The sequence below is a fragment of the Rhinoderma darwinii genome, chromosome 1 (genome assembly GCF_050947455.1).
Source record: "Rhinoderma darwinii isolate aRhiDar2 chromosome 1, aRhiDar2.hap1, whole genome shotgun sequence".
In the NCBI taxonomy this organism is placed as follows: Eukaryota; Metazoa; Chordata; class Amphibia; order Anura; family Rhinodermatidae; genus Rhinoderma; species Rhinoderma darwinii.
The window spans coordinates 286,615,603-286,687,691 of record NC_134687.1 but is presented as its reverse complement, the minus strand read 5'-3'; the positions used below and the strand labels follow the sequence as shown (position 1 = coordinate 286,687,691).

Here is a 72,089-nt window from a genome sequence, read left to right as displayed (position 1 = left end):
TTAAAAATCAAATTGTTCCGAGGGGACTGAGAATCTCTTTAATACCAGCAGCGAGGATTAGATCACCGGAACTCCTGAAAAAGTGGGAAAAGGAGTCCATAGAATCCTCTCTGAGATTTATGAATATTCTATTAGAGGAGGAGAAAAGGTGTATTAATAAAAGCAGTCAAGAACTGAAAGATAGCATAATTGCTGCTCAGAGATTCGCAAGTAACCTTGAATATGAGAGGAAAGAGAGTACCCTACAATTGGCAGTAGAGAAATTTACAGGACACATAAAGGAGAGGAAGCACTTTCAATTTGTACGCGATACCCTGGATTTTAAGGAGGGGAGAGTGTTTGACTATAGTGCTAGAATGACAGCACCACATAACCCTGACACTGACATTTCTTCATCAGAGCAAGAGTGCTCAGACTCTGAACTAGGTAGAAACCATCAAAGAAGACAAAGAGGAATGGGAATGAGCAGATACCCTACTCGGGTCAATTCAAGAGGTAGAGGGAGGGGCAAAGGCCCTAATAGGGGGGCTGGTTTTTTAGCCAAGAGCCACCCCATCTCAGAGTACCTCCTGAGGGACAGGAGAGAACTATAAGGTCTAGTTCGAGTGGGGTTGATGAGGAAACACAGGTCATTAACCTGTCCTCACGTATCTTATCAAAGGATGAGGTTGCCATACTCAAGAGGGGTCTATCATTTGTCCCAACAGGTAGATTTAACCTATTCACATGGGTGAAGGACCTAAACTTGTTTGGTAGAAAACTAAAATGGAAAAAATTTTTTAGGACACATGATAGACGCAAGTGTCTTGAGCTAGGTTTAGTGGAGGATGATCTTCCTGATCTCAGACTGTTGGAGGGGTTATGGGAGGAAGGCCAAAGGGAGGAAGGAAAAGGTCCATTCACGGATCTAAGGGTTCCTTCTAGTAAATTCGCGCCTCTCAACGATAATACCCCGATCGATGTGTTCATTAAGGTGGTGGAGGATCAACTTCGGTCACTAGACAAATCTAAATGTGGCCGATTTAATACAACCAGAGAGGAAATGGCAGGACTTAGATCGCTGGAAAATGATGACAGTATTATTATCAAACCATCTGATAAGGGTGGGAATACTGTGGTCATGGACCGGATCAAGTACAAGGCGATGTGTTATAAAATACTGCAAGACAAACAGTGTTATAGGGTGCTAGAAACAGATCCGACGATGATTTTCAAAAACCAATTGAAGGGGATTTTAGGTCCTGCAAAAACTTTGGACCTTATTAGTGAGAAGGAGATGAGCTTCATGCTGATTGATTTTCCCCAAATTGCTACCTTTTATAGTTTGCCAAAAATCCATAAAGGACTGGAGCCATTAAAGGGTAGACCAATCGTCTCGGGCATCAACAGTCTGTCACAAAATGCTAGCCTGTATATTGACAGGATTTTGAGACCATTTGTGGTGTCACTCCCATCATATATCAGGGATACGATGGATGCTCTAAGGAAGTTGGATGGTATTAGATGTGAACAGGACGTTTTACTGGCCTCCTTAGATGTTGAGGCACTGTATAGCTCTATCCCACATGATCAGGGTTGTCTTGCCATTCAACATTTCCTTAGGGGGAAAGGAACCCAATTTGCAGCTCATAATGAATTTGTTATCTCGCTCCTTAAATATATCCTTGAGCACAATTTCTTTCTATTTGACCAGAAATATTACCACCAACTCAGGGGAGTCGCGATGGGGAGCCCTTGTGCACCCACGTATGCGAACTTATACCTGGGTTGGTGGGAGGAGTTATGTGTTTTTTGTGAAAAAATGGAACAATGGGTATCGCATATCATACTATGGATAAGATTCATCGATGACATTTTAATATTATGGAAAGGGACCCAGGTGGAGTTTGAGAAATTTGTGGCCATACTGAATGTTAATGATAAAGGTTTGTTTTTCACATCAGAAATTAGTGTGAATAAAATTACTTTTTTGGATATAGTGATATCGAAATCCGCGGGTGGAAATATTCATACCAACATGTTTCGTAAAGAAACGGCCACAAATAGCTTACTTAGGTGGGAGAGCTGTCACCCTATGAATTTAAAACGGGGAATACCAAAGGGTCAATACTTGAGGGCACGACGAAACTGTTCCACTGTATCTGATTTCAAAATATCGGCATGTGAACTGGAAAACAGATTTATTAATAGAGGATACCCGAGACACATTCTAAGAGGGGCTTATCAGAACGCCCTAGGATGTAACCGTGATGATTTATTGAATCCCAGACCAAAGCAAAGTGATGACAATATCATCAGAGTCATTGGCACATTTGACTCAGCTAGTTCGGAGATCAGGGAAATCCTCCAATGTTATTGGGGGATCCTTGAGGCTGATCCAGATATTGGAGATTTGGTGGGACATTCTCCCTTGATTACGTTCAGGAGGGGTAGGAATATCAAGGATTATGTGGTACATAGCCATATGGGTAGACAGGACCCCTCTACTACGTGGCTCAATGGTAACCTCAAAGGGACGTATAGATGTGGATCATGTAAGGCGTGTGCCTCTATTCAATGTGGCACGACTTTCAAGAGTATGAGTACGGGAAGGATTTTTGAGAACAGAACGTATATCAACTGTCGGACTAAGGGCATTGTCTATATGATTACCTGTATATGTGGAAAACAGTATGTTGGCAAAACTATCAGAGAGTTCAGGAGGAGGATACGGGATCATATAGGGGACTGCAGAAGGAAGGAGGATACCCCGATATCGCGTCACGTTTGGGAATTTCATAATGGGGATAGTTCCTCTCTGAGATTCCAAGGTGTTGAATACGTGAGACCCACTATGAGAGGAGGGAATATTAATAAAATTATCCTTCAAAAGGAAGCACAGTGGATTTTTCGACTGCGCACCACTGCTCCCCTGGGTATGAACGAACAAATTTCGTATGCGTGTTTTCTATGACATCGTTTTGTCATCCACAACCATGTACCCTTGAAATACAAGCTGGTTTAGTATGTCCCCTTTAGTAGACACGAGAAGGGGTCATCTATAATCCAGGGAGAGATAGAACACTGTAAGGATACATGGTTTGTGAGTATGGGTAGCTGTCTTTACCTCGTACTATGGCTATGTACCATCTTGATATAGTATTAAGTACACCCTAGTAACCCGTGTAGATGTCTGTGGAGGTTTAAACATCTCGATTTCGTTTGAGGAGTAGTGTTGCATGCTTGTAACCTACCCAGTGATATGTGTGCGTCCTGTGGTCGTCATAGCAACGAGACGCAACTGTGGTGTCGGCCAGACGAGCTTATGCCGTGCACTGTGTTCACTCTGCAATCTGGTAGTAATGGGGGTTTTTGGGCCGGTTGTTCGGCGCATTGTCCTCTACTTAGGACATTGCATCCACTCACAGTTTAATACTCCCCATTGAAGCATTGGATCCGCTTTTGGATCTCCAGCGTTACTAGGGACGCTAGTCGTCTTACATATACCCTATTGGCTGCCGAAAATTGAAGGCGTGCCACAATCCTGACAGGTCCTGAGTGACGTGTCGGATGTGGATTGGTGGTACGCCGGGGGCATGTCAATATGGGGGGCGGGCCCTAGCCGCTTAAAAGACCGGCACCTCGCCGGCTCGTGTGCGACCATTGTATCTTGATCGTGCACGGGCCGGGAGGTTCATTAATGCACACAACCGTGCGCTCCGGCATTTAAATCAAAAATTATCGTTTAACACTAATAATCCCTGAAGAGGTTCCACCAGTAACGGTGGTTCTGAAACGCGTAGGATTAACGATAGAATATTACAACTAACAATCTAACTTTGAGAAGTATACTGGTCAGTGATCTCGTAATAGGGGGCTTGCGACCAAACCTTGGAGGTTTTGACCCTATTGCTGACCAGAGTATTGTACGTGGCTTTAAGAGCCGGACGAGCGCAACATAGCGCAAGGTGTAGCGTGGTACGGCGCTATTACCAGTCAATCGTTGGGATTCAGCATATATATATAATAGCTGACCTAATGATTGAGCCTGTTAATTTGGCTCTAAGGGCCCATTTTTAAGAATATCATAATAAATTTATTTTAATCGTTCAAATCAGGCAGTCATTTTTTATATCCCTAGATAGATTCCTTAACCCCTTAAGGACGCAGCCTAGTTTTGGCCTTAAGGCTCAGAGCCCATTTTTCAAATCTGACATATTTCACTTTATGTGGTAATAACGTCGGAATGCTTAAACCTACCCAAGCGATTCTGAGATTGTTTTCTCGTGACACATTGGGCTTCATGTTCGTGGTAAAATTTGGTCAATATATTCAGTGTTTATTGGTGAAAAATTGCAAAATGTAGAGAAAATTTTGAAAAAATTGCATTTTTCAGAATTTAAATGCATCTGCTTGTAAAACAGACGGTTATACCACCCAAAATAGTTACTAGTTCACATTTCCCATATGTCTACTTTAGATTGGCATCGTTTTTTGAACATTCTTTTATTTTTCTTGGACGTTACAAGGCTTAGAACATAAACAGCAATTTCTCATATTTTTAAGAAAATTTCAAAAGCCTTTTTGTTAAGGTACCTCTTGAGTTCTGAAGTGGCTTTGTGGGGCCTATGTATTAGAAACCCTGATAAAACACCCCATTTTAAAAACTAGACCTCTCAAAGTATTCAAAACAGCAGTTAGAAAGTTTTTTAACCCTTCAGGCATTTCACAGGAATTAAAGGTGAAATTTGCAAATTTCATTTTTCTTGCTGAATTTCAATTTTATTCATTTTTTTTTCTGTAACACAGAAGGTTTTACCAGAGAAACACTACTAAATATGTATTGTCCAGATTCTGCAGTTTTTAGAAATGTCCCACATGTGGCCCTACTGCGCTCGTGGACTAAAACACAAGCCCTAGAAGCAAAGAAGCACCTAGTGCATTTTGAGTCCTCTTTTTTATTAGAATATATTTTAGGCAGCATGCCAGGTTTGAAGAGGTGTTGAGGTGTCAAAACAGTAGGAATCCCGCAATAGTGACCCCATTTTGGAAACTACACCCCTCAAGGAATTTATTTAGGGTTGTTGTTACCATTTTGACCGCACAGTTTTTTCACAGCACGTATTTGAATTGGGCTCTGAAATGAAAAAAATGTCATTTTTTCCAATAAAATGTCATTTGTGATCAAAATTTCTTAATTTCACAGGGAACAAAATACCCCATTTTGTTGCCCAATTTGTCCTTAGTGTGGCAATACCCCATTTGTGGTGATAAACTGCCGTTTGGGCCCATGGGAGGGCTCAGAAGGAAAGGAGCGCTACATGTTTGTTGGAGTCCAGATTTTGTTGGATTGGTTTTCGGGTGCCATGTCGCATTTGCAGAGCCTCAGAGGTATCAAAGCAATGGAAACCCACCAAAAGTGACCCCATTTTGGAAACTACACCCCTCAAGGAATTCATTTATGGTTGTTGTTAGCATTTTGACCACACAGTTTTTTCACAGCACCTATTTCAATTGGGCTGTGACATTAAAAAAATGAAATTTTTTCCAATAAGATGTAATTTTTTACCAAAATTTCTTATTTTCACAGGGAACAAAATACTCAATTTTGTTGCCCAATTTCTCCTGAGTGCATCAATACCCCATTTGTGGCAATAAACTGCCGTTTGGGCCCATGGGAGGCCTCAGAAGGGAAGGAGCGCTGTGTGTTCTTTGGAGTACAGATTTTGCTGGTTTGGTTTTCGGGTGCCATGTCGCATTTGCAGAGCCCCAGAGGTATCAAAGCAATGGAAACCTACCAGAAGTGACCCCATTTTGGAAACTACACCCCTCAAGGAATTCATTTATGGGTAATGTGACCATTTAGACTCCATAGTTTCTTCACAGAACTTATTTGAATTGGGCTGGGAATTAAAAAAATATATATTTTTTCCAATAATATGTCATTTTAGCTCAAAAATTCTTATTTTCACAAGAAATAAAATACTCCATTTTGTTGCCCAATTTGTCCTGAGTGCGGCAATACCCCATTTGTGGTGATAAACTGCCGTTTGGGCCCATGGGAGGGCTCAGAAGGAAAGGAGCGCTGTGTGTTCTTTGGAGTACAGATTTTGCTGGATTGGTTTTCGGGTGCCATGTCGCATTTGCAGAGCCCCAGAGGTATCAAAGCAATAGAAACCCACCACAAATGACCCCATTTTGGAAACTACACCCCTCCAGGAATTCATTTATGGGTGTTGTGACCATTTTGACCCCATATTTTTTTCACAGAACTTATTTGAATTGGGCTGGGAATGAAAACAAAATTATTTTTTTCAAATAATATGTAGTTTTGGCTGAAAATTTCTTATTTTCACAAGAAACAAAATACCCCATTCTGTTGCGCAATTTGTTCTGAGTGCCGCAATACCCCATTTGTTGTGATAAACTGCCGTTTGGGCCCATGGGAGGGCTCAGAAGGAAAGGACCACCATTTGGCCTACTGGGGATTTTCTAGTGCGAAGTCATGTATGCAGAAGCCCCTGAGGTACCAGTACAGTTGAAACCCGCAAGAAGTGACCCCGTTTTAAAAACTACACCCTTAAGGCATTCATCTAGAGGTGTCGTGAGCATTTTGACCGGAGACCTACACCCCATAAACTGTAATGTGGGTTCTCCCGGGTATGGCAATACCCTACATGTGGCTGTTATCAGCTGCCTGGACACACAGCAGGGCCCAGAGGGGAAAGACGAGGGGGGATAAGCTGTGTGGAGTGTATCAGGGTAAGTAAAATTGGGGTAAATTATAAACCAAGGGATGTATGATAAATTTTAAAACACTTTCATACAGAGCTCTGGTTATTCGGGACACGTGTCACATTGATATATTGTGTCATCCCTTATCGCCCTCTTATAGCAGACTTTGCACCTCTTTTGACTTTTTCCCTTCTTGCCAGTTTTGGAAACTTCTCCTGGAAAGTGTTGCCCTGGTACGATGCGTGTGGGCTCGCTTCCAGAAGTACTGGGGGGGGCCCTTCTTGGTCCCTAAAGATTAGGTTCTTGATAATCACCTCTTGAAATTCCAGGAAAGTTCCCGTCTGGCCTGATGTGCCCGGCCAGTTTCTTATACCACACCGCATGGCGCTGTAGGGCTTCAGGGCTTGATCTTACAAGTCCATCCCTCCCATGTACCTATTGTAGTCCAGGATGCAGTCTGGTTTGGGGGTGGCCTTTCCTTCATATATCCTAAACCTGTAGGTATACCCTGATGCACTCTCACAGCTTATACATCTTCACGCCATACCTTGCCCTCTTACCCGGCAGGTACTGGCGGAATTGAACCCTCCCTTTAAAATGTACCAGGGACTCATCAATAGAAATACACTTCTCGGGGGTGTATGCTTGGGAAAACCGGGCACTGGAACGGTCTAATAGGGGTCTCCGTTTATACAAACGGTCAAAACTGGGGTCATCTCGGGGTGGGCACGGCTCATTATCAGTATAATGTAAGAAGCGAAGTATTGTCTCATTTATTTATTTTTTTAGGTTCCAGTTCAGTTCTGAAGTTGCTTTGAGGGGCCCATATATTAGAAACCCCTATCAAATACCCCATTTTAGAAACTAGACCCCTCAAAGTATTCACAACAGCATTTAGAAAGTTTATGAACCCTTTAGGTGTTTCACAAAAATTTAGAGCAAAGTAGAGGTGAAATTTACATATTTTTTTTGTCAGAAAATCCTCTTTATACCATTTTTTTTATAACACAAAAGGTTTTACCAGAGAAACGCAACTTAATACGTATTGCCCAGATTCTGCAGTTTTGAGAAATATCCCACATGTGGCCCTAGTGCGGTAATGGACTGAAGCGCCGGCCTCCGAAGCAAAGGAGCACTTAGTGGATTTTGAAGCCTCTTTTTTATTAGGCACCATGTCCGGTTTGAAGAGGTCTTGTGGTGCCAAAACATTGGGAACCCCCCAAAAGTGACCCCAATTTGGAAACTAGACCCCTTGAGGAATCCATTGTAGTTTTCTTTGGGTGCATGCGGCTTTTTGATCAGTTTTTATTCTATTTTTAGGTGGCGTGGTGACTAAAAAACAGCAATTCTACTATTGTTTTTTTATTCTATTTTTTTTACAGCGTTCACCGTGCGCTATAAATGACATATTCTCTTTATTCTGCGGGGCGCTACGATTACGGCGATACCAGATGTTTATAGTTTTTTTTATGTCTTATGGCGTTTGCACAATAAAATACGTTTTGTAAACAATCATTCACTTTTTGTGTTACTTTATCCTAAGAGCCAGAACTTTTTTATTTTTCAATCAATAAAGCCGTGCAAGGACTTATTTTTTGCGTAACGAACTGTAGTTTCGATCAGGACCATTTTTCGGTACATGCGACTTTTTGATCTCTTTTTATTCCATTTTTTGGGAGGTGAAGTGACCAAAGAATTGTGATTGTGGTTCGGTTTATTATTATTTTATTTTACGGCGTTCACCGTGCGGGATAAATAATGAAATAATTTTGTAGTTCAGGCCGTTACGGACGCGGCGATACCAATTATGTATAGTTTATTTGTTTGTTTATATATTTTTATTAATAATAAAGGACTGATAAGGGAAAAAGGGGGATTTTTACTTTTAATACTTTTAAATCTTTTATTTTCTTATTTTTACACATCTTTTTTTAACTTTTTTTTTACTTTATTACTTTGTCCCACTAGGGGACATGAGGGCAGGAGGCCCTGATCGCTATTCTAATACACTGCACTACATGCGTAGTGCAGTGTATTAGAACTGTCAGCTACTCACTGACAGCAAGCATAGTGGGTCCTGACGTTGTCATTGTTTGGTGTCCGGTTGCCATAGTCACCATCGCCGGCCGCTATCGCGTAGCAGGCCGGCGATGGCAGCTTAACCCCTAAAAAGCCGCGATCTCTATAGAACGCGGCTTTTAAGGGGTTAATCAGCGGGGACACAGCGATCGGTCCCCGCTGTAGGAGCTGTGACAGCTGCTGAAGAAGACAGCAGCGTCACAGCTCCTGTATGTGTCGGGAGGACGGCCGAAACGGCCGTTACTCCCGAGACGTACTATTACGGCATGGAGCGCGAACGATACAGCTACCATGACGTAATAGTACGTCAAGGAGCGGGAAGGGGTTAAGGGGTGTTGTTTCCTAAATTTCCATGCTTGAGAAAGGTACTGTTGTACTGAAACATTGCACGGGTGATTAAAGCTGTAAGTTTTTTGGAAGTGCTGCCTCCCTGTCTCGCAAGATCACGCTGTGACGGGATTTCCTCCCGCAGGTCCTTCACCGGAGCGTTGGAAGATTCAACAGACATCGCCTCCAACCGTGCCAGGACGTTTATCCGAATCTGCAGTGGCTTGAGGCGATGTCTGTTCATGGCTCCGGTGAAGGACCTGTGGGAGGAAGTCCCGTCACAGCGTGATCTCACGAGATCACGCTGTGCTGTTAAACACGCTGGGAATGAATGAAGATAAGTGTATGACGCTAATTGGTCAACGTCATACACTTTTCTATAAAACTCCCAGTTGGACATTTAGAACAAATTAGCATAAAACTAAAAATTATTATAACTTGGTCAAAAATAAACGTTTTAAAAAAAATAATGAAAAACTGTTGTTATTTACATTAAAGCGCCTATTAGATTAGGTAGGAGATAGGGCAGTTATAAACTGGTGACAGAGCCTCTTTAAGAAACTTTCTAAATGCTGTTTTGAATACTTTGTGGGGTGCATATTTTAAAATGGGGTGACTTATGGGGGGTTTCTAATATATAAGGCCCTCAAAGCCATTTCATAACTGAATTGGTCCCTAAAAAAATAGGTTTTGGAAATGTTCTTGAAATGTGAGAAATTGCTGCTAAAGTTCTAAGCCTTGTAACTGTAGCATCCATGGCCGCGGGCCGTCGGGTTTACTCACCTCCCTACACCCGCAGTCTTGGATCCGTGAGCGCTCATCCCCATCTCCTTCCTATGAGACACCAGAGCTCACTTCCACTCCGTTCTGCTGTGTCCCGTAGGGTGTGCGCGCATGCTCATGCTCAGCCTTAATGGTCCAGCGCGCGCAAATAGGAAGTCGTTATCATTATCAACTGCCACGATTTCCTGGTCTATAAAAAGGCCCCAGGCCTTCTAATCCTTGCCTGAGCGTTGTTAGTCTTTCCCAGTCTGTCTCGCAAATGGTCCCTTAGTGTTTTCCCATTCCAGTTGTTACCCGTGCCCTGTTACCCGTTCCTGTGTTCCGTATTGTTCTTGCTCCTGTGCCTACCAGGGTTGGAGTCGTGTCTACTGCACCTGCTGTCGTTTGCCACGTCCAGTGTCGTTTGCCACGTCCAGTGTCTTCTGCCACGTCCAGTGTCGTTTGCCACGTCCAGTGTCGTTTGCCATGTCCAGTGTCTTCTGCCACGTCCAGTGTCTTCTGCTACATCGGATACTGCCCGCCACGTCTGGCGCCACCTGCCGCACCGGCCTCCATCCGTGCTGAAGCCACAGCCACCGTCTGGACTAGTTCAGGTACCCAAGCATTGCTATCTGCTATTGACTTTCGTATAGACTGTGACCTGGTCAGCTGCCTCCCCGCTACGGCGGAGCGGCCTAGTGGGTCCACATACCCTGTGTCCGTGACAGTAACGTCCTAGAAAGAGAAAGATACATTCCAAATATGATTTCAACATAAAGTACACATATTGTAAATGTTAACTACACCATATTCCAAATTATTATGCACATTGGATTTAAGTGTCATAAACATTTAATTATTAGTTTTTCAATTAAACTCATGGATGGTATTGTGTCTTAGGGCTCTTTGGATCATTGTAATCAATCTCAGACACCTGTGATAATTAGTTTGCCAGGTGTGCCCAATCAAAGGAAAACTACTTAAGAAGGACGTTCCACATTATTAAGCAGGCCACAGGTTTCAAGCAATATGGGAAAGAAAAAGGATCTCTCTGCTGATGAAAAGCTTGAAATAGTGCAATACCTTGGACAAGGTATGAAAACATTGGATATTTCAAGAAAACTTAAGCGTGATCATCGTACTGTGAAAAGATTTGTGGCTGATTCAGAGCACAGACGGGTTCGTTCAGATAAAGGCATGATGAGGAAGGTTTCTGCCAGACAAATTAATAGGATTAGGAGAGCATCTGCTAAAATGCCATTGCAAAGAAGCAAACAGGTATTTGAAGCCGCTGGTGCCTCTGGAGTCCCGCGAACCTCAAGGTGTAGGATCCTCCAGAGGTTTGCAAGTGTGCATAAAGCTATTATTCGGCCACCCCTAAACAATGCTCACAAGCAGAAACGGTTGCAGTGGGATCAGAAATACATGAAGACTAATTTTCAAACCGTGTTGTTTACGGATGAGTGCCGTGCAACCCTGGATGGTCCAGATGGATGGAGTAGTGGATGGTTGGTGAATGGCCACCATGTCCCAACAAGGCTGCGACGTCAGAAAGGAGGTGGCCGAGTCATGTTTTGGGCTAGGATTATGGGGAGAGAGCTGGTAGGCCCCTTTAGGGTCCCTGACGGTGTGAAAATGACCTCTGCAAAGTACGTAGAGTTTATGACTGACCACTTTCTGCCGTGGCACAAAAAGAAGAAGCGTGCCTTCAGTAGCAAAATTATCTTCATGCATGACAATGCACCATCTCATGTAAAGAATACCTCTGTGTCATTGGCTGCTATGGGCATAAAAGGAGAGAAACTCATGGTGTGGCCCCCATGTTCCCCTGACCTCAACCCTATTGAGAAACTTTGGAGCATCCTCAAGAAAAATATCTATGAGGGTGGGAGGCAGTTCACATCAAAACAGAAGCTCTGGCAGGTCATTCTGACATCCTGCAAAGATATTCAAACAGAAACTGTCCAAATACTCACAAATTCAATGGATGCAAGAATGGTGAAGGTGATATCAAAGAAGGGGTCCTATGTTAACATGTAACTTGACCTGTTAAGTTTTTTTTTATTGAAAGAGCTTTTGATTTCTGTAAATATGACCTCCTGATACTGCAAATTCAACAAATTACCATTTTAGTTCTCTTTACAACCTTTAAAATGTTTTGATCTCTGTTGTGCATAATAATTTGAAACAGTGCATTTTGAGTTTATTACTTCTAAAAAAAAATCTGTTATCATTAGGCGATTTGTTCAATAAAATTTGCATTATACTCCGATGGTTGATGGCTTGAAGATTATACTGACTGTCATTTGCATCAACTAATTAGGAAAATCAGCGAAAAATAACATTTGCATAATAATTTGGAATGCGGTGTAGTAACTATTTTGTGTGGTATTACTATCTGTTTTATAAGCAGATACATTTAAACTTACAACAATGCTAATATTTGAAAATGTTCTCAACATTTTGGTGTTTTTATAAATAAATACTGAATTTATCTACCAAATTTTTCCACTAACAAAAAGTACAATATGTCACGAGAAAATAATCTCATAATCGCTTGGATAGGTAAGAGCATACCAAAGTTATTGCCACATAAAGTAACACATGTCAGATTTGAAAAAATCGGCTGTGTCTAAAAGGCCAAATCAGGCCATGTCCTGAAGGGGTTAATATTTCATTATTTTTTTTATGTGCAGATTTTACATTTTGATGCAAAAACGGTGCGAATTTCATGCTGCAGATTTTTGTGGATGTATATATTCAGTAAAACTCTCTGAGAAGACCACCCCTTTTAGAAGACCCCCTCATCCAGACCGAATTTCTCTGTGACCAATTTTCCACACCATTAGGACATGTTCACACAGAGTTTTTTGCAGGCAGTAAAATCGGCCTAAAAATTCCTTCAAGAATTTTGACACAGATTTTGCCCTGCCTGCACTTTCTTTGCCGCGTTTTTTGCTGTGTTCTTCACGGTGCCTTTCGACCGCGGCCATTGAGTGCCGCGGGCAAAAAACGTTGCAAAAAATGTTTTCTCTGCCTCCCATTGATTTCAATAGGAGTTTAGAGACAGAACCGCGGGAAGAAAGAGCATTTTGCTCTTTCTTCCCACCACCCATTGAAATCCGGTTTTAGTGTGGTTTCCGACGCCGTTTCCAACGCGGTTTCCGCGGCAAAATCCGCGACAAAAAACTCTATGTGAACTATCCCTTATAGTCTATGAAAACTGCCTCTCTATGAGCAGTTCACCCCCTAATCTGACCAAAGACCAATTTTTCAGTGGGAACCCCTTTGAAAAAAAACACAAAATGGACTCACATGGGCTGTAAATCATCTGGATGTGGGTGCGCTCCGTATCATCGGATCGGTTAGAGCTGGAGGAGACTTGCTTTCAGGGGCGAATTATAATTGGGAAAATCTGGGCAATTGCCCGGGGGCCCGAGCCTGAAAGGGAGCCCAATTTGCCCCAGGTATTTCCCAAATGCTTATTAAAATTACAGCCGGGTCGGAGAACTCAATTGTATCCGCTTCCTTAGGATTACTCTACCGTTGGTGAGATGGGAACTATGAGTCGCTATTCGGCGCTTTGGAAATGACACAGTTGGTACGACGACGCCATCACGCCGACTGCGCTATTACACTGGATGATGCCTTGTCTCAGACTAGGCCTGCGTCGCTGAAGGACGGCGCGGGAACAAGGACAGGTGATCATGTAATGTTTTTTGTATGTGTTCAGTGGGCAGTGTTGGAGTGCAATATCTACAAGGGGCACTATATTCAGGGGACCCTCTTTGGGCACTATCTAGAGGGGACCCTCTGGGGGCACTATCTACAGGGGACCCTCTAGGGGCACTATCTACAGGGGACCCTCTGGGGGACACTATCTACAGGGGACTCTCAGGGGGCACTATCTACAGGGGACTCTCTGGGGGCACTATTTACAGGGGACCTGGGGGGCACTATCTACAGGGGATCAGGGGACTCTCGGGGGGGGCCCTATCTAGAGGGGTCTTTATGGGGGCACTATCTACAGGGGACTCTATGAGGGGCACTACTTACAGAGTGCTCTATGAGGGGCACGATCTGCAGTGGGCTCTATATGGGGCACTATCTACAATGGGGAATTGTGAGTGGCACTATCTACAGGGGGCTCTATGTAGGGCACTATGCACAGTGGGCATTCTGAATGGCACTTACAGGGGGATCTGAGAGTGGTGCTATCTACAGGGGGCATTGTGAGTGTGTGTGGTGTTCTACTTTACAGTGTTTAACACAATTTTATTCATGTACTCCTACCTCAAAATACAGGCAGGATAACCAGTATAATGCAAAATACAACATCTTTATTGGATACAAAATGGTTCACCATCTGCTTCGTTCGGGGGTGACGAAACACTTGTTGTGGATCAGGCTCCCCCTCTTTTGGTCTGTATTCTGTCCTATTTTTGTACTTGTCTAGTTTAATTGTTTTCCCTAACTTGACACTTGTCACTATAGGGCTGCTGCATTTATTGTTCAGGCACTTGAACTTTGCTGTATTTACTCATGTATTTTTTTCTGTAGGAGATTTTTAGTATTTACGTGTGTGGATCCTTGCATCATGGGTTTGTTGTTCCATTTTATATTCTGTATTTTATTTTGTATCTAATAAAGATGTTGTAGGGCAAGGCAGTACTTATTTAGCAGACAAGCAGCAGGATAGGTGCACCTCTGCTAGAATACTCTTCCTCTCTGACACTGCACACACTGCCAGAGAAGAGCAGGAGCAGGTCAGCAAGAGGAGCAGAGTGCTCTGTGATTTGAAAGCTGAGGCTGACAGAGCGCCGCTTACTCTACTCAGCCTCCTTCCCCCACTAATTTAAAAGTTATCGGCCAATGGTAGGGGTGGAGGTTTATACTGGAAGGGGGGTCTAAGCATCTTGCTGACAGCAGAGGGCTCTCTGGGGGAAAATAATCCACCCCATAGAGCCCTCTGTAGTTACCATACTGCAGTGTGGGGTCTGACCATCTGACTGTAGAGGGCTCTATGGGTGGTAATATCCCCCCATAGAGCCCTCAGCAGTCAGTTAAAACGCTCAGACAGCCCCCACCCCTTGCAGTATAGTAAAAACCGAGGACTCTATGGGGTGGATTATTCCCCCCCGCAGAGCCCTCTGCTGTCAGCAAGATGCTTAGCAGTATAAACCTCCCTTTGAAATATAAACCTCCCCCCTACCTTTGGCCAATCACTTTTAAATTAGTGGGGGCAGGAGGCTGAGCGCATAGAGCCCTTAGCAGTCAGATGCTCAGGCCCCCCTTGAAGTATAATTTTCCCCCATAGCGCCCTCAGTAGTTATACTACAAGGAGGAGGGTTGTCTAACTGCTTCAACTGTAACTAAACTTCTAAAAAACTTCTGAGATGTCATAGTGACATGTCAGAAGTTTTGATCGGTGAGGGTCCAAGCACTGAAACGCCCACTGATTGCTAAAATGAAGAGACAGAAGTACTCAGGTGAGCATTGTGCTGCTTCGGTTCTGATGAGCTTTTCTCGGAAAGCCAACCAGTTGGTGTATGGTTTCATAGACTTTCTATTGAGCCCGTACACTGCTCCGAGGAAAGCAGGTCTGAAACTTAGCAGCACAGCGCTCATCTGAGCACGTCTGCCGCTTCGTTTTAGCGATTAGCGGGTGTATCAGTGCTCGGACCCACACCGACCAAAACTTCTGACATGTCACTATGACATCTCAGAAGTTTTTTAAAAGTTTAGTTAGCCTTTAAAAGAAAGGTGTTATAATTTTTATTAAGAGTTAGATTTTTCTGGCGCACAGATATATTAATAACCATTAATATTTGTGGTGCATCTCTAGGTCCTGTGCGCCACAATAGAAATAAGAGTTCATTGACGTCTAGTTTCTCAGAAGAAAGCAAACAGAATACTGCTGTGGGTGAGTAGACGTTTTTTGTTTTTTATATTGCTAATTTTTGTTTTGCAGGTTCCGCTGGACCGTTTGGACTACGCCGAAGATTCGTTGGACTACTTCGATGATTTACGCTTTATTTATTTTTAAAAAATTAATAAAATGGTCAAAGTGGATTGTGGCGGGGAGTTTTTATTTCAATAAATAAAATCTTATGCCTCTGTGTTTTTTTAATACTTTGACGACATTAATTACTAAGGCAGGGCTTAGCATTAGCCAGAAAAAAGGCTAACACTAACCCCCATACTTACCCTGGTACCCACCGCCACCAGGGGTACCAGGAAAAACAATGTACGATCCAGTACCCGACCATCTGCCATGATGGTTGTGTGCTGGGGAGACCACAGGCTGGTATTATCAAGCTGGGAAGGGACAAAAACCCCATGGGAATCCCACCCTGGTAATGCGAGGCTGTGGCTACTTTATTGTATCTGACTGGTTATGAAAAATGGGGGGCGACCCCACATCATTTTTAAAAATAAATAAATAAATAATTGAAAAAAAATGACGTGGGTTCCCCCAATTTTTCATAACCAGCCAGATACAATAAAGCAGCAGCGGGCTAGCATTACCAGGGTGGGAAGGCCCACAGTTTTTGTCCCTTCCCAGTCTGATAATACCAGCCTGCGGCCACCCCGGTAACCGTCCAATGCTACAGATGGTCAGGTACTGGATCGTACCCGGCTCTTCCCGATACGCCCGGTGGTGATGGGTACAGGATTTATAATGGAGGGTTAGGGTATGTTCACACGATGAGAGGCATTTACGTGTGAAAAGACAGACTGTTAACAGCTGCCTCGTTTCACACGTAAATGCTCCTCCTCGCATTTTGCGAGCCGTCTGAGACGCTCGTAAATCTTGAGCTGTGCTTCATTGAGTTCAATGAAGAACAGCTCAAATTACGTGGCAAAGAAGTGCCCTGCACTTCTTTGCCGAGGCAGTCAATTTACGTGTCGTCGTTTGACAGCTGTCAAACGACGACGCGTAAATTACAGGTCGTCTGCACAGTACGACGGCAAACCCATTCATATGAATGGGCAGATGTTTGCCGACGTATTGTAGCCCTATTTTCAGGCGTAAAACAAGGCATAATACGCCTCGTTTACGCCTGAAAATAGGTCGTGTGAACCCAGCCTAAGTGCTAGCCTTTTTACTGGCCAACACTAAGTCCCAGCCTTAGTAATGGAACGCTGTCAATCAGACATAAGAAAACATTTTTCATTGAAATAAAAAATCCCTCATGCAACCCTCTTTCACCATTTTATTTAAAAAAACAAAACATAGATCATCGAAGTAGTGCAACGGGTCTACGACTTAGTCCAAACGGTCCAGCGGAACCTACCAAAAAAAGAAAAGTTATCAGTATGAAAATTTTTCTTTTTGCATACTTTTCATTTTTTTGTTTCAATTTACAAGTGTGAATGATCCAATAGGGGTTGCTACTTGAATTTCTTATGATTTTTTTGCGGATGGGGGCACCATTTCAATTTTCGCCTGAGGCAGCAGAAAAGCTAGAATTTGCCCTGTATATACTGTGTGCACTGAGCTTTGTTCTGGTGCTGTATATACTGTATGTACTGGGCTTGGTTCTGGTATTCTATGTACAGTGGAGGAAATAAGTATTTGATCCCTTGCTGATTTTGTAAGTTTGCCCACTGTCAAAGTCATGAACAGTCTAGAATTTTTAGGCTAGGTTAATTTTACCAGTGAGAGATAGATTGTATATAAAAAAAAAAAAGAAAATCACATAGTCAAAATTATATATATTTATTTGCATTGTGCACAGAGAAATAAGTATTTGATCCCCTACCAACCATTAAGAGTTCAGCCTCCTCCAGACCAGTTACACGCTCCAAATCAACTTGGTGCCTGCATTAAAGACAGCTGTCTTACATGGTCACCTGTATAAAAGACTCCTGTCCACAGACTCAATTAATCAGTCTGACTCTAACCTCTACAACATGGGCAAGACCAAAGAGCTTTCTAAGGATGTCAGGGACAAGATCATAGACCTGCACAAGGCTGGAATGGGCTACAAAACCATAATTAAGACGCTGGGTGAGAAGGAGACAACTGTTGGTGCAATAGTAAGAAAATGGAAGACATGCAAAATGACTGTCAATCGACATCGATCTGGGGCTCCATGCAACATCTCACCTCGTGGGGTACCCTTGATCCTGAGGAAGGTGAGAGCTCAGCCGAAAACTACACGGGGGGAACTTGTAAATGATCTCAAGGCAGCTGGGACCACAGTCAACAAGAAAACCATTGGTAACACATTACGCCGTAATGGATTAAAATCCTGCAGTGCCCGCAAGGTCCCCCTGCTCAAGAAGGAACATGTACAGGCCCATCTGAAGTTTGCAAATGAACATCTGGATGATTCTGAGAGTGATTGGGAGAAGGTGCTGTGGTCAGATGAGACTAAAATTGAGCTCTTTGGCATTAACTCAACTCGCCGTGTTTGGAGGAAGAGAAATGCTGCCTATGACCCAAAGAACACCATCCCCACTGTCAAGCATGGAGGTGGAAACATTATGTTTTGGGGGTGTTTCTCTGCTAAGGGCACAGGACTACTTCACCGCATCAATGGGAGAATGGATAGAGCCATGTACCGTCAAATCCTGAGTGACAACCTCCTTCCCTCCACCAGGACATTAAAAATGGCTCGTGGCTGTGTCTTCCAGCACGACAATGACCCGAAACATACAGCCAAGGCAACAAAGGAGTGGCTCAAAAAGAAGCACATTAAGGTCATGGCATGGCCTAGCCAGTCTCCAGACCTTAATCCCATCGAAAACTTATGGAGGGAGCTGAAGATCTGAGTTGCCAAGCGACAGCCTCGAAATCTTAATGATTTACAGATGATCTGCAAAGAGCAGTGGGCCAAAATTCCATCTAACATGTGTGCAAACCTCATCATCAACTACAAAAAACGTCTGACTGCTGTGCTTGCCAACAAGGGTTTTGCCACCAAGTATTAAGTCTTGTTTGCCAAAGGGATCAAATACTTATTTCTCTGTGCACAATGAAAATAAATATATATAATTTTGACTATGTGATTTTCAGTTTTCTTTTTTATATAATCTATCTCTCACTAGTAAAATCAACCTAGCCTAAAAATTCTAGACTGTTCATGTCTTTGACAGTGGGCAAACTTACAAAATCAGCAAGGGATCAAATACTTATTTCCTTCACTGTATGTACTGAGCTTTGTTCTGGTGCTGTATATATGTACTAGACTTGGTTCTGGAGCTGTTTTTTTTTATATACTGAGCTTTATTCTGATGCTGTATATACGTACTGAGCTTTGTTCTGGTGCCGTATATATGTACTGAGCTTGGTTCTGGTATTGTATTTATGTACTGAGCTTGGTTCTGGTGTTGTATTTATATACTGTGCTTTATATATGTACCGAACTTGTTTCTGGTGCTGTATACTGTATATGTACTGAGTTTTGTTATGGTGCTGTATCTATGTACTGAGCTTGGCTCTGTTGTTGTATTTATGTACTGAGCTTGGTTCTGGTGCTGTATATACGTACTGAACTTCGTTCTGGAGCTGTTTGTATATACTGAGCTGTGTTCTGGTTCTGTATTTATGTACTGAGCTTGGTTCTGGTACTGTATACATGAACTGAGCTTGGTTCTGTATGCTGTGTATATATATATATATATATATATATATATATACATACACTACTGTTCAAAAGTTTAGGGTCACTTAGAAATTTCCTTATTTTTGCAAGAAAAGCACAGTTTTTTTCAATGAAGATAACATTAAATTAATCAGAAATACACTCTATACATTGTTAATGTGCTAAATGACTATTCTAGCTGCAAACGTCTGGTTTTTAATGCAATATCTACATAGGTGTATAGAGGCCCATTTCCAGCAACCATCACTCCAGTGTTCTAATGGTACATTGTGTTTGCTAACTGTGTTAGAAGGCTAATGGATGATTAGAAAACACTTGAAAACCCTTGTGCAATTATGTTAGCACCGCTGTAAACAGTTTTGCTGTTTAGAGGAGCTATAAAACTGACCTTCCTTTGAGCTAGTTGAGAATCTGGAGCATTACATTTGTGGGTTCGATTAAACTCTCAAAATGGCTAGAAAAAGAGAGCCTTCATGTGAAACGCGACAGTCTATTCTTGTTCTTAGAAATGAAGGCTATTCCATGCGAGAAATTGCCAAGAAACTGAAGATTTCCTACAACGGTGTATACTACTCCCTTCAGAGAACAGCACACACAGGCTCTAACAGAGTAGAAAGAGAAGTGGGAGGCCCCGCTGCACAACTGAGCAACAAGACAAGTACATTAGAGTCTCTAGTTTGAGAAATAGACGCCTCACAGGTCCTCAACTGGCAGCTTCATTAAATAGTACCGGCAAAACGCCAGTGTCAACGTCTACAGTAAAGAGGCGACTCCGGGATGCTGGCCTTCTGGGCAGAGTGGCAAAGAAAAAGCCATATCTGAGACTGGCTAATAAAAGGAAAATATTAGGATGGGCAAAAGCACACAGACATTGGACAGAGGAAGATTGGAAAAAAGTGTTATGGACAGACGAATCGAAGTTTGAGGTGTTTGGATCACACAGAAGAACATTTGTGAGACGCAGAACAACTGAAAAGATGCTGGATGAGTGCCTGATGCCATCTGTCAAGCATGGTGGAGGTAATGTGATGGTCTGGGGTTGCTTTGGTGCTGGTAAAGTGGGAGATTTGTACAAGGTAAAAGGGATTTTGAATAAGGAAGGCTATTAGTCCATTTTGCAACGCCATGCCATACCCTGTGGACAACGCTTGATTGGAGCCAATTTCATCCTACAACAGGACAATGACCCAAAGCACACCTCCAAATTATGCAAGAACTATTTAGGGAAGAAGCAGGCAGCTGGTATTCTATCTGTAATGGAGTGGCCAGCGCAGTCACCAGATCTCAACCCCATAGACCTCTTATGGGAGCAGCTTGACCGTATGGTACGCAAGAAGTGCCCATCAAGCCAATCCAACTTGTGGGAGGGCCTTCTGGAAGCATGGGGTGAAATTTCTCCCGATTACATCAGCAAATTAACAGCTAGAATGCCAAAGGTCTGCAATGCTGTAATTGCTGCAAATGGAGCATTCTTCGACGAAAGCAAAGTTTGAAGGAGAAAATTATTATTTGAAATAAAAATCATTATTTCTAACCTTGTGAATGTCTTGACTATATTTTCTAGTCATTTTGCAACTCATTTGATAAATATGAGTGTGAGTTTTCATGGAAAACACAAAATTTTCTGGGTGACCCCAAACTTTTCAACGGTAGTGTATATATATATATATATATATATATATATATATATATATATATATATATATATATATATATATATATATATACTGAGCTTTGTTCTGGTGCTGTATTTATGCATGAGCTTGGTTCTGGAGCTGTTTGTATGTACTGAGCCTGGTTCTGGTGCTTTATTAATGTGTGAGCTTCGCTCTAGTTTGTATTTATGTACTGAGCTTAGCTCTGGTGCTGTATTTATGTTGTGAACTTTGTTTTGGTGCTGTATTTATGTTATGAGCTTTGTTCTGGTGCTGTATTTATGTACTGAGCTTTGTTTTGGTGTTGTATATATGTAATGAACTTGGTTCTGGTGCTGTGTAAATTTACCTTATCTTAAGGTAAATGTAGATTTAAACAAAGACTGGTTCTTTAAGGTTATATTCACGCATAGCAGATTTTTGTTCCAAGAAACTACAAACAATTTAAAACTCCTGAACTCTTTAGCGTCTCAAAGTATTCTGCTTTGTCTCTTCTGTATGGCTCATTCTACTTTTACAGCAAATTCAAAACCGTGCCAGATCTGTGGCCATTTAAACAAAAATCTGCAAATATACAGTACAGTGTCTTCAGAGTTTGGGGGGGACCCACACTTTGTGAAGTGCCCGGGGCCCATGGTACCCTTAATGCGCCCCTGCTTGCTTGGCACATTAGGGGAGAGAAGCTGCCAGAATTGCGCCGCAACATTGGGACAGAGAGAGAAGGAGGAGGAGCATTTCCAGTACCACGGAATGTCGTAGGAAAGGAAGGAGCAGGGGGAGGGAGAGTGTCAGAGAAGGAGAGGGTGAAGCACGCGTCATGCTGAACTGAACAGACCGCGTGATTGTTTAGCAAGGGAGCATGCAGACTGCCACTGGGGTGTCAAGGTTAGCAGTGAGGGAAGATATGGAGAGTGGAGCCTAACTGGGGTTTAAGAATAGGGAAGCCATGCTGGTGTACTGTACTGTATAAGAATAAAAGGGGAAGCCCTAATGGGGACCGGAAATCATCTCAGAAGTTTTTTAAAAGTTTAGTTAGCCTTTAAAAGAAAGGTGTTATAATTTTTATTAAGAGTTAGATTTTTCTGGCGCACAGATATATTAATAACCATTAATATTTGTGGTGCATCTCTAGGTCCTGTGCGCCACAATAGAAATAAGAGTTCATTGACGTCTAGTTTCTCAGAAGAAAGCAAACAGAATACTGCTGTGGGTGAGTAGACGTTTTTTGTTTTTTATATTGCTAATTTTTGTTTTGCAGGTTCCGCTGGACCGTTTGGACTACGCCGAAGATTCGTTGGACTACTTCGATGATTTACGCTTTATTTATTTTTAAAAAATTAATAAAATGGTCAAAGTGGATTGTGGCGGGGAGTTTTTATTTCAATAAATAAAATCTTATGCCTCTGTGTTTTTTTAATACTTTGACGACATTAATTACTAAGGCAGGGCTTAGCATTAGCCAGAAAAAAGGCTAACACTAACCCCCATACTTACCCTGGTACCCACCGCCACCAGGGGTACCAGGAAAAACAATGTACGATCCAGTACCCGACCATCTGCCATGATGGTTGTGTGCTGGGGAGACCACAGGCTGGTATTATCAAGCTGGGAAGGGACAAAAACCCCATGGGAATCCCACCCTGGTAATGCGAGGCTGTGGCTACTTTATTGTATCTGACTGGTTATGAAAAATGGGGGGCGACCCCACATCATTTTTAAAAATAAATAAATAAATAATTGAAAAAAAATGACGTGGGTTCCCCCAATTTTTCATAACCAGCCAGATACAATAAAGCAGCAGCGGGCTAGCATTACCAGGGTGGGAAGGCCCACAGTTTTTGTCCCTTCCCAGTCTGATAATACCAGCCTGCGGCCACCCCGGTAACCGTCCAATGCTACAGATGGTCAGGTACTGGATCGTACCCGGCTCTTCCCGATACGCCCGGTGGTGATGGGTACAGGATTTATAATGGAGGGTTAGGGTATGTTCACACGATGAGAGGCATTTACGTGTGAAAAGACAGACTGTTAACAGCTGCCTCGTTTCACACGTAAATGCTCCTCCTCGCATTTTGCGAGCCGTCTGAGACGCTCGTAAATCTTGAGCTGTGCTTCATTGAGTTCAATGAAGAACAGCTCAAATTACGTGGCAAAGAAGTGCCCTGCACTTCTTTGCCGAGGCAGTCAATTTACGTGTCGTCGTTTGACAGCTGTCAAACGACGACGCGTAAATTACAGGTCGTCTGCACAGTACGACGGCAAACCCATTCATATGAATGGGCAGATGTTTGCCGACGTATTGTAGCCCTATTTTCAGGCGTAAAACAAGGCATAATACGCCTCGTTTACGCCTGAAAATAGGTCGTGTGAACCCAGCCTAAGTGCTAGCCTTTTTACTGGCCAACACTAAGTCCCAGCCTTAGTAATGGAACGCTGTCAATCAGACATAAGAAAACATTTTTCATTGAAATAAAAAATCCCTCATGCAACCCTCTTTCACCATTTTATTTAAAAAAACAAAACATAGATCATCGAAGTAGTGCAACGGGTCTACGACTTAGTCCAAACGGTCCAGCGGAACCTACCAAAAAAAGAAAAGTTATCAGTATGAAAATTTTTCTTTTTGCATACTTTTCATTTTTTTGTTTCAATTTACAAGTGTGAATGATCCAATAGGGGTTGCTACTTGAATTTCTTATGATTTTTTTGCGGATGGGGGCACCATTTCAATTTTCGCCTGAGGCAGCAGAAAAGCTAGAATTTGCCCTGTATATACTGTGTGCACTGAGCTTTGTTCTGGTGCTGTATATACTGTATGTACTGGGCTTGGTTCTGGTATTCTATGTACAGTGGAGGAAATAAGTATTTGATCCCTTGCTGATTTTGTAAGTTTGCCCACTGTCAAAGTCATGAACAGTCTAGAATTTTTAGGCTAGGTTAATTTTACCAGTGAGAGATAGATTGTATAAAAAAAAAAAAAAGAAAATCACATAGTCAAAATTATATATATTTATTTGCATTGTGCACAGAGAAATAAGTATTTGATCCCCTACCAACCATTAAGAGTTCAGCCTCCTCCAGACCAGTTACACGCTCCAAATCAACTTGGTGCCTGCATTAAAGACAGCTGTCTTACATGGTCACCTGTATAAAAGACTCCTGTCCACAGACTCAATTAATCAGTCTGACTCTAACCTCTACAACATGGGCAAGACCAAAGAGCTTTCTAAGGATGTCAGGGACAAGATCATAGACCTGCACAAGGCTGGAATGGGCTACAAAACCATAATTAAGACGCTGGGTGAGAAGGAGACAACTGTTGGTGCAATAGTAAGAAAATGGAAGACATGCAAAATGACTGTCAATCGACATCGATCTGGGGCTCCATGCAACATCTCACCTCGTGGGGTACCCTTGATCCTGAGGAAGGTGAGAGCTCAGCCGAAAACTACACGGGGGGAACTTGTAAATGATCTCAAGGCAGCTGGGACCACAGTCAACAAGAAAACCATTGGTAACACATTACGCCGTAATGGATTAAAATCCTGCAGTGCCCGCAAGGTCCCCCTGCTCAAGAAGGAACATGTACAGGCCCATCTGAAGTTTGCAAATGAACATCTGGATGATTCTGAGAGTGATTGGGAGAAGGTGCTGTGGTCAGATGAGACTAAAATTGAGCTCTTTGGCATTAACTCAACTCGCCGTGTTTGGAGGAAGAGAAATGCTGCCTATGACCCAAAGAACACCATCCCCACTGTCAAGCATGGAGGTGGAAACATTATGTTTTGGGGGTGTTTCTCTGCTAAGGGCACAGGACTACTTCACCGCATCAATGGGAGAATGGATAGAGCCATGTACCGTCAAATCCTGAGTGACAACCTCCTTCCCTCCACCAGGACATTAAAAATGGCTCGTGGCTGTGTCTTCCAGCACGACAATGACCCGAAACATACAGCCAAGGCAACAAAGGAGTGGCTCAAAAAGAAGCACATTAAGGTCATGGCATGGCCTAGCCAGTCTCCAGACCTTAATCCCATCGAAAACTTATGGAGGGAGCTGAAGATCTGAGTTGCCAAGCGACAGCCTCGAAATCTTAATGATTTACAGATGATCTGCAAAGAGCAGTGGGCCAAAATTCCATCTAACATGTGTGCAAACCTCATCATCAACTACAAAAAACGTCTGACTGCTGTGCTTGCCAACAAGGGTTTTGCCACCAAGTATTAAGTCTTGTTTGCCAAAGGGATCAAATACTTATTTCTCTGTGCACAATGAAAATAAATATATATAATTTTGACTATGTGATTTTCAGTTTTCTTTTTTATATAATCTATCTCTCACTAGTAAAATCAACCTAGCCTAAAAATTCTAGACTGTTCATGTCTTTGACAGTGGGCAAACTTACAAAATCAGCAAGGGATCAAATACTTATTTCCTTCACTGTATGTACTGAGCTTTGTTCTGGTGCTGTATATATGTACTAGACTTGGTTCTGGAGCTGTTTTTTTTTATATACTGAGCTTTATTCTGATGCTGTATATATGTACTGAGCTTTGTTCTGGTGCCGTATATATGTACTGAGCTTGGTTCTGGTATTGTATTTATGTACTGAGCTTGGTTCTGGTGTTGTATTTATATACTGTGCTTTATATATGTACCGAACTTGTTTCTGGTGCTGTATACTGTATATGTACTGAGTTTTGTTATGGTGCTGTATCTATGTACTGAGCTTGGCTCTGTTGTTGTATTTATGTACTGAGCTTGGTTCTGGTGCTGTATATACGTACTGAACTTCGTTCTGGAGCTGTTTGTATATACTGAGCTGTGTTCTGGTTCTGTATTTATGTACTGAGCTTGGTTCTGGTACTGTATACATGAACTGAGCTTGGTTCTGTATGCTGTGTATATATATATATATATATATATATACATACACTACTGTTCAAAAGTTTAGGGTCACTTAGAAATTTCCTTATTTTTGCAAGAAAAGCACAGTTTTTTTCAATGAAGATAACATTAAATTAATCAGAAATACACTCTATACATTGTTAATGTGCTAAATGACTATTCTAGCTGCAAACGTCTGGTTTTTAATGCAATATCTACATAGGTGTATAGAGGCCCATTTCCAGCAACCATCACTCCAGTGTTCTAATGGTACATTGTGTTTGCTAACTGTGTTAGAAGGCTAATGGATGATTAGAAAACACTTGAAAACCCTTGTGCAATTATGTTAGCACCGCTGTAAACAGTTTTGCTGTTTAGAGGAGCTATAAAACTGACCTTCCTTTGAGCTAGTTGAGAATCTGGAGCATTACATTTGTGGGTTCGATTAAACTCTCAAAATGGCTAGAAAAAGAGAGCCTTCATGTGAAACGCGACAGTCTATTCTTGTTCTTAGAAATGAAGGCTATTCCATGCGAGAAATTGCCAAGAAACTGAAGATTTCCTACAACGGTGTATACTACTCCCTTCAGAGAACAGCACACACAGGCTCTAACAGAGTAGAAAGAGAAGTGGGAGGCCCCGCTGCACAACTGAGCAACAAGACAAGTACATTAGAGTCTCTAGTTTGAGAAATAGACGCCTCACAGGTCCTCAACTGGCAGCTTCATTAAATAGTACCGGCAAAACGCCAGTGTCAACGTCTACAGTAAAGAGGCGACTCCGGGATGCTGGCCTTCTGGGCAGAGTGGCAAAGAAAAAGCCATATCTGAGACTGGCTAATAAAAGGAAAATATTAGGATGGGCAAAAGCACACAGACATTGGACAGAGGAAGATTGGAAAAAAGTGTTATGGACAGACGAATCGAAGTTTGAGGTGTTTGGATCACACAGAAGAACATTTGTGAGACGCAGAACAACTGAAAAGATGCTGGATGAGTGCCTGATGCCATCTGTCAAGCATGGTGGAGGTAATGTGATGGTCTGGGGTTGCTTTGGTGCTGGTAAAGTGGGAGATTTGTACAAGGTAAAAGGGATTTTGAATAAGGAAGGCTATTAGTCCATTTTGCAACGCCATGCCATACCCTGTGGACAACGCTTGATTGGAGCCAATTTCATCCTACAACAGGACAATGACCCAAAGCACACCTCCAAATTATGCAAGAACTATTTAGGGAAGAAGCAGGCAGCTGGTATTCTATCTGTAATGGAGTGGCCAGCGCAGTCACCAGATCTCAACCCCATAGACCTCTTATGGGAGCAGCTTGACCGTATGGTACGCAAGAAGTGCCCATCAAGCCAATCCAACTTGTGGGAGGGCCTTCTGGAAGCATGGGGTGAAATTTCTCCCGATTACATCAGCAAATTAACAGCTAGAATGCCAAAGGTCTGCAATGCTGTAATTGCTGCAAATGGAGCATTCTTCGACGAAAGCAAAGTTTGAAGGAGAAAATTATTATTTGAAATAAAAATCATTATTTCTAACCTTGTGAATGTCTTGACTATATTTTCTAGTCATTTTGCAACTCATTTGATAAATATGAGTGTGAGTTTTCATGGAAAACACAAAATTTTCTGGGTGACCCCAAACTTTTCAACGGTAGTGTATATATATATATATATATATATATATATATATATATATATATATATACTGAGCTTTGTTCTGGTGCTGTATTTATGCATGAGCTTGGTTCTGGAGCTGTTTGTATGTACTGAGCCTGGTTCTGGTGCTTTATTAATGTGTGAGCTTCGCTCTAGTGTTGTATTTATGTACTGAGCTTAGCTCTGGTGCTGTATTTATGTTGTGAACTTTGTTTTGGTGCTGTATTTATGTTATGAGCTTTGTTCTGGTGCTGTATTTATGTACTGAGCTTTGTTTTGGTGTTGTATATATGTAATGAACTTGGTTCTGGTGCTGTGTAAATTTACCTTATCTTAAGGTAAATGTAGATTTAAACAAAGACTGGTTCTTTAAGGTTATATTCACGCATAGCAGATTTTTGTTCCAAGAAACTACAAACAATTTAAAACTCCTGAACTCTTTAGCGTCTCAAAGTATTCTGCTTTGTCTCTTCTGTATGGCTCATTCTACTTTTACAGCAAATTCAAAACCGTGCCAGATCTGTGGCCATTTAAACAAAAATCTGCAAATATACAGTACAGTGTCTTCAGAGTTTGGGGGGGACCCACACTTTGTGAAGTGCCCGGGGCCCATGGTACCCTTAATGCGCCCCTGCTTGCTTGGCACATTAGGGGAGAGAAGCTGCCAGAATTGCGCCGCAACATTGGGACAGAGAGAGAAGGAGGAGGAGCATTTCCAGTACCACGGAATGTCGTAGGAAAGGAAGGAGCAGGGGGAGGGAGAGTGTCAGAGAAGGAGAGGGTGAAGCACGCGTCATGCTGAACTGAACAGACCGCGTGATTGTTTAGCAAGGGAGCATGCAGACTGCCACTGGGGTGTCAAGGTTAGCAGTGAGGGAAGATATGGAGAGTGGAGCCTAACTGGGGTTTAAGAATAGGGAAGCCATGCTGGTGTACTGTACTGTATAAGAATAAAAGGGGAAGCCCTAATGGGGACCGGAAATCAAAGGGGAACTATGCTGAAAAGCAAGATATAGAGGGAGAGCCATGCCGGGGACTAGGAATGAGAAAGGAGCCATGCTGTGTACTAAAAATGAGAGGGGACACCTGCTATGGTCTAAGAATGAGAGGTGAGCCATGGTGGGGAACGAGATTTAGAGGGAGAGCCATGCTGGGGACTAGAAACAAGAGGGGAGCCATGCTGTCGTATAAGAATGAAAGGGCTCTTTATTTGTATGCTTTACATGTTTGCTGACTGGATTACACACTTTAACATTTTTCTTTGAGAGGACCATTAAAAAAAATGTATGCAATTATGCGTGGTCGGCTCAAAGAGATTTCACTATATATACATACATATCTATGCTTTTATACAATATTTTTGCATTGTACTAAATTATATTTGTTTACTGTTAACTAAGACATTCCAGGCCCTGATATGTCCCATATGCTATTGAGTGCAGTGTTAGTGGTTACAGGTGCTCTCAGTTTTAGTTTTTAGTTGGACTCCCTTCTGCCTTCCGCTTTCCCTTCTCTTGTTTTTGATGACTTTGGGCTTTCTGCCCTCTTCGTCTGCATGTATATAATAAAGAGGCTGTTGTGTGAAGGTCTCAAGAGGATGTTTTGCACAATCTGTTTAGTTGTTCCATCTGGTAGTCTTCGTGTTGTGACCAGGGCCTGACATAACTGTTAATGGTAAGCAGGTTTCTGTTTAGAGTACGCTCATAGTTCACGTGTCTCGAAGGCATCATGATATATTCTTTACGATCTTGAAGCTTAGGACAGTCACACATGTTAGATACCCAAATATATTCTCGGTGCACAAGAGGGAACTTGTTTTTGTAAACATGTTTAATATGTATGTCATAGCGTATCTCCTGACCTATTGTCTTCCGACTCAAAATCTTGCCACGGATCACTGTGCAGAAAGAGTTAAACCAAAATAAATTAAAGTTACAGTAAATGACTTTTTCTAAATTTTATATAGATGTTATGCAGGTTTCCAATATTCTTTGTTTTCAAAATCTCTGCTACATGCTGCCTGTAGATTGGACTGCATTTTCAACATGACAGATTCCCTTACACCTAACAAGTTCTATACCTATGTGAGCACCATATGATTAGGGCAGGTTTTTGCCTTAGGATTTATTTTTCCATTCACTGACAGCCTTTGTTATAAGAATCACTAACACTGGGCACTGTTTTTTTTCTATTGGTGCCGAGAGTGTGCCCAATCAGAACACAAGTTTGTGCCTTTGCTCTGTTTGTATCAAACTTTCAGATGTTTAAGCAGGACTAAACCAGAATAGGTTATCAACCTCTAAATGAAAGCATAAATGTTTCCTTTTACTGACCAGAGGAAGGCATCTTGAAAATAGTAAGGAACTGAAAACACAAAGTATATTAGAAAGCTGTAGAACTGTTTAATATACAATTAATTAACGGGGTTGGTCATTTTCTAAATATAAATGTTAATGCCATAACATTAAAAATATTATAGCTTACTCATAGGATGTCTGAAGAATTAGTTTTTCCATGGTTCAATGTGTAACTGTAGCTGCAGAACGTGGGACCATGTAAACATTCAAAGGCATATACAAGCTATTACTTGTACGGTGGTTGTACATGCCTGTGCATGCGCAGGCAGGGGACGCTATGGACGCATCGGTCATGTGATACATCTCATGGTTGCCCAGTCCGTCAATGCGTCGCAATGGTTTACATGGTCCCCCGTCCTATAGCACAAGTTACAGATCGGGCAGGGGACATACTATTTCTGCAGACGTACTACAGTATGTGTAAGTTATGCAACTTTTAATGTTAGGGCATATAACATTTATGTTTGGCCAATCCTTAAATCTTTCTTTACATAAAACTATGCAACCCCTTTAAGCTTTCTTTACATAAAACCGCACAACCCCTCTAAGTTTCCTTCACATAAGACTGCACAACCCTATTAAGTTTCCTTTACATAAGACTGCACAACCCCTTTAAGATTTCTTTACATAAAACTGTACAACCCCTTTAAAGGGGTTGTCCAGCTCACAATGCTGTACAAAAATAAAAAGCATTACTCACCTCAACAATCCTGAGCTACTTCCATACCACCGCTGCCCGGTCCTCCGCCGATCTCTACTTCCTGCTGCAGCGATCACTGTTGACACAGGGACATGTGACCGCTGCAGCCAATCACTGGCTGTAGCGGATTACTGCAGTGGTCACATATCCCTGTGTCAACACATCATCGCTGCAGCAGAGACTAGCGGGGGACCGGGCAGCAGCGGAATGGGAATGGCGTGGATCGGCGAGGTGAGTATGTTTTCTTAATTCTTTTCAACATTGTGAATATTTTAAAAAATACTTTTAATGTGCTAAAAAAAAAATAACGTTAATTTTTACACTAATTACTAGCTCTACATGTGATTTAAATTCTTTCAGTGGATCATCTTACAGATTTTACTTTACATTACAATAAAGAATTGACCAAATCTCATGCTTACCGAAATCACTCTGACAGTAATGTTTCTTCCTCTGGGATTTGCCCTTGAGCTGCAAACACTTCTTGCAATCTTATCCAAGAAAGAAGAAATGTTAAAAATCCATAACAATAAAATTTTTAGGAAACTGAACTTTCATTAACAGATATAATCAGTCACAATTTGCATGTGGGCTCCCTTAAAGAGGCTCTGTCACCAGATTTTGCAACCCCTATCTGCTATTGCAGCAGATAGGCGCTGCAATGTAGATTACAGTAACGTTTTTATTTTTAAAAAACGAGCATTTTTGGCCAAGTTATGGCCATTTTTGTATTTATGCAAATGAGGCTTGCAAAAGTACAACTGGGCGTGTTGAAAAGTAAAAGTACAACTGGGCGTGTATTATGTGCGTACATCGGGGCGTGTTTACTACTTTTACTAGCTGGGCGTTCTGATGAGAAGTATCATCCACTTCTCTTCAGAACGCCCAGCTTCTGGCAGTGCAGATCTGTGACGTCACTCACAGGTCCTGCATCGTGTCGGCCACATCGGCACCAGAGGCTACAATTGATTCTGCAGCAGCATCAGCGTTTGCAGGTAAGTAGCTACATCGATTTACCTGCAAACGCCGATGCTGCTGCAGAATCATCTGTAGCCTCTGGTGCCGATGTGTCCTCGCTCGTCTGACACGATGCAGGACCTGGGGAAGTGACGTCACAGCGTGATCTCTCGAGAACACGCTGTGTCTGCACTGCCAGAAGCTGGGCGTTCTAAAGAGAAGTGGATGATACTTCTCGTCAGAAAGCCCAGCTAGTAAAAGTAGTAAACACGCCCCGATGTACGCACATAATACACGCCCAGTTGTACTTTTACTTTTCAACACGCCCAGTTGTACTTTTGCAAGCCTCATTTGCATAAATACAAAAATGGTCATAACTTGGCCAAAAATGCTCGTTTTTTAAAAATAAAAACGTTACTGTAATCTACATTGCAGCGCCTATCTGCCGCAATAGCAGATAGGGGTTGCAAAATCTGGTGACAGAGCCTCTTTAAAGTGTACCTCTGATTATAAAACAACTTTCCATTAATTTAATAGTACAAGGCTAGAAAAGAAACTTTGTAATATATCATATTAGGTAAAAAAAAAAAAAATGACACTTATCAGACTTCTTTCCTCCTGCTTTCTTTAGGCCCTGTGCACATGGCGGAATTTCAAATTGCAAAATTCCATCTCCCATTCATTACAACGGGAGTAGTATGATTCTTTTTCCCGCTAGCTGATTTTTTTAGGTAGCGGGAAAAAGAAGCGTCCTGCTTGATCTTTGGGCAGATTCCGCCCGAACCTCCCTTCGAAGTCAATGGGAGGAATCTTCTTGCCAATGGCAGGAATAATTCCGCGGCAGATTTTGCAGCAGCAACCGTCATGCAAAATCCGCTTTGTGAACTGACCCTACTGTTCACTCACACAGAATTCACTCAAAGAATCCGTACAGCTGAGAAGAGGAGTTATTCTGGTATGATCAAAATAACTTTCCAATGGACAAGATACTTTCCGATCAAGGATTAGATGAGGATTTAAAAGTACAGTTAAGGCATAAACCATCACAACAACATGCAATGAAAGACATAATATAAGCGCTGAAAACGTACAATAGGCAGATTACAGCAAAAAATATTGAACCGGGAAAGAGAAAAATGAGGATTATAAAGAGGGACATAAATGCATACGGAAGGAGAAGAGTATAGAGAGCAAAGTAAAAAAAATAATACGGGTTTAAAGGACAAATTTTGTGGGAAAGGCTTTTTTTTCTTAAAGGTGGTCGATGGGTGCACTCTATATTATAAAAGGGAATGTCTTTTGTCTGTCCTTTAAAGGCATCCAAATGCCTGAACCATTTGGCATATAGGTATATTAGCTGTCCGGGAAGGTTTTTGAAAAGGTCCCAAATTTGCCGTTCTTCTCTGCTATCAACCATTAGGCACAAAGGCACATCGACCTTGCTGTTGTTCAATGTTATCAGCCATTATCACAGTATCATGATCCAATACTATAAAAGTAAAAGCGAAAGTCTGTTTGTCCTCTATAGGCATCCAAACGCCTGAACCATTTGACCCCAAATTTGACACATAGGTAGATCAGGTGTCCGGGAAGGTTTTCAAAATGATCCTGACCATGCCGTTGTTCTCTGTTATCAGCCATTATGGATCACTATCCAGTATTATAAAAGTGACTACAGACATTCGCTTTTATGGTTTCAATATTTTTATCAGGCAGTAGCAGGTAGTGCACTTTGCTAGATAATTCAAGATGGGAAGGTACAGTGGAGCAGTTGCTCATAGCAACCAATCCGATAACTACTTTCATTTTCAAAGGGGCCTTGGAAAGATGAGTGCTGGAATTGATGCACTTTACTAAATAATCCTAGATGAGAAGGTACTGGGGAGCGGTTGCCCATAGCAACCAATCAAATTACTACTTCCATTTTCAAAGGGGCCTTGGAAAGATGAAAGCGGGAATCTGATTTTTGTTTTACACCAGTTTAGATAAATCCTCCCCCCATTGCATCTTATGCTTTTTGGGCACATATTAAACTTTTCAGTCATAAATCTTGAAGGGGACGACAACTGCCAGTTGATCTTCCTGATTTCAGTGGGATTCTTTGGACTCACTAAGAAGTCTTGAAAAGTAAAATCAAGTCCAGTGGAGGCTTAAAGCCACTCGTGACTTGAGAGCTTGATTTCACGTTTTTAAAGTGTATTTCTAAGCCAACCACTACACCTTCAGGATCTAAAGTTAGCATTGCCTGCAGCCAGGACGCGATGTCTATTCACACTCCCGACACTTCGGTAAGGTTTGTATGGGACTTAATCACAGCACAGTGTGATCTCGCGAGATCACGCTGTGAATGACAGCAAAACGTGCTGTGTGAGTAAGGCCTCATTTACACGAGCGTGTGCGTTTTGCGCACGCAAAAAAACGCTGCGTTTTGCGTGCGCAAAAGGCAATTGACAGCTCCGTGTGTCATCCGTGTATGATGCGCGGCTGCGTGATTTTCGCGCAGCCGCCATCATAGAGATGAGGTAGTCGACGGCCGTCACTGTCCAAGGTGCTGAAAGAGCTAACTGATCGGCAGTAACTCTTTCAGCACCCTCGACAGTGAATGCCGATCACAATCTACACCAACCTGTGAATAAAAAAAGACGTTCACACTTACCATGAACTGCCTGCTTCCTCCAGTCCGGTCTCCCGGCCGTTGCCTTGGTGACGCGTCCCTCTCTTGTCATCCGGCCCCACCTCCCAGGATGACGCGGCAGGCCATGAGACCGCTGCAGCCTGTGATTGGCTGCAGCCTGTGCTTGGCCTGTGATTGGCTGCAGCTGTCACTTGGCCTGAATTGTCATCCCGGGAGGTCGGACTGGAGGAAGAAGCCGGGAGTTATCGGTAAGTCAGAACTTCTTTTTTTTTTTACACGTATATGTATATTGTGATCGAAAGTCACTGTCCATGGTGCTGAAACAGTTTAAGTCTTTCAGCACCGTGGGCAGTGACTGTCTCCTGACGTCGCGTACCCGAACATTTTTTGCCGGGTTCGGTTAAAACGAGTTCGGCCGAACCCGGTGAAGTTCGGTGCGCTCATCTCTAATTTGACACTCCGTTTGGATGTTTGTAACCAGAAAAGCACGTGGTGCTTTTCTGTTTACATTCATCCTTTTGACAGCTCTTGCGTGATTTTCGCGCATGCAACGCAGGACCGTCAGTGTGGCATGCGTTGTTTTGAAGTCAAAACGCAAGAATATAGAACATGTCGTGAGTTTTACGCAACGCACTCACGCTGCGCAAAATTCACGCATCGTCTAAACAGCCCCATAGACTATTATAGGTGCGTACGACACGCGTGAAAAGCACGCGCGTCGCACGCGCGTATAATACGCTCGTGTAAATGAGGCCTAAGTCCTACAAAAACTTTACTGAAGTGTCAGGAGTGTGAATAGACATCGAGTCCTGGCTGGAGACAATGTCTATTCGCTCTCAAGACACTTCAGTAATGTTAATGTGGGTGTATGTGACAGTACAGCGTGATCTTGCGAGATCACGCTGTGCTGAGTACAAATGGACATGAATGGAGAGAAGTGTATGACGCTGATTGGTCAGCAACATACACTTCTCTTTACAACGCCCACTTGGCCAAAAGGTAAAAAACGCCCAGTTGTCTATTAAGAGACTAATTAGCATAAATCTAAAATTGCTCATAACTTGCTCAAAAATGATAGTTTTTCAAAATAAAAAACACTGTTGTTACATACATTACAGAACTGATCAGATTATGCAGGAGATAGGGAACTTATAATGTGGTGACAGAGCCTCTTTAACTTCAATTTGCAAGATGGCGCCAAAGAGAACTCCCTCTTTTGACAGGAAGTCTCTAATGGCCAGGAGAAAAGCTGTATCACAAGCTGCAGAGACCCCTCTGAAAAATCTTGTCCGACTGCAATCTGATCATATGCGTCATACTGCTGCTCGAGCTGTTGAAACACCTCAGCAAACTTGAGACCAGCTTTCTCAGCAACAGATCAGACAGATGGCTCTCAGAAGCGCATGGACTCCTGTCCAACCCCAGGCCAGAAAGCAAGCTGATAGAGCACATTATGTTGTTCAGCGTGCTAATGAGTGGGCTTTCAATTATGATTCAGCCATAGCCTATGGACAACATAGATTGGTTGTAATTGGCAAAATGGTTATTCCATGCACTTTCTGCGATACCTTAAAGTTTCCCAAGGAGGCACCAGGTATGTGCTGCTCTTGAGGCAAGGTACTGATACCAGCCTTGCCAACTCCTCTGGAGCCACTTATTTCATTGCTTACCATGATATAAGTCTTAAATCAAAAGATTTTCTTAGCAAAATTCGATGATATAACAACTGCTTTCAAATGACTTGATTTGGAGCAACTGAAGTCAGAGAGAGTGGTTTCATGTCCACATTTAAGATATAAAGGTAGATATCCCATCTCATTGGAATTCTTTAGCCAGTAGAGAATCAGAAACATGCATTATTACAAATCTACTTCATGGCTGATAATCAGGTATAGCCTAATGCCCGCCTTGGAAATTTCCCAGCTACCAAGCAGGAAACAATACTTACATTACAAGAGATGCTACATCAGCATAATCCTTATGTCAATCTGTTTAAGGCAGCAATTGAAAAAAATGCCCTCAGACAGTCATAAGGTTGTTATCAGGGCAGATAAGGCACATGTGGGCAGCATTGTGTCAGGTTCAAAGCTCCAACCATTAATGAAGTTGCCATCGTTTCTCGTATGGACAATTGTATGTTGCCTGCTCCAGAGTTGGATAAGGTAAAAAAATGTATATCTGGGCACCTGGAAATAAAACTGCAAATGTTGTTTATAAGACTGTGCCATAGAGTCTAATGACTCCATCTCCTACTAGTTTAGTTGTTAGGTATTTAGGAGGTTAAAAATGAAATGAACAGTGTGTAACTGCCGGGGTATACAGGGCTTCCCGTAAACAAAAAAATGACGACATGGATTGGCCTTGTAGGCACCCTTGGAACAAATGCAATGAACAAATAAAAAGACAGACCAACCAACACTTTATACCCCCGGGCAGCGCCGGTTACTTTTTTTTAGTAAATAAAATAGTCCCAATATACTGTAACGTTGATAAGAGGTCCATGTTTTGGAGTGAGCACATTAAAATATATAGAGATATAAAGTTATTTAGAAGCTCTTGAATAGTCTGTTCAAATTGCAGAAGTCAACAAGGAAATGGAATTCCGTAAAATGGGATTCCCATAAGATCCTCTCTGGAGGGAAGGAAATATTTTAGAAAGCACAGATGTTAAGGAAGTAAAAGAAATAAACAGAAAATCTTATCAAAAAGAAGGGCTTTAATACTGTATTATATGAGTATACGTATTGATACTGGTAGTGCTATCTAGATATACTACACATCAGTTAATGAAAAATGATGATGTTTCATACTACCATTTAAGAAAAAAAAAATTAATTGGTTGTTTGGTTTAGTAAGTCCCATTTTGAAATACTCTATTAGGAAATTCAAAGTTAATAGATGAAGGTTACTGAAGGACCTTGGATTAGGTCATCTGTTTGTATATGCATATATGAAGTAAACTTGGTTAAAGGGGCTTTCTGGGACTTTGATACTAATGACCTATCTTTAGGATAGGCCATCAATATGAGATCGGTGGGGTCTGACTTATGGCTTACCCACCGATCTGCTGAGTAAAGGGGCCCCTTTATTGTTTACCAGGCACAGCGCCATACATTTTGTAATGGCTGTGCCTGGTCCTGGAACAGTCTGCAGCTCATTACCATTCAAGTGACAAGCACCACAGCCCCTTCAGTCAGCTGATGAATGGGGGTGCCAGGAGTCAGACCCCCAGCAATCTGATATTGATGACTTGTCCCAAGGAATATTAACCTGCTAGTGACCGCCCATTAGTGTTTTTACGGCGGTCACTAACGAGCTTTATTCTGTTGCAATTGCCTTTTTACGGCGCAGTATCTGGATAAATAAACGCCGAAATGAGCAGGTAAATCTCCCTGCTCCCAGCTACTTCCGGTAGCTGAGGTCTGGCAGCAGACCTGCTCAAATGGGCGAGAATGAAATAAGTATCGATCTTGCCCATTTAACCCATCAGTTGCGGCGCTCAATAGCGAGTGCCGTATCTGAGTGATTTTGGAGGGAGGGAGCTCCCTCTCTCACCCCGATAAGATCGCAGGGTGCCGGTGTCTTCTATGGCAGTCGGGGGCCTAATAAAGGCCCCCAGGTCTGCCTCTAGCTAATGCCTGCTAGGCCACCCCAGAGGCATGGCCTAGCAGATGCCTGTTCGTTTTACATGGGATGGCACAGAAGTATTGCAGTGTATTATAAAAGTGATCGGATGATTGCATAGTGAAGTCCCCTAGTGCGACTACTAAAAAAAGTAAAGTAAAAGTTTAACAAAGTTAATGAAAAATAACTAAAAATCCAAAGTGAAAAAAAATGAAAAACCCACTTTTTCCAATTATAAAGTGCTTTATTATTAATATTTTAAAAAAAAGTTACACATATTTGGTATCGCCGCGTCCGTAATGACATCAACTATAAAGTTATTAAATTATTTAACCTGCTCGGCGAACGCCGTAAAAAAATAAAATAAAAAACAATGCAAGATTTGCTGTTTTCTGTGAATCCTGCCTTAAAAGAAGGTGATACAAAGTGATCAAAATGTCGCATGTACTCTAAAATGGTACGAATAAAAACGACAAGTCGTCCCGCAAAAAAAAGCCCTCATACAGCCGCATCGACAGTAAAAAAAAAAAAGGTTAAGCTCTTTAAATATGTAGATACAAAAGAAATTATTTTGAAAAAAAAAGCGTTTTTACTGTGTAGTATGTGTAGTAGTATGACCTGCACTTCTTTTTCTCAGAGGTTTTTTTACGCTGCCGTTTTGAAAAAAAACGACCCGTTGGAACAGAACGCAATTTTTCCCATTGAAATCAATAGGCAGATGTTTGGAGGCGCTCTGCTTCCAATTTTTCGGCAGTTTTTCCGAAAAAAGGGCCGAAAATAGGCCGTGTGAACATACACTTAGTGAAGCCAAAAATGTTGCGCGCAACTTACATATTGTAGATCTTTTTCCTTCCTTCTGCATTATTTCTGTATATGTTAATTTGCTCTCTATAAGGGATCATGGATACAACTATAAGGGCACGTTCAGACGTGGCAGAGTTTTTCCGCTGCAAATGTTGGTGCAGATTTGGGGCAATTACGCAACAAATCTGCACCAAAATGTGCATATTTGACAGGTAATTCAGACGTTGCAAAAAACACAGCGGACTTGCCACAGATTTCAGTTTTTGCGTTGCAAAGGCTGAAATATGCAGTGAAATTCCGCTACTTCTCCGCAACAGACAGTGCATGCTGCGGACTGAAAACTCTGCACTGCAGCCTATGGTCTACAGCGGAGTTTTCCGCAACATTTGAACTAACTTTCCTAAAAATGTAGAGAAACATATGTAAAAAACGGCCGCTGGAGAATTCCACTGCGGACTGTCCGCTGCGGAATTCCACAGCAATTCCGCCACGTGTGAATGTGCCCTAATGGGTCTGTATAATTCCAGAGTTGTAGGGAGCCGTAATACAGCACCCATTTCATACAGTGCTTTGCTCCATCGGAAGCAAATCGGTGCTGTACGGAGGCCCTATATGGTATAATATGGACAGGGTCCTTTATAATGCCTTATGCCAGTGGCACACGACTGAGTGCCACTTGTCCTTTTTTTACGGCATCCAAGTGGCACCCGTTATTTTTCACGGACCCATTCACGTTAGAGGGTGAATCGGGTTAGTGAGAACGGAACTGACTCTCCGATCCGTGGAAAGATAGGACACGTCCTATCTTTCTACGGTTCACAAATATGACTCGGGCGGCACACACGGTTATGTGCATTAGGCGTTACTGTGCTGAGTGGTGGGCTCTTTCTGGTGTAATGTCAGAGCTGTTTGCTCTGAGCTAATTAGATATCTCTTCCCCTCTCGGAGCAGAAGAGAAACTGCAGCTACATCCAACACCTCCTATTTTTAAACAGTCAGGGTATGTGCACACACAAAATAAAAAGCTTTTCAGAAGTTTTTTAAGCCACTCGCGATTTTTCGCTGCGTTTTTTACAGCCGTTTTTGGAGTCTATGAAAAACGGCTCCAAAAACGGCTGAAGAAGTGACATGCACTTTTTTTTTGCGGTTGTTTTTTTACACTGGCGTTTTTCAAAATGGCCGCGTAAAAAAAAGGCCTGTCGGAACGGATTTTTCGGTCGTTTTTCGGCCGTTTATGGCCCGAAAAATGTCCGAAGATAGGCCATGTGAACATACCCTCACAGAGAACCTACAGGCAGGGCAAGGGAAGTTACTGGCTATATTTTCCACTGAGGGTATGTTCACACGGCTTATTTTCGGCCATTTTTCGGGCTGTAAACAGTCGAAAAACGGCTGGAAAATCGGAAGCAGAATGCTTCCAAACATCTGCCTATTGATTTCTGTTCTGACGGGCCGTTTTTTTACGCGGCCGTTTTGAAAGACGGGCCTGTAAAAAACCGGCCGCGAAAAAGAAGTGCATGTCACTTCTTGGGACGTTTCTAGAGCCATTTTTCATAGACTCTATCAAAAAACAGCTCCAAAAATGGCCATTAAAAACGCAGTGAAAAACGCAACATTGATTAAAAAAACGTCTGAAAATCAGGAGCTGTTTTCCCTCCGTTTTTTATTTTGTGTGTGCACATAACCTAATAAGATATATTACACAGTTTTTAATATATGTGCATGTATTATTCATTTATGAAGAAAGTTACAAAAAGTCCAGGTTAGGAGAAAAACATAATGATTTTGCAATAAATTAGTTAAGATAATATGTTTTGCAATAAATTAGTTTATATAAGTATGTATGCTCTGTCAATATTCTTCCAAAAAAATTAGTAAAGGGGCAGCCATTCTACTTGCTATATGTCTGTGCATTAAAGGAGTTTTATGTAAAAAAAAAGTTTACACCTGAACACTGTAAGGAACAGAAATACAAAGAATATATTAAAAAAAAGGACAGAACTTCATTATACAACAGAAAATCCATTTTAGCTCTATGTACCTGTTTTGTCATAAGAATTAACCTTATTTTCCTCCTCCACTTTGTCTCCCGCACTACTGGATGTGGGTGTACGAACCCAGGCCTCCAAAACAAAATCGTTTGGCTGCTGTGGAGATTGTGAATCTCTCTGCATGTTGTAGTAACTGTCCTTTGAAAGCCAGTATTCATATTCAATGCCTGGGTTCTGTTCCTGAAAGAGAACCTGTAAAGAGATAATAAAGTATTTTGTAAAGTTGATGTAAATTCCCTTACCACTAATGTTTTTGTAGAAAATAATAACTTATTTAGGGTATGTTCAGACATTTTTGAGTTTGCATGTGAACATACCCTAAGGGCATGACCACACATGGCGGAATTCCTCCGCAACTGTCCGCATCAATGCCGCACCTAATCCGGGTTGCGGATTACGGCTGCGGATCTGCACAAAATGTGCAGAAAATTGATGCGGACTGGCCGCTGCGGACTGCAGGAAAAGTGCTTCCCTTCTCCCTATCAGTGCAGGATAGAGAGAAGGGACAGCACTTTCCCTAGTGAAAGTAAAAGAAATTCATACTTACCGCCCGTTGTCTTGATGACGCGTCCCTCCTTCGGCATCCAGCCCGACCTCCCTGGATGACGCGCCAGTCCATGTGACCGCTGCAGCCTGTGCTTGGCCTGTGATTGGCTGCAGCCGTCACTTCCACTGAAACGTCATCCTGGGAGGCCGGACTGGAGACAGAAACAGGGAGTTCTCGGTAAGTATGAACTTATATGTTTTTTTACAGATACATGTATATTGGGATCGGTAGTCACTGTCCCGGGTGCAGAAACAGTTACTGCCGATCGCTTAACTCTTTCAGCACCCTGGACAGTGACTATTTACTGACGTCTCCTAGCAACGCTCCCGTCATTACGGGAGCCCCATTGACTTCCTCAGTCTGGCTGTAGACCTAGAAATACATAGGTCCAGCCAGAATGAAGAAATGTCATGTTAAAAAACCAATACGCTCCGCACCACACATAACATGTGCATGACAGCTGCGGACTTCATTGCGGAACTTAGAATCTCCATTGAAGTCAATGGAGAAATTCCGCCATGAGTCCGCAACCAGTCCGCCACTGCTCCGCAACAGACAGAGCATGCTGCGGACACCACATTCCGCTCCGCAGCCTATGCTCCGCAGCGGAATTGTACGCATCGTGTAAACGAACACTGCGAAATTAAAGTGAAAGTCAATGGAGAAACGGCTCCGCTGCGGATTAACGCTGCGGAGTGTCCGCAGCGGAATTTAAGTGAAAATCCGCCATGTGTGAACCCGCCCTAAGGGTATGTTCACACGCTAGACTAAAAACTTCTGAAAATACGGACATGTTTTCAGGGGAAAACAGCTCCTGATTTTCAGAAGTTTTTGAAACCACTCGCGATTTTCGCTGCATTTTTCACAGTGTTTTTTACGGCCTTTTTTGAGCTTTTTCAATAGAGTCTATGGAAAAACAGCTCTAAAAACGCCCCAAGAAGTGTCTTGCACTTCTTTTTCGTGGCCGTTATTTTTACGCAGGTGTTTTTCAAAACGGCCACGTAAAAAAATGGCCCATCGGAACAGAACGCCGTATTTCCCATTGCAATCAATGGGCAGATGTTTGGAGGCGTTCTGCTTTCGATTTTTAGGCTGTTTTTCAATGGCGTCAATGAAAAACACCCCGAAAAACTTCCCAAAAAGTGACATGCACTTCTTTGACACGGGCGTCTATTTACGCGCCGTCTTTTGACAGCGACGCGTAGAATGACACCTCGTGGGAACAGAACATTGTAAAACCCATTGAAAGCAATGGGCAGATGTTTGTAGGCATAATGGAGCCGTTTTTTCAGGCGTAATACGCCCGAATTACGTCTGAAAATAGACCGTGTGAGCATACCCTAAGAGGGAGTACAAATACAGAACAATTTTGCTATTTGTGTTGAAAGTCGAGTATGCAATACAAACCCGTATTGCAGCCTCTTTGGTATCGCTGTGCAATGTTTTAAGAGAGAATATAGTCCATGAGTCAACATATGCGATGGAGCATGATAGAATTTTATTCGAATGGCCTCCGTGAGAGAAAGGGTATGTACACACGCACTAGCAAAATACTTCTGAAATGACTAAACTGTTTTCGCCTGGAAACAGCTCCTGATTTTAAGAAGTTTTTTAACAACTCGTGTTTTTCGCGGTGCATTTTACGGACGTTATTGGAGCTGTTTTGCAATGGAGTCAATGAAAAACGGCTCCAAAAACATCCCAAGAAGTGACATGCACTTCTTTGACGCGGGTGTCTTTTTACGTGCCGTATTTTGACAGCTACGCGTAAAATAACACCTCGTGGGAACAGAACACCGTAAAACCCATTGAAAGCAATGGGCAGATGTTTGTAGGCGTAAAGGAGCCGTTTTTTCACGCGTAATTTGAGGCGAAAAAATGCCCGAATTACGTCTGAAAACAGTGCCTGTGAACATACCCAAAATCTCCATTTACATATACACACAGCTATTACCATGGTCAGATATAGGCGAATGGATATGGAAGTGTCCACTCTTATTAATCTTGTAAGTAAATATTTATGTCATGTTTTCACTAGTTTACTTGTATGTAGGATGTCTGAATAGCAGCATCTGCAGTATGTAAACATTATAACAAAGATAAACACATAACATATATAACATTATTCATAAGTACAAATCAAACTTCAATATACACTGTCTATTTGTTTTTCAGGTACATAACCGTCCCGAATTGTAGGACACCTTCAGTGCAGGGTATAGTGAGCGCAACACACGGGATCAAGGCTGGACCTATGTGTATCGAGGTCTATACCCAGACTGGGATGGAATGTTTGAAAGAGAGCAGGGTGTGATCCGAACCTGAATCCGCAATGACAAATCCGCAGCATTTTACCTAACATTTTAGCCAAATCCACAACGGAATCCGCAACGCGGATTATGTGCGGCATTGATGCGGACAGTGTCTGCAGCAATTCCGCCATGTCTGAGCATGCCCTTACACTTCCATTTTTTGGATTCAATTCCTTGCTTAAAAAGAAAGATCTTAGTCTCGAAGTATACCTGGCTTGAAAGATACTAGCACAACCCATTGCCATAAAAGAGAAGCAAAAAATTTATTGTAATATGTTTATTGTATTTATGCCTAAACTTATTTATTTATTTTTTAACAATTTTCCATGTATAAGGTGTCTCGGGTAATAAGGAATAAGCATGTTGCCTAGAGCTGTGATTATATCAGAAGCTACTTTTCTTATTCCAATACTAATACAGTTGCAAATTATGGTTAGACATGGTTACAGCACAAACAGAGTATGTAGTGCTAAATGTCATCTTTTTTCTTTTACATTAATATTTTTCATTTTTTGTGCAAATATAAAAATTAGACATTTACCAATACCTTTTGGCGTATAGCATTTATGACAAAAATTATGCCACAACCCACTTGGTGAGGAGGCGTAACATATAAAAAACAATTAACAAACCAACGACTAGTACACCTAGTACTATATCACTGATTTAAGTAAACATAAATAAAAATGGGTTGCTCACCAGAACATACAAATCCTCATCAGTTGGCCCCGATACCTCCAGGAATTCATGACTGGCTGTGGCACGGGAGTATCGTACCTCTGTACCTGCCACTTTATATACTCCAGACCTGGAGATTGCCCAGTTCCCGTTTATCACATAGCCTTTACTCAAGCTCATGAGGGCTGATAAAAAAAATACACAAGGCACAATATTAGTAAATATTAGCAAAAATATTTTGCCTACCAATTCTTAGTATTGCTCCAATGTATCTTAAATCAAAACAAAATCAAGTATCTCTGGAAATATTCTTAATTTTATAAATTAAAAAAAATAGGAAAAAAAAGGGTCTCCATGGTTACAGACTGCAACCACAAATAAAGTTATTAAGTAGCACCCATAGTGGATCACATAACGGTGCCTAACAGATATAGTTGGCAACTGCCCTCAAGTCTGAAAATCCAATCTAAGGAGTAAAAACAACCACACTCGGTGTACATGACTAATATATATATATATATATATATATATATATATATATATATATATAGCAATTGATAATGGGATAGGAAAGTGGGGAATAGGTGTGTGATTCTATAAAAATTACCAACAAAAAATAAAAAACATAAATAACCTTTATTAAATAAATTTATAAATGATTAAAATATCCAACGTAGGACCCCTAATTCTGCACTACCATGTGGAACAAGAATTAGTCCATATGAAATATTATCACTCTACGATTTGAGAACACAGGATATGTCATAAATGTCAGAAAGACGCAGGTCCCATCTGGGCCCTTCACCTATCACTAGAACGGGTCCCCCTAAACCCTGTTCTACTGCTCTGTGCTGTGGCTGAAGCGTGTCATTTCCGACCATGAATTACGGAAACAGTGTAGCATGCTCTTTCCGTGACTCCCATAGTACTGAATGGCAGTTACAGAAGCAGCGTAGCATGCGAGCTATGCTGTTTCTGTAATTACCATTCCGTATATGGGACTTACGGAAACAGCTCAGCGAGTAACGCTATTTCCGTAATGCATGGTCGGAAATTACACGATTCAGCCTAAACACAGAGCAGTAGAAGGGAGCCCCATTCTAGAGATAGGTGTGGGTCCCAGAGGTGGGACCTGCATCTATCTGACATTTATGACATATCCTGTGGATATGTCATAAATGTCTCTGATGGGAAAACCCCTTTAAGGCATTAAAAAAAAAAATTAAGTTTAGGAGGGTTAGATGTAGTGTTCTTAAAAGAGATAAAATGTACATGTTGAAGCCAATCAAACATTACATTTTTCTCTGCTGATACGGCTAATCTGTTGACACTTTATGTCTATGTAGAATGGCTGAAGGTCGCCTGACATCTCCTCAGGTAAACAATGATCTGATTAGATGGATTTTAACCTGTCCAATCATGTCTATGACCAAGTTCAGGTTCTGTATACACCAATAAAATTATTTGGTGTATACTTGGACCATGATTACGGTTTGGTGGTTGGGGTACGAAAAGAGTAGAGAAAGCTCTGTAGTAACAAGAAGGTATTGATTTCAATATTTAGTTTCAACCAAAGACCTTATTCCCCTTCCCACCCATAAAGTTATTTTCCATAGAACACTATATATTTTGTACAGACGGGACTCTGTAAAGGCACATTAGCGTCAGAGGTCAGTTGTGGTATGTGGCCCCTTTAAGAAAAAATGGGAGGAGCCTAGTCTTTTAAAAAAATATTAACGATTTTGACAGTTGGTGAGTGATGGAGGAGGGAGACAGAAACAGTGATGTGCATGGGAAAAGCAGGAGAGGGAGAAAGAAGTCAGTACAGAGTGGGTGGATTTGCCGAGCGGGTCGTGAGCTGCTGTTGGAAAGCTGGGCAGGACGAGAGCTGCCAGTAGAGATTGCGAGGTAGGGCGCAAGCTACCAAGTGACTGATCCACCAAAAAAGACTTTGCATTGCTAGGCTGAATGGTGTATCGCTAGCTCAGCACTTCATATGAAAACAAACATCCCCTGCACCACAAGTTTAGGGCGGATTTACATGAGCGTTTGCGTATTTGCGCACGCCAAAAATGCGGCGTTTTGCGTGTGCAAAAGGCACTTAACAGCTCGGTGAGTCATCACATAGGATGCGCGGCTGCGTGATTATCGCGCAGCCGCCATCATTATGACACTCTGTTTGGATGTTTATAAACAGAAAAGCACGTGGTGCTTTTCTGTTTGCAAACATACTTTTGACTGCTGTTGCGCGAATCACGCGCGTCCCACGGAAGTGATTCCGTGTGGTGCGCGTTATTTTCACGCACCCATTGACTTCAATGGGTGCGTGATGTGCGAAAAATGCAGAAATATAGGACATGTCATGAGTTTTACGCAGTGGACTCACGCTGTGAAAAATCACTGACAGTCTGCACTGCACCATAGACTAATATAGGTCTGTGCGACACGCGTGAAAAACACGTGCATTGCAAGGACGTATTACACCAAATATTGTAACCGTGAAGATTGTGCCTCTGTTGGAGTAAAGTTCTGTTCAGCATCTTATACCTGTATGGTCTGAAGTTCTTGCTGTGCAATTTCCTCTGCGGGGCAGTAACCATCCTAAACCCTCTCCCACCTGTTACAAGCTTCATTAGGCCATTGCACGCTGTACCACAGAGGTATTCTCCCCTAGAAATACCCCACAGCAGCATGTCCATGCATGCACTGCTGTATGGAGTCTGTGCATACAGAATTGCCATATGCATGAGCCTAAACAGTTCTGGTAAAGAACTGAAGCAAGCATTATATGATGCAGAAAGAGGCCTTATGGTCTTTTATAGTAGAGTGTTATCTGCACTACAATATTTACTGAGTGCAGAGAAAGAAAAGGCGGGAATTGACAGTTGTATTGTGTTTTACAATTTTACAAACCAAGGTCTTTACAGCAATATGAGCAATATTCTGCTATTTACCTAAAATGTTTCGACTCCGATCGGTCACTTTAATATGCATGGCACCAGCCGGAATACGTGTCACATTTTTGTAACCAAACATTCCTAATGAAATTTAAAAAAAGGTTAAATATTGAGACAATATACAACAATATATGTTGTATGTATAATTTACTTGAAATAAATCCTTAAAGCAACCTAAATAACAGCCTAACCTTTCTGTATCTAACCTGAAAAATTTGATAATCTTGTTAATTCTAAAGTAATTTTATTTATAGATGTCCTACCTATTCTGGTTTATATTATTTTTGTCAGGGTAAATGAATGCTGCAGTGAGTGCTTTTAAAATGTAAGTGAACGAACAGATTTAGAAAATATTTAACCTTTTATATGACAGAAGTTCAAGTGGCTTGCAAAAGACCGAAATATGTTCTGAGAAGTTTTCTCCCACACTAAACTAGCCATAGACTTCAGATAAATGTTGGAAAAAATGCTCAATTACAACCATTTCCCCCCATTATCTGTCATTAATAGTCCACATTCTTTCGTGCAAAGGACCAATTAGCAGTTGATAATTTGTTAATTTTTGTATTTAGTTTTAGATTTTTTAGTGCTCCCCACTTAATATGACTATTTTTTTTATGTATGTTTGTGGTGGCATCAGTCAAAAGACTAATCAGCCGCTTCAAAAGCCAACCATAGAAAGGGGATATCGGGGATAATTCAGTTGAGATTTTAAAAAAATAAGTATTTAGCAAAATCTATGGTTTCTTTCATTTAACTTAAGCTGGCTATATACTTTAGATAGCTTTCAGCCTAAAGCTTGTTCAGTCAACAGCTTTTCAACCTACACGCCTATAGACAGGCATGTGTTGCCAAGCATGCATGTGTTCTCAATAGGGAAAAGTGAGGAAAGCAACTGCCAGACAACTTTGACATCGGCTTATGTCCTTGTTGAAATCCAACAGCCCGATCCTTAACTCACTTGACGTCTGCTGTCAGGGAAAAGTCAGGACAAACCCATATACATTAGATGGTCGGCAGGTCCCGCTGAAATTGGGAGGTTCCGCCGACGCTCATCTAATGTGTATGGCCGCCTTTAGGTATACTTACTGTATTGCTGGTAATATAAATGTGAATACATCATCTCTTTATACCTTCTTTTATAACATATATTACAACACAATGTTTTACCTAAAATCTTGGTGTTGTATAGGTAAAACTCACAAATCATAAAAATATTATATACAATGTAGAATATTAAGATCAAGTTACAGCTGTGGTCAAAATTATTGGCACCCCTAAAATTAAAGTACACCATTTAAAATATCTCCTGATATGAAGTGTTCATTGAAACAGCTTGGGTCTACATAAACTTATTATGGAAATGCAAGTGGAGCGATACCTCAAGGCTGTTGGAGTCTGCTGGGGGAGAGCATGCATGTAAACCCGCAGCCTCAAATCCGTAACCACTCTGATCGCCAGAGTCTAAGGATACACTAAGGTGTTCGCCAGAGCCGACCCCAAGGTGGGATGTACTTTTTCTGCTTAGAACCTGGGTTGTCCTAACAGAGTGTAGTTTTGGATAAGAGGTGCAATGCAGGCAAACCTGAGCTGAAAAACATACAGCCAGTAGGTTAACTGAAAGTCCAGAAGCAGAGTAGAGGTAATCAGAAAAGACACGGTCAAAATCTGCCAGGAGCGGAAAATCAGAATCGGTAAGTGGAGGGTCAATGAGGTCAGTATAAACGAGGTCCAGAAATCAGAAGTGCAGGAGCAGTCAGGAGCTTGATTAGATACCAGGAGATAGGAAAATTCATGAGCAAAGAGGTGTAAAAAAACAGGTATAAATACAACCCCACAGCTGATTGGCAGAAGGAGAGAGAAGAAAGATAGGCCCAAGGTAAAAGAAGAACCACCCAGACAGACAGGTTGTCATAGCGACCTTAAGAGAGCAGATGTTTTCCTAACAGTACCCCACCCTCCTACGAGGGGCCACCAAACCCTTAAGCCTTCGCCTAGGTTTCATTCTGGCCCATAACCCTTCCAGTGTACCAAGTATTTTAGATTACCCCTGATCCTTCTAGTATCCACAATTCTCTGAACCTAAAACTCCATATCTCCTTCTACCTAAACTGGAGGAGGAGGTTTCTTGAGTGGAAATTTTTTTACGAGAAAAGAAAGCACAGGGGTGTAAGTTGGTTAATACAGAAGACCCTTGACACATCCCACACACCAATTTCTGAGGCATCAACCTCAACAATAAAGGGACTAGAAAGGTCAGGTTGAACAAGAACAGGCGCTTTCATAAAACACTGTTTTAAGGTTTCAAATGCAGAGACCACACTAGGTTTCCAAATAACAAGATCAGAACCCACTTTAGTAGGATCCGTCAAAGGTTTGGCAATGGAGGAAAGATTATAAATACATTTTCGGTAATAATTAGCAAAACCCAATTACCTCTGCAGAGCATTTAATGAAGTGGGTTGAACCCAATCAAGGATTGCTTGACCCTTAGCTGAGTCCATACGAAAATCATGAGGAGACAGCACATATCCTAAGAAATTAATTTCCTGAACTCCAAAACCGTAAAGACAATTTTCCCTCAGTATTTGAAGAACCGACAACTACGTGAGGAAAAAAATTAAAAATGTGTTATGGCTGCTCCCCTTCCCTGCGCTGAGAGCCCCTCTTCTGATGCACAAGAACCCATACAGTTTGGCTACACTATGGCTTCTCAGGAACAGAGACTTTTCCGAAAACGCAAGGGGCTGTGTTTTTATTGTGGGGACGCTGGTCATACACTTGTTCCAAATGCCCTGAACGCCCAGCCCCGGACAACTGCAGAGCCTAGATGGTCCCCGGAATGCCATCTGGGCAGTCAGGTTTTTCCCACATTTTCAAAAAAATCCTTTTGCCTGTTGATTTGTGTTTTGATAATGTTTGTGTTTCTGGACAAGCTTTTGTGAATTGTGGTTCTGCAGCTAATTTCTTAGATTTTCAGGTTGCTAAAAAGTTGGCTATGCCTCTTGTTCAGTTGAGTACCCCAGTCAAGGTTTCCGCTATTGATAATACTCCTTTCGCTCAAGGGTCAGTCAAGTTCTCTACTCCCCCTGTTACATTGAAGGTGGGTACTTTGCATACTGAACAAATTTCTTTCTTTATTTTAGAAAATTTGCCCTTCGAAATAGTATTGGGTATCCCATGGTTGCAGACACATAATTCAGTTATTGGTTGGGTGAAAGCAGATTAGGTTAAGTGGAAGACAGCATTTAATACTCCGGGGGGTCATAATGAGTACTCTTAGTCATGCCTTTTGGTTTAAGTAATGCCCCAGCAGTTTTTCAAAACCTTGTAAATGATATTTTCAGGAATTTTGTTGGACGCTTTGTGGTGGTATATCTGGACGATATTTTTGTATTTTCTTCCGATTGGCCCTCTCATGTCCAGAAGGGGGGGTACTGTTAGAAAAACACCTGTTCCCTTAAGGTCGCTATGACAACCTGTCTAGCTTCTGGGCAGTTCTTCGTTTACCTTAGGCCTATCTCTCCACTCTGTCTTTCTGCCAATCAGCTGTGGGGTTGTATTTATACCTGTCTTTTCCCACCTGTCTTTGCTTGTGAATTTTTCTATCTCCTGGTTTCTGATCAAGCACCTCTGATTTCTGGACCTCGTGTATACTGACCGCGGCTTGGCTCTCGTTAACCCTCCGCTTACTAATTCTGATTATCCGCTCCTGGCTGGTTTTGATCGTGGCTTGTATGATTACCTCTACCCTGTTTCTGGACTTTCAGTTAACCTACTGGCTGTCTGGATTCCAGCTCAGGTTTGCCTACATTGCACCTCTTATCCAAAACTACGCTCTGTTAAGACAACCTGGGTTCTAAGCAGAAAAGTCCATCCCACCTTGCGGTCGGCTCTGGCGAACACCTTAGAGTAGTCTTAGACTCTGTCGATCAGAAAGGTTACGGATTTGTGGTTGCGGGTTTACGTGCATGCCGTCTCCCGGCAGACTCCATCAGCCTTGAGGTATCTCTCCACTTGCATTTCCATAACACTTATGTTTGATACAACGCAAGACACAAAACTAACAAACAAAATAATAGGAGAAAAAAGAAGGATACAAAAATGAAAGCAGTGCCAAGATACGATTATTGGCACCCATTGTTCAGTTTGAAACAAAGGAAAAATCAAACTAACCTGTGAGAAATTAGACTTACCTGTCCCCACCTTGTCAGTGCTCACATGACTTTAATAGTCTATGAATGGAGGCTTTTAATGTTATAAATTGCAGTTTTCCTTCCCTGTTCCTTTTTCCCAACGGCAAAGTGAACAGTCTGAGCAGACCAGAAATGCTATTATCACCAAGCACAAGCTGTCTAAAGGGTACAAGACTAAAGTGTCTCCAAACACCTTGGCATCCCGGCTACAACAGTTTGAAATGTCATCCAGAAGTTTGCTACTCATGGAACAGTCAAGAACCTTTCAGGAAATAGGAAAATTGATGACAGAACCCAGCATAAGTTGGCTTACAATGTGGAAAAGAAACCCCATACAGCATCAAAAGAACTTCAGGCTAAGCTGGAGAAAACTAGAGTGAATGTTTTAACCCATACCATATGCCTTAGTGAAGGCCAAGAAGTACCACACTTCTTAAAGTAAGACTTCTTAAAGAAAGACATAAAAAGGTGTGATTGAACTTACATTGACAAACCACAATCCTTCTAGGAAAATGTCCTATGGACAGGTAAAGACCAATCCTTTTAGGAAACTCTCCTATGGACACATGAAACCAAAATAGAGCTAGTTGTAATTGCAGATCAAGGAATAATTTAGACAAAGAAATGAAGCCTAAAAGGAAAAGTGCACCCAATCCTACAGTGAAACATGATGGGGGATCCATAATTTTCTGATACTGCCTCTCTTACCGGAGGCCTTGAATGTGCTATATGAAAAATAAAATCTTGGAAACATCAAGGCATTTTAGAGTCAAACCTGCTCCAATATGTGAGAACAAAAGTGGGTCCTCATCTCAATCCAATTAAAAATCATCGGAGAGTGCTAAAATCTGCTTTTGGGAAAAAGATCCTTGCGAACATTCAAGAACTAGAAAAAATTGCAATGGAAGAGTAGGAGAAACTACAGACGTGCAAGAATCTCACAGATGGATACAAAAAGGTTTGGAGTCTGTCATCGTTGCAGCAAAGTATTAGGGAATGTTGCCTCTAATTGTGTCTATGTCATACGTTATGTTTTTTCTTTATTTATTTTTTGAAATGACTGCATGTATGATAAAAGGCCATCTTTTCTTTTAATGATTTTGGATATGTTATAAAAAAAATACACTACTGATACAAAGTAGAGTATTCTACTAAATATCCATTTATTTTTGAAGATATTGTCTTTGATAGACAAAATAATTAAGGGTGCCAATAATGGTGACCCCCAACTGTAATAAGCGATGAATGAATATATTAAATATTATATATTTAGTTAGAACCCAGTAAGATGCGGGAGACAGGCTTGCTCAGATGATCTGAAAAGCAGTGAGCACAGTCAGTTTTTTAGAATACCATCCACCTAAGCGTCTAACACACCCCTTGATTTCCTCTTATAAACTCTGATAATGTATTATTAAAATGACTTGCAACAGATAAATTCACTGCTATGGAAATACATAGTTGAATATAACCTGTAGATGGATAAGGAAGCCGGAAAACATCCTGGATGTGAACACAAGAGACATTTTTGCCACCACAATTTCCACATGAATCATTCGTCACTTCAGAACCCAAGATACCATCACAGCCTGCTGTCTGTAGAATTAATGCACAAATTGTATGATTTAGGGTAAGATTTGGGGTAAGAGTAAGGCCTCATGCACATGACCATAGTTTTTATCCGTAATTACGAATCAGGCAATTACGGATGAAATCGCAGACCCGTTCATTTCTATAGGACGCGGACACATTTACGTATATTTACGGATGTGTGTCCGGGCCATAGAAATGATCATGTCCTATTCTTGTCTGCAATTAGGGTATGGACTCGCCCATCCGGCTACAGATATGCATCCGTATTTGTGGATCCGTATTTGCGGACAGTAAAAACCATTACGGTCGTATGCATGAGGCCTAACCAGGTGATAAGTCTTAAGTACCTATTAATAGATAATTACCAGGCATTGGCCATTGATGCAAGTACCATCAGAGTCTGGTCCACAACTTGTTCCATCCAAAGCTCTTCCAAAACTGTAATAAAACTTGTATCCAACAGCCAAGCAGTTCAAGTTACAGGCAATGGGAGCTGAAAATATGCAAATAATGCGGACAGTTCTATGAAATCACTAGTCGCTGGGGATAATTGATTATTTGAAGCTCTGTACACAAAATGTTGAATCACTTTATTTCACAATACAACAATATTGGGATAATATGACAGCATTTTTTTATACTTACCTCCATAAAATGGCACCCAATGGTAACTTTGATGAGTTGAGCCAGGGATAGGTCTGTTGTTGTAAAGGGTGCACTGTAAATCTCTTAAGGGCACCACTGAATCTGCTGGGCACAGCTGTTAAAAGACAACAATTTATCTTCTACCATCACATTTTCAATTACTGTCTTAGTCAGGGGCTCAACTCTACTTTTTTTTTTTATTTCAAACATTTTCTATATTGAATATTTAAACTAGTTCTTAGGTCTGTAACTAATAATTGTGGCCTATCCTAATAATAGGCAATGAATATTCAAGTTGTGGAAGTCTGACCTACATGACCCAGCCAGTAAGCACAATGAAGGGGCAGAAGAGCCGTGTCCCCTTCTGTGTTTACATAGGCACAGCTGCTGATCCGAACAAGTAGCTGCACCCGGTCCCTTTATTATGCTTGAGTCGGACCCCCACTGATCAAACATTGATGGTCCATCCTAAGGATAGGCCATCAAAGGTATAGTCTTAGAGAACCCATTTAATATCACAACTACAATGCATTTGGAAAGTCTTCAGACCCTTTCAATTTTTTCACATTTGTTATGTTGAAGCCTTGTGCTAAAATAAAAAAAATGTACGTTTTTCCCCATCATTCTCCACTTAATATCCCATAATGACAAACTGAAAACAGAATGTTAGTAATCTTTGCTAATTTATGGAAAAGAAAAAAGTTCAATATTGCATTGACATAAGTATTCAGACCCTTTACCCAGTACTTAATAAAGCACCTTTGGCAGCGATAACAGGCTCCAGTCTTCTTGGGGATGATGCCACTAGGTTTGCACACCTGGATTTGTGGATTTTCTGCCATTCTTCTTGCAAATCCTCTCAAGCTTTGTCAGGTTAAATGGGGATTGTCGGAGGACAGCTATTTTCAGGTCTCTCCAGAGATGTTCGATTGGGTTTAAGTTGAGGCTCTGCCTGGGCCACTCAAGGACATTCACAGAGTTGTCCCTGAGACACTCCTGTGTTGGCTTGGCTGTGTGCTTTCGGTCATTGTCATGTTGGATGGTGAACCTTCGGCCCAGTTTGAGGTACAGAGCATTCTAGATCAGGTTTTTATTAAGAATATCTCTGTACATTGCTCCATTAAAATTTCCCTCAACCCTGACCAGTCCTCCTGTCCCAGCCGCTGAAAACACCCCCACAGCATGATGCTGCCACCACCATGCTTCACTGTAGGGATGGTATTGGGCAGGTGATGAGCAGTGCCTGGTTTCCTTCAGACATAACACTTAGAATTGAGACCAAAAAGTTCAATCTTGGTTTCATCAGACCACAGAATCTTGTTTCTCACAGTCTAAGAGTCCTTTAGGTCCTTTTTTTATGTGTCTTTTACTGAGAGGCTTCTTTCTGGCCACTCTGCTATAAAGCCCAGATTGGTGGAGTACTGAAGTGATGGTTAACCTTCTGGAAGTTTCTCCCATCTGCACACAGGATCTTTAGAGCATAGCCAGAGTGACCATTGGGTTCTTGGTCACCTCTCTTACCAATGCCTGTAGTGTTACCGAGTCCTGGTTGTTCCAAACTTCTTCCATTTAAGAATTATGGAAGCTACTGTGTTCTTGAGAACTTTCAGTGCAGCAGAATTTTTGTACCCTTCTCCATATCTGTGCCTCCGCCCAATCCAGTCTCTGAGCTCTACAGGCAGTTCTTTCCTCCTCATGGCTTGGTTTTTGCTCTGATATGCATTGTTAGCTGTGAGTCCTTATATAGACAGGGGTGCGCCTTTCCAAATCATGTCCAATCGAATTAATTTACAGCAGATGGACTCCAATCAAGGTATAGAAACATTTCAAAGATGATCTAGAGAAATGGGAGTTTCCCAGAGCTAAATTTCAACTGTCATTTCAAAGGTCTGAATACTTATGTCCATGCGAAATTTGAGTTTTTATTTTTATTAAATTTGCAAAAATTTATAAAATTCAGTTTTACTTATGTCATTATGGGGTATTGAGTGCAGAATGATGGAGAAAAACATACTTTTTATTTTGTATTTTAGCACAAGGCCTCAACCAAACAAAATGTGAAAAAAGTCAAAGGGTCTGAAGCCAGTAAACCAAAGACCTACCGTGGACTGGCAGGATTTGTACTGCCTCTGTTCTCCTGGACATGTTAATTCTGTATTTTTCCTGTAAAAGAAGAAACCATATCAATTCTAAGATATACATGTGTGGTATCATATTCTGACTATACAGAGCGGAGATGTGGGGATTTTGTATAACAATTAGATTAAAAAAAATAATGGTACAAGACACTTAAAGAGGACCAATTCATTCTGAGAAAAACACAAAAAGTGACATTAGATGAAATTCTAAGAATTATTTCTCATATATATCATGAGCAGAACAGCAGATTATTCTCAGTATTACATTGAACAGTTTCTTCTTTCATTTTAGCAGAGTGAAGTCCAAATCTAATAAGATTCTCTTCTGCTCTGGGAGAGACCAATTGTGAGGTGGAAGAGCTGATTCTCTACAGCAGCTGAATGGCAATGTGGAGCCTTGGGCTCACATCTGATCAGGATTTGTTTGTCCATAATATATAAAGGGAGAATCAATTTCCCTATTTTTCACATAAATGTGCCAAAAGCAAAGCTCACAGCTAGTAAATTTATTCCCCCAATTACTCATAAGGGGTGACAAATAAGCAAAATTCAAATTGGGGGACAAATTGGCTCACCTCTAACCAGGAGCCTGAACTTTACTTCATATAGAATATTTTTCTTTCATCAGCCATTTATTAAGATTTCCCTGTGTATTATGCAGTCCTACCTAATTCTGGGAAAACCCCTGTAAATATATATAGGCACATACACTCACACAAAAAAAATAGAAATGTGCGATCACAGATACATATATGCACACAAACACAAATACACACAGTGGCGTAGCTATAGGGGTCGCAGCGGTCGCAGTTGCGACCGGGGCCCCTAAACCTGGGGGGCACACGTGCCCCCGTTGCTATACAGAATGCTTGTTAAATAAATTTTCTGTGCCACGAAGCCGGCACTTCCTGGTTACTGTCACATGGTTACGTGTACCATGTGACCGTGTTGTTACGTGACACGTCTTCCAGCCAGTGCAGTGGAAGAGCCAGTGCAGAGGACTCCAGGTGAGCTGTAGAGTATGTATTGTAATGTATTGTGTTGTGTTGTGTTGTGTTGTATTGTGTTGTCTTGTAATGTAATGTATTGTGTTGTGTTGTATTGTGTTGTCTTGTAATGTAATGTAATGTATTGTAATGTAATGTATTGTATTGTGTTGTCTTGTAATGTATTCTGTTGCCTTGTAATGTATTGTCTTGTACTGTAATGTATTGTAATGTAATGTATTGTGTTGTCTTGTCTTGTAATGTGTTGTATTGTGCTGTTTGCGGTGGAGAGGGGGGCCGTTAAATTACAGCCCCCCCTTCTCTCTCCACCACAAACTGCACAATACAACACAATACATTACAAACTGTGGGTCGCGTCCCCCTGGGTGGTCGTGTGAAGACCTCCGGGGGGTCGTGTGTCACTCACCAAGGTCCCGGTTCCATTCAATGCTGGAGCAAGGAGCTGACGTCTCCTTGCTCCAGCATTCACTGTGCCCTGAGCGGCTCGACGCAGGCAGGCTGGATGTAGCAACATCATCGCGTCTGCCTGTGCTGAGTCACTCATAGCACACACCGGAGGAGGCGAAGGAATGGGGATAGGTAAGTAATTATGCTATTTTTCTATTATGCACATATAGGGGCATTATACTGCATGGGGGGCTGATATGGCACGGGGGCTGATAAGATGGGGGCATTATACTGCATGGGGGCTGATATGGGGGCATTATACTGTATGGGGAGCTCATATGGGGGCATTATACTGTATGGGGGGCTGATATGGGGGACATTATACTGTATGGGAGCTGATATAGAGGGGAATTATACTGTATGGGGGGCTGTTATTTGGGGCATTATATTGTATGGGGGCTGATATGGGGGCACTGTACTGTATGGGGAGCTGATATGGGGGGCATTATACTGTATGGGGGCTGATATGGGGGGGCATTATACTGTATGGGGAGCTGATATGGAGGGGCATTATACTGTATGGGGGCTGATATGGGGGCACTATACTGTATGGGGAGCTGATATGGAGGGCATTATACTGTATGGGGGCTGATATGGGGGTCATTATACTGTATGGGGAGCTCATATGGGGGGCATTATACTGTATGGGGAGCTCATATGGGGGCATTATATTATATGGGAAGCTCATATCGGGGGCATTATACTGTATGGGGGGCATTTTACTGTATGGGGCAGATATGTGGGACATTATACTGTGGGCGCTGATATGGGGAGCATTATACGGTATGGGGCTGTTATGGGTGGGCATTATACTGTATGGGGCATTATACTGTGTGGGGCAGCTATGGGAGCATTATACTGTGTGGGGGCATTATACTATGGAGGCTGTTGGGCAAGGCATCTGGGCATAGGCGTGCACAGGGGTCTGATGATGGTGGTGTTGGGGAGGGGTAGGGGGGCCAAGCTGAATTCTTGCACTTGGGCCCATGAGCCTTTAGCTACGCCACTGAATACACGCAAACAAAAACATTCCTAACATGCCTTTCTTTGCAGGTTGCTTCATCAGTTGATTTTGATGCAACAAGGATTAGAAGTTGTAGAGGGAGCCCCATAGCAGGGACATACTATACGACTTCTCACAGTGCCCCTATGAGTAAGCATCAAATGAACACAACCCTTAGGTAGCAGGTAGTCCTGTAGCAGTTATTATAATGGAAAAAGACGGTAGTTCTGCCCCTGCAGTGGTACATTACCTCATCACTGATAAAATAATACCACATATTGCTTTTGCATTATTGGCGGGAGCTTTTATATGCACAGCATAAACACATAGCTAGTAAGTCCATGTACTTCAATTCATTATTCTGCAATGTTGATCCAGGTAAAGGCAAAATAACCCCCAAGAGACAGAAGCAAATTTTCCTCATCTTAGAAAAATGAATCTATCAAATATGTAAATCAGAAAAAAAACCTGGATTAACGACCCATCAACTGTAATCTAGTACCCATAATTTATAACACCCAAGAAAGGCATCCAGGCCCCTTTTGAACTGTTTCAGTGAATTCACCATAACAACTTCCTCTGGCAGAGAGTTCAATAGACTCGCTGCTCTTACAGTAAAGAATCCTCTTCTGTGTTTGTGTAGAAACCTTCTTTCCTTTAGATGTGGAGGATGCCCTCTTATTATAGTTACAATCCTGGTATAAATAGATCATAAGAGAGATCTCTGTAATGACCTTTTGATATATTTATACATAGTTATTAGGTCACCCCTCAGTCGTCTTATTTCTAAACTAAATAACCCCAATTTTCTGGGTACTGTAGTCTACCCATTCCATTTATTACTTTGGTTACCCATCTTTGAACCTACTCCAGCTCTACCATATCTTTCATGCCACTATGTATTTAATGCGTTATGAGCTCAAGATAAAGAGTGCTACCTCTGTATTAGGTAATTAATTAGTACAAAGTGTTGGACCTATTCAGATAAAAAAATTATAAAATTTATGATAAAGTGAGTGTAAAGATGTTTTGGGTTTTTTCTGTCTGCTTACCTATCACATTTTCGGGTTCTAAGTGTCACTCCTTCCCTGCATGTACTAGAACAGGCTGTCCAAGGCCCCCATGTTCTCCAGACTCCAGGGTTTGAATTGAGAATCCTGTTTTCAGTTACCTACTTTTATAAACAAATCAGAAACAACATTACACTTGAGAACTGGTGCAAGGTATCTTCTGCCTTCTGCCTCACTGTCCAGGATTCACATAGATAACTGTGCATTCACTGTGATTAATAAAAACTTTTCTGGAAAAAAAGGGTCAGTATAAGGGGACACCAAGAATGGAATTCCTGCAAAAATAACACATATACAGTACATATTTATCAGATTTTCCCTTTACCTGGAAAACTAAAAAGTCAATGAAAAAGTTAAAGTACAATTTAACTGACATTTTAACTTTATTACATTATGTAAAAAGACTTCTGTTCCCGGTATGTAAAATATAAGGAGTATTAAAACCTAATTGACAAATAGCAATGCTTGTTAAAAGCACATTGCTGTCATAGCTCACATGCCTGTGAATACATGTTCCCTCATGAATTGCAGGCTGCGGAGAAAAGTGACAGTACTTTCAGAGTGGTGACAGGTGCTCGGACAGGCCCTCTCTTAGGAGCTAGTGACAAGGGACAGTGGAAGGACAAGTGGAATTTCAGAGAATTTCCTTTCCCCTATGATAAGCTCAGGGATGAAAGTTGCAAGTACTTGGACTATTTTCCATAAGTCAAGTGCACTGTTAGCACAGCGGATAAAAATATAACAGAGTGTTTACTCTGCATGTGATTGCTACGAGAAAATTACTAGTCTTGTTATGGAATAATCTTTTTGTTTTACTCCAGAATAATTGTTTTACTAACAGAATAACAATCTTTATTTGCAGAGTGCCAACATATTCTGCAGCACTTTACAATTGAGGAAGTAATTAACAAGTAAAATGTCAAATAATATGTTATTTTGTCTTATAGGTCAGCTGGACAATAGGCCGCGGTGTCATGCAGCACTGTTTCATGTATGTGGTGCGGTTGTAATACACGTCCCAACATTGAAATTGTAACACCAAGAAGGAAATGTTTTGTAATTGTGGAAATCACAGGATGGATAGACATGTTAATGATATGCTAATGATATGACAGGCCTCAGGCGGCGAGCCGCTGCCTCTCTGAGGGGACGGCGGAGCAACTGAAACCAGCCGACAGCACAACCCCTCCTGCACTATAATTGTACCTGCATCTATAGGATGCAGATACAATTACATGCATAACTGCTGAAAGGCAGGGCTCCCGCCATTCAGTGCCTTTCAATTACGTAAGCGGCGCGATGACGTCATTGTGACGCTTGCGTCGTTTAATGGAAGGGCAAGGTAACGGGACCAGGTGAGTATGTAAAGATCAGGACGGCACAAGAATGGGATTAAATGAGTATGTAACTTTTTTCTGTTAAAAGTGTGAGGGGCTATATGTGGAGCACTATCTAAAGGGGGCTACATGTGGGGCACTATCTACAGGTGGGGCACTATCTATAGGGGTAGTTATATGTGGGGCACTATCTACAGGGGACTGGATGTGGGGAACTATCTATAGGTGCTATTATCTACAGGGGGATCTATAGGGGCCACTATTTACAGGTGGATCTATGTAGTGCACTGTCCACAGGGGGCTCTATGGGGGGCACTATCTACCAGGGGCTCTATGGGGGCCACTATCTACAGGGGCTCTATGAGGGCAGTATCTACAGGAGGCTTCTTAAGGGGAACTAAGTATGTGGGTCACTGTCTACAGGGGCTCTGTGGGGCATGGTTTACAGGGGGCTCGATGTGGGGCACTGTCTACAGGGTACTCTATGGGGGGTACTATCTACATGGGGCACTGTTAGTGTGTGGGACACAGTGTATGGTGCTTCTATAATAAGGGACACAGTGTATGGTATTATTATAATTAGAGGTGCAGTGTATGGTGCTATTATATTTAGGGGCATAGTGTGTGGCAGCATGAGATTTTTATCTTCATTTATAGGTGCAGAAATGTTTAAAATGTGAGAAGCTGAAGACATCTGAGTGGAAAAGTGCAGAAATGGGGCGTGGCCAGGAGAAGTCTTCATGAGGTCTGGACCAGATGGAGAAGAAAAGGTGGGGCACTATCTATAGGGGTAGTTATATGTGGGGCACTATTTACAGGGGGCTGGATGTGAGGCACTATTTATAGGTGCTATTATCTACAGGGGGCTATATAGGGGCCACTATCTACAGACGGATCTATGTAGGGCACTATTTACAGGGGGCTCTATGGGGGGCACTATCTACCAGGGGCTCTATGGGGGACACTATCTACAGGGGCTCTATGGGGCAGTATCTACAGGAGGCTTCTTAAGGGGAACTAAGTATGTGGGGCACTGTCTACAGGGGCTCTATGTGGGGCATGGTCTACAGGGGGCTCTATGTGGGGCACTGTCTACAGGGTACTCTATGGGGGTACTATCTACATGGGGCAATGTTAGTGTGTGGGACACAGTGTATGGTGCCTCTATAATAAGGGACACAGTGTATAGTATTATTATAATTAGAGCTGCAGTGTATGGTGCTATTATATTTAGGGGCATAGTGTGTGGCACCATGAGAATTTTATCTTCATTTATAGGTGCAGAAATGTTTGAAATGTGAGAAGCTGAAGACATCTGAGCGGAAAAGTGCAGAAATGGGGCACGGCCAGGAGAAGTCATCATGAGGTCTGGACTGGATAGAGAAGAAAAGAAAAATAGAACAACTAGAATCTGAGAAGACGTCATCTGTGAGTCACTTAATGTAAAATGTTTACTCTGCCTCTAAGCAGTACTGTAGTGACTGTATTATCTGCAGTGAGATGATGGGTGGTATGATTTTTTTTTTTTGTGAAACAGCAACTCCCAGCATATCCTTACCATTGTTTGCGCCACATTGGGAGCTGTCGTTTTACTCCGTACAAATCTTTACGGCAGGGGTTACACTAAATTGAGCTGTATTTGTGCTGGTGCTGTATTTATGTACTGAGCTTGGTTCTGGTGTTGTGTATATGTACTGACCTTGGTTCTGGTGTTGTATAGATGTACTGAGCTTGGTTCTGGTGTTGTATTTATGTACTGAGCTTGTTTCTGGTGTTCTATATATGAACTGAGCTTGGTTCTGGTGTTGTATTTATGTACCGAGTTGGGTTCCGGTGTTGTATTTATGTACTGAGCTTGGTTCTGATGCTGTATTTATGTAGTGAGCTTTATTCTAGTGTTGCATATATGTACTGAGATTTGTTCTGGTACTGTATTTATGTACTGAGTTTGGTTCTGGTGTTGTATTTATGTACTGAGCTGGGTTCTGGTGCTGTATTTATGTACTGACCTTGGTTCTTGTGTTGTATAGATGTACTGAGCTTGGTTCTGGTGTTGTATTTATGTACTGATCTTGGTTCTGGTGTTGTATATATGTACTGAGCTTGGTTCTGGTGTTGTATTTATGTACTGAGCTTGGTTCTTGTGTTGTATTTATGAACTGAGCTTGGTTCTGGTGTTGTATTTATGTACTGAGTTTGTTCTGTTGTTGTATTTATGTACTGAGCTTTGTTCTGGTGTTGCATATATGTACTGAGATTTGTTCTGATTCTGTATTTATGTACTGAGCTTGATTCTGATGTTGTATTTATGGATTGTGCTTGGTTCTGGTGTTGTATTTATGTACTGAGCTTTGTTCTGGTACTGTATTTATGTACTGAGCTTGGTTCTGGTACTGTATATATGTATGAGCTTGGTTCTGGAGCTGTAATTATACAGGATATATTTATAATAACAAAGTTGCAGGGCAGATGGAATTGTTTTCAATTCATTGTATATTTAATGGGAACCTGTCTGGTAGTTTTAAACCCTTGAACCGCTACCATGCGGTAATACATGACCTGACAATATTTCCAAATATTCCCTTGTATATTTTTTTTCAGATGCCGCAAAATCTATAAAAATCAACTTTTAAAATGGTGCACGCTGTATGCTAATTACTCATTAAAGGGTCATGGGGTGGTGCCGCTATCCTGAAGAGTCACAAAGTCCTGCATCCAAACCCACCTTTCCATGCTTCACTGACATCCCCCTGGCTGGTATACATCACTACCAGTTTCCTCCAACTTTCTAGGATGCGCCATTGCCTTGTAGTACTTACGCATGCACTGTGCAGCGAGGTGTACTCTGCCCGGCTTCATCTATGCACCGCGCCTGCCAGGGGAGTACAAGGCAACGGCGCACAGGCAAGAGTTGGAGGAGGCAGCTAGTGATGTAGAACAGCCAGGGGGATGTCAATCAAGATCTGGGGGCGCCATTTAAATTTTCGCCTCAGGCAGCAAAAAAGCTAGAATTGGCCATGCATGCTGAATGCACTTGGGCATACAAATCGCTAAGATTGGCTCCTGGCAACTCCCTTTGCAATTACCGACCAATGATGTACCAGATTTTCTCGATGGGAGACAAGTCTGGAGACGCTGCAGGGCATAATATCACGCTTAGGTCACACAGACTGCTCAGAGCAGCACAAGAAACATGCGGCCTGGCGTTTTCCTGTTGAAAAACAGCTTCTGGGACACTTTAGAGAAATGGCCGTTCCCCTGGTTCCACAACCAAATCAATGTAATGCCGCGCTGTTAGTGTACCTGAAATTAATACTAGAGAGTCCGGCTACCGTAGATTATGCCACCCAACATCATAATCCCTGGCCTCTTCTTGGCGTTGCCCACGTTGTCCAACAGACCAATTTCCGGCTATCATTGCGTCCGAGACAAAAGCGTGACTCGTCGCTGAAGAGGATAGACCTCCATTCCAGTCTCCATTGCCGTCTTGCTCTGCACCATGATGAGCGGTGGCGTGTGGTCATTGGAACACCGGTAGCTGGACGTCTGGCTCTTAGCCCAATGTCGTGCAAACATCTTATGATGGTTTGTGACGACACTGGTTGCCACCCTGGGCTTGGGATGTGACTACCAATTTCACTTGCAGTACAGAATAGATCACTATGCGCCATTCTTCCAATCAAACAATCCGTCCGTGCAGAGGTCTGACTCTCCAACTTTCGGGACACGCAATGTTGTACAGTGCTGACATCTCGGCCTAAGCGCGTAGCGATCTGCTGGAGTGACAAACTAAGGTCTCTCAGTTCAAGGATTCTGCCCCTCTCAGTTTGCGACAAGTGGTGATAACTGGCACGTCAACGAACAGGAGGCATCGTACAATCATCCCACACTACTTGATCTGATTTTTGAGGTTTCATGTGGTGAAAAATCTTTGCTTTCAGTCTGACTTTTATGCCCCTCCCACATGCCACAGATTGGAGCTAGGTGCTTGAAAATTTGATCATTTGCATATCTTAGCAACAGCTGCTACTTACTCAATTTGCATAATCATATGGCTTGCCCTTCTTGGTGTTGAAATTTCAATGCTGAGGAGCGTATGTGGGAAATGCATCCCCATAATTAAAGAGGAAAAAACAAGTTTTTGTTGTCATCATTGTATATGGGGCCTCTCGTGGTATTGTAAATACATCATCAATAAAGTGCTGTTGGTGTTGCTATGTTGTGTTGTTGCTGTTGCCTTCTTTATCCCTCTACTAGGTGGCAATTTTGCAGTGTTGATACCAGGCACTGTCTGACAATGTATGGGATCCAGCCACCGAAGGTGTCGTGTACTGCATAACGTTTTATATATTTTTGATAAGGTAAGGCAAGGTGCTTGTCTTGTTCACATTTAAATTTATGGCGCCCGGATGTATGGTCTGTATGCAGTACATCCTGGTGATTAGCCCACCAAACGATATTCAGTGCTGGGAGGAATTTGGCGTGACCTGAGCTCTGCGTATGAATACAGGAGAGGTATTGCCTCAAGGAGGGGAAAGCTGTAAAAGCTGCTAAGGAGGAGGAAAGAGAGAGATAAATTGACTGTTTTCATAGCTGGAACTGAGGAGCCCTGGGGTAGTCTACCGAGAATGAACCAAGTCAGTATTTGCCATTGGGCCCGGGGTAGTGACAGGACCTGAAAAGCAAGCAAGTGTTGTGTGTGAGGCTCCACTGTATGGATAGCTGGGCTGGGAGATGAAGGGTACGTGGAAGAAGATGCGATAAAAGAGAGTCAAAAAGGTGTACTGGTAGTTGCAAACAATAGTGCAAGACTAACGGTATGATCACACGCAAACTCAAAAACTTCTGAAAATACAGAGCTATTTTCAAGGGAAAACAGCCCCTGATTTTCAGACGTTTTTTAAGCTACTCGCGATTTTCACTGTGTTTTTCGTGGCGCTTTTAACGTCAGTTTTTGGAGCTGTTTTCTATAGAGTCAATGAAAAACGGCTCCAAAAATGTCCCAAGAAGTGACCTGCACTTCTTTCTCGCGGGCGTTTTTATATGCGCCGTTTTTCAAAACGGGCGCGTAAAAAAATGGCCCATCGGAACAGAATGCAGTTTTTCCCGTTGAAATCAATGGGCAGATGTTTGAAGGTGTTCTGCTTCGGACTTTTCGGCCGTTTTTTGGCCGTTTACGGCCCGCAACGGCCGAAAACAGGCCGTGTGAACATACCCTCAGGGGAGAATTGGTTTACGTGGAGTATTAGAGAGCATTTATACAGAGTAGCCAGCGGCAACCATCTTAAAGGGGCACTAGCCACAAAGTATGCAGTAGCAGAGACCATTTTAGGGCCTTCCAGATCCTAGCACATAGCACTTAAAATAAGGGGGGGGTGCCCTTGGCCCTGTGTCTGCTCGCCTATATCAGGTTACAACAGTGCATTATATAGGACTGATGCTGTGCACACTGGAGTGGAATGCCCAAAGGGCTGTGGTGTTGCCAATGGAACATCGAAATACAATAAATTCCATTTTCCAGCGTCCGGATGACATATATGGGAATTTTACGCCGGCCTTGGAGATCCAGAAGAAGTTCTATACTCGCTATCAGCATTAAGGAGAAACTCCACAAGAATGTGCCATCTGACTTTGGTGTCTGTGGGATAAGCTAATTAGTTGAGACACGGAAGTTGTGCGGACCATGAAAGATATTGCGAGAGCCGACTAGGAACTCATGCTAGATGAGAAGGTATGGAAAGTGCTATCTCAGAAGCTGGAAGAGCGTGACCAACTGGCAGTGACAGCACAGGGAGAAACTCTTCCTTTGAATCCCACATGACGGGTGGTGGAGGCCCCGGTGGTAATTCATGAGACGTTGAAAAAAACTAACATTTCATTGGAAGGACTTTGTACTAAAATGGGAGGGGTCGATGTCCCCAGTGTCATCAGGCTGGCCAAGGGGGTTTCCTTCCTCAACACCTCGATGGTGTTGGCACTGTGGGCAACCCGGATGCTTCACTCGGGAGTGTTCCATACCAAATACCACCTTAAATTAAAAAGCCCGCTGTTAGAGGCCGAGTAGGAATTTGAGAGGAAGGTTTAATGACAACCGACCAGGGATCTGGAGAGCGTGGGGCCAACAAGCTAATGCTTCTAGAAGGCCATATGAAGCTGGTCAGCCCAGAAGTTTCAAGTTAGATCGTATAAGAAGGGGGAGGATACAGTGGGGCCTGGGGGGCTAGCTCTGGGGATTCTGCTAGTTCTGTGAAAGGGGTCAGTCTGGGTGTGGGAACAAATGAGATGGCAGTGGAGCTTTGCTGTAGGTAGGTACTGGTTAGATCTAGAAGGATCAATGTTTTATTGGGCCTCTTAGGCTGCTACAGTGAGGACTGGTTACCCAGTGACCTAGAACGTGGCCTAGTTAGTGCAGTCTTGGATTGAACTAAACTGGGTGGTGTGCTCAGTGGGAGGGATAGCATATAGGAGCCTTTAAGAGTTAGGTCCCTAGAGAGAATGTTGTCTTATTCCCATGGGGACTGTGTATGGAAATAGATATGGGTGTAGTGTGTAGTTCCATAGTAAGATTGAATATTAAGTAAAAGTATTACAGAATCCTTGAGAGTCAGGAAACTGTGGCCTAAAGCAGTGCTAGAGGAGGGAGATATATTGCCGTCTGTTGTTGATGGTGATTGAGAGTCTGACTGTGAGACGAAAAGAGACGGTACCCTCAACAGGTCATGTTTCAGGATTTTCCTAGTTTTGTACAGGTAATTTAATTATAGTTTGTGCATCAGGCATTTCCACTTGTGTCCTCTCTAGGAATATCCTCAAGTCATGAGCTGTTGGGGGTACTTGACGACTAAAGTTGAGAAACACTGCTCTATTGATACACATCTTAATAGAGTTTTTCCATATAGACAAACTGGGCTTGGGTCTTCAGAAGCTCAATTTGGGAGGTGCAGTTAATTCAACCAATAGTCTTCATGTTTATCTAAACTTGGAAGACTGATTAGAAATAACAAATCAAAGATCTAAAAAAATAAAACTAATAGTAACATACTAGAATTACCGTATTTTGGCTTGCAAACTAATGCTCACTCAACTGCACATCTTCCTGTATAATGTCTACCCTTAAATTTCCCCCATAACCTGAACATTAATATTTGTCTGCAATTAACTTCAGTAGCTATTCACCTTCATTTATATTCTACTAACAGTGGACCCGGAAGCTTAGATATGGGGAGTTGTTTGATAGCCTAAAAATTGATGAGCTAATTTAGCTTTCCCTGTGGCTGCATGTAGCAACCTCAGTCTTCTGGGCCCTTGTGAATGTGACATAAGGGGAGTAGGATTTTGGAATAAAAGGGATTATCCGACTGGAAAGGGGATAAAGAGCATATGGACAGAGGTTGATCAGATGGGGCAACCGCTTTATTGCAGCCACATCTGAACATGTAGGTTGTAGATTTTGAATAGTGTTAAAGAAAACCTGTCACATTGAACATGCAATCCTATTTTAAAACAGAAGTAGCTGAGTAGATTGATATATAGTTATATGGGAAAACATTCAGTATAACTTAGAATGTATTCATTTTTATCCCTGCTCCCTCTGGGCTTATGAGTCTAGTGGCTGGTCCTACTCAGTGATTGACAGCTATCTTGGAATGCAGACAGAGAAAGCTGTCAATCATTGAATGACACAGCCCAGGATTTTAAAGTGAAACTCCAGGCAAATTTTTATAACTAGCAAAATGCACCTACTCGTGTCAGATTACATACCAGGCCAATTAATTATTGAATGGCATTTGTTTTGGCAACTTCTGCTGTACAGCCCAGTAAGGACCTATAGTGTACAGAGCACCTTGAAAACTTCTACGAGGGACCAGGGGGAAATAATTAATGGCCTAGGTATGTCACATGACCCAAGAAGATCTTTTATTTTTATTTTTGTTTGACATACACCATCAACAACAGCAATTTTGTGGGTTCAAAGACCCTTTAAAACAAATATACAATAATCCGCAGGAAAAATACTCACGACAGACAGGATATATTGTCTATAAGCAAATAAGGATTATGTATTATACAATGGCTTGTCTTCCAATGTGCATACTTAAAATTACACCTTCCCACCAAATCAGTGGACAAAACTATGTCAATCTAGGTTTATCCAAGCTTACCTACAAGTTTTCTAAAAGATACCATTCAGTAAGCATAAAAGGTCCTGTAAGTTGGTTGATTTTTGATATGAAGTTAAATTGTTGCTAGAAAAATGTTCAATTTTCTATAAAAAAAAACAAAAAATTCTGCAGTGCGTTTGTCTTTGTGTCTTTCTGTTTCAATACGTTTATATTAAGCAGCCCTTTTAAATGAACTGCTGCCGCCTGTATGGTGGGCATTAAGGGCTGTACCCAGGGGGTTTTCTTCCAGGAACCATTGCCTTAGGCTCAGCTAAGCAACCAATACATGCTTTAAATTTCGCCTGCTTATTTTTGTGAGAATTTATAAGATTTTTGTTTTAACCACATCTCACCTGACCAACTGCTTGAAAGTTGAATGAGTCCAAGACCAGCAATAATACTGGAATCCTGAACCTGTTAGGAAACATAGATGTGAATATTAACTATCACAGGCAGTTCACACTAAGATCTCCTCATGTAACTAAACTAAAACATAGCAGTTACAGAAAATTACTCACCAGTTCTGCAGCTGCATCCTGGATGCTTCAGATAAACTTCATTCTTATTTTAAAAGCTCCGTCAGAACTCCAGATGTCTGTGGAAATGTTTATTTTTTCAGACAGAATTCCTGTTATTGCCCCTTGATAAAGTATGGATAAGCACTACATGGTCTTTGTACTACTACAAGAAGCTGTATAGTCTCAGAATGCTCACAACTTCACTAGTCCTTCCTCACGATCTCACAATATTCACTTCTCATTCCTCGTGAGCCCTCCCCTAATAATGACTTAGACATTTCCCTCCCACAGCAGTGCCTTTTTATTCCCTTACACAGATATCATACCATAATGTTGAGAGAAAGAAGTTAGTAACTGATAGATGGACTATTTGATACTAGGCATTCTATAATAATTATTGCTACCAGATGGAGAGCAGCCAAATATTTGGTCCTAGACGTTACATATTTTTTTGTGTCTCTTTTATTCTTTTCATGATATTTAAAAGACTTGTCCCTTTTGCGGGCTTACATCGGGGAAATGCAAGTGAGTAGAAATATAAAATTATAGATTCGGAATTAGCGTATTTTAAGCTATATACTAATTATTGTAGATTAGGTGGTTTTTCTGAATTTAAAGAGGACAAGTCAGCATCTTGTCTTCTCTCTTAGGAGACAGCAATACTTGTAGTTAACTCCTAACACGGGCAGACTTTACCAACCACTAATAAAATTAATTTGAGGAGCACTTATAACTTGCATTTCTACATTTCTTTTTTTGCAAGCCATGCACTTAAACCTTAAGAAATGCTCTAATTGACCAAGGGACTGTTGGTTCCCTATGTCCATAGGACCTTGCACACTGCCCTAGTGGTTGAAAGATGAAGGTTAGTCACTCCCAGAATGGCAACCTCTTCCATTGCATAATGAAAAATTAGTTGAGCTGAGGCACTAAGCTTCCAACCCAAAACATGACCTTTTTAGTCAAGCTCCTTTAGTTATACTTAACCCTGGGCACCTGCATCAATACAAGTTTGCTTGCAACCATTCACTCGAATCTCTGGAAGTGTTAGGGTGCGCTCACACGTAACGTACTTGCATTGTATTGTAATTCTATGGGAAAAATATTCTGCATAGCGGACAGATTTTTCTGGTTCTTGCGTTGCAGAATATTTCCTCTTAGGAATACACTTCAAAGTTTACAGCATCATTTGTTTACGTTGCCAAAATACAATGCAAGTATTTTGAGTGCACTCTTAGAGTTAAATCTTTCTCTGGAACTGTGGTCACTAGACACCTGTCATAAATGCTTAAGTTGGGATTACCCCTAATGTGTACCTCCAGTGAAAAATAGAAATTACACAGTGCCCTTAGTTCCTCATGTATAGCTTCTGTAAAGCCTTTTCCTTCTCAGCTCAGCGCTTTGTGCTTCAAACCTCTCTTCCTCCTAGGAAGTGGTTATCATTGTTTGACATTTTACAAATATAGTGGAGCTGCAGCCCGGTCACTGTCTTAACAAGCTTCCTCCTCCTCCTCTCCTGCTGCATAGAGATTAAAAACTGATGTCCAACATAAAAAAAACATGGCTGCTTTCTTTCATAAACAGCGCCACACCTATCCATGCGTTGTGTCTGGTATTGCAGATCAGCTCCATCTGTGGACAGACGTGGCGCTGTTTTTTGGAAGAAAGACATGTATTCCTAACGTTTAAAAAACGCCTTTAAGGCCACATGCACATATCCTTCACTGTTTTCACGGCCGTATGGTTTCTGTGGAACTCTGCATCCGTTCCATTGCTCCATATTGCTTCCATATGTCGCCTGTATTTCATCGTCCACAAAAAAAGTAAAAATAAGCTTATCTTGTCACATGTCATAGGGAACACCCATAGGAAGGTCACATGCTCGTTCTGGCGCTGTTTTCTGTAGCTTTTAGAGCATAGGGGACAGTTTGAGATTCCTCAGCTTGGCTAGCTTAGGTTTCTCCGGAAGAACGGCTGATTGTCACCTTAAGGTAAGAACACATATTCCCCCTGATAGAGCTAGCCTGAATGGAAATGCCCCCTTTGCAAAATCCCGCCATGTATTTTTTCTTATTTTTACTTTGACAGATACCTGGCAACAGGGAACTCCTTTGGGCCTTTCCACTTTGAGTTCCTGCTTGTCTCGTGGATTATCCGGCAATTTGGATTCCACACAGTTTCCAAACTTCATGGAAAGCACATTCGTGTGCAGAAGCCGCCTCACTCGGGGTCCCGGTACTATAAATATAAGCAGTTTTTCTCTGTATTGCAGTTAGCCTTGGCTGACAAAAACTACAGGTTTATCATTGTGGATATCGGGGCCTATGGGAGCACGGCGGATTCTCGCATCTTCAGGGCTTACAAAATGGGGGAACTGCTTCAATCCTATCAGCTCTCCCTCCCGGAATCCAGACCACAACCAGGATCATCTGGACCGCCAGCCCCATTTATCATTGTAGCTGACGAAAGCTTTGCACTCTCACACCACGTCATGCATCCATTCCCCAGGCGATGTTTGGACAACAGAAGGCGCATTTTTAATTATTGTCTGACATGTGCACGTCTGTATGTGGAGTGCACTTTCAGGATTTTATCACATAAATGGAGAGTGCTTATGTCTGCCATCCAGATAGATGTGGACAATGTGACCC

General features: G+C 42.0%; 1 protein-coding gene across 1 annotated transcript; it reads right to left on the bottom strand.

Moving 5' to 3' along the window:
- Positions 1–28,888: 28,888 nt before the first annotated feature.
- Positions 28,889–69,623, bottom strand: ADAMTSL5 (ADAMTS like 5). The gene is made up of 12 exons (XM_075850770.1): positions 69,439–69,623; positions 69,274–69,334; positions 59,404–59,522; positions 55,859–55,919; positions 53,757–53,871; positions 53,477–53,604; positions 52,991–53,114; positions 47,320–47,403; positions 44,387–44,550; positions 40,819–41,020; positions 31,180–31,248; positions 28,889–29,597 (listed from the first exon to the last, which is right to left on the bottom strand). Exons 1-12 carry the CDS (start codon positions 69,453–69,455, stop codon positions 29,290–29,292), a joined length of 1,452 nt encoding a protein of 483 aa, XP_075706885.1. The 5' UTR covers positions 69,456–69,623; the 3' UTR covers positions 28,889–29,289.
- Positions 69,624–72,089: the final 2,466 nt, after the last annotated feature.

Coding starts and splice junctions, on each gene's coding strand:
- ADAMTSL5 (XM_075850770.1), bottom strand. Junction 53,605..53,756: donor TTGGGTGCCATTTTATGGAG/GTAAGTATAAAA, acceptor GCATATTTTCAG/CTCCCATTGCCTGTAACTTG. Junction 31,249..40,818: donor TAATTCTTATGACAAAACAG/GTACATAGAGCT, acceptor TTCTTGGATAAG/ATTGCAAGAAGTGTTTGCAG.